Source organism: Gastrolobium bilobum, unplaced genomic scaffold, assembly GCF_033153095.1.
Source record: "Gastrolobium bilobum isolate Gb01-03AN ecotype WA unplaced genomic scaffold, APGP_CSIRO_Gbil_v1 utg5409, whole genome shotgun sequence".
Taxonomy (NCBI): domain Eukaryota; kingdom Viridiplantae; phylum Streptophyta; class Magnoliopsida; order Fabales; family Fabaceae; genus Gastrolobium; species Gastrolobium bilobum.
In genome coordinates, this window is record NW_026897097.1 from 1 (window position 1) to 56,158 (window position 56,158).

Here is a 56,158-nt window from a genome sequence, read left to right on the forward strand (position 1 = left end):
TTGGGAGGTTGGCGTAACCATAGTGAAGACAACTGAGTTTGTCCAAGGCAGGACATCCCGATGGGGGCTTGCTTGGTCTTTCTTGCCTCCCATACAGAAGTCATCAATTTCTTTGCCTGACAAGAATAACATGTCCTTCATGCTTGAGGTGTAGTATCTAATTTGCGGTTTCTAACAACTGTATTGATTTTAAGCGGACCCATAAAAAATGATTGTTATCCCGTGCCAATGAAAAAATGACGTGATTGTTCTGGGAGCAATCCTAGTTCCTAGCGCATTATCTGGCATACTAAGATATTGACCCTTGATAGAATGGTTGAGAGCATAAATATATATTTTATGCACTAAGAATTAAGTTGGATATCATGGTGACTAAGAAACTTAATTCAAAATACGGCTCAAACAACAAAATATGGTTTTATCAACTAATTTGGAACAGAAGACACTCTTTCTAGCATGATATTTGGGAATATTTGACACCTTGTGCTAGGAACCTTGTTTGTGGAAGATGTCTTCAATTATGTAAAGAACCAATTCAACCCAAAAGCTTAAGCTATTGGGTGAGGCTACATTAATGGTTTTATATATCTCAACACGCCCCCTCACACGAGAGCCTATTGGGCTTGAAGGGTGGACAATGCACAGACCCACCTACCTGTGCTAAGAAATTCCAAAAGAGAAAGTGGGGGGCGGTGAGGATCGAACCCGGGACACGAGGCTCTGATACCATGTAAAGAACCTTGGGATACACTACCCCAAAAGCTAGCTCAAAGGGTGAGAGTGCCCAAGGCCTTATAAAGGCCACATTAGTTGCTCATACAACCAATGTGGGACTATATATCTTAACACGCCCCTTCACACAAGAGCCCTTTGAGCTTGAAGAGTGGACAATGCAACAGGTCCAGCCTACTTGTGCTAAGAAATTCTACAAGAGAAAGTGGGAGGTGGCAAGATTTTGAACCCGAGACACGAGACTCTGATACCATGTAAAGAACCAATTCAACCCAAAAGCTTAAACTTTTGGGTGAGGCTACATTAATGGTTTTATATATCTCAACAAATTATATGAAATACATGTTGCCTTGAAATAGTCATCAATTGCATCTATATATGTTCTCGTATGTTGTGTCACTTTTGGTTCCTCCTGATGTGATGTCATGAAGCAAATATACTTTTCAGGGACTTCAACGCCAACATGGTGCCATTAATGTGTTGGAAGCTGTCAAGTCTTACTTCTCTTTGCATGGCCTATCCTGTACATTGAATACCTCCTCTTTCACGGTGGATGTAAGACTAGTTACTCTGTGTCTCAGATTCTGATTTAATTTCCTTGTGATGACTATTTAGCGTGATTGCATTTTAATAGGTTGTGGCATCGAAAGATGAGTGTGATTCAATCATGAAGAATGAATTACCCATTACCAATAAATCCATGGATTGTCAACCTACAGGAGAGACATCTAATGGATCAAGTCTGAATTTCTCTTTGAATAGATTATGCCTTCGAATATTGGTATGCTTGCATTCTTTGTTGGATTGGAAAATGATTTTGATTGGCAGAATTTACATTGGTCTTGTGTTATGTATTCCATCCTACAGGTTTTTCAGCAAATCCCTGGGACACTGTTGGTGAAAGGTTCCTTACAAGATAGGAATAGCCCATTATCAGGTTTTTCTCCAACCTGCTTTTCCAATTTTAATTTTCTTAAGTGTCATTTTCATTATGTTTGTAGTATTTTAGTCTACAGCTGACTCTAAAAATAGCTTTGGAGGAATATGTTCTTACCCTGTGCTGCTAAGATGTCCTTCTTAGCTAAGTGAAATGATGAATCTTATGAATATGGGCTTGGTGTGCATTATAAACATTGCAATTCTAACCGATTGCTCATCACTTTGCTGAATTTTTTTTTACTGATGCACATTTACTCCTCACACTGTTTGCACCCTTGTACATTGGTTGTTCCTGCGGCTGATATTTCGATAATTGCAATGGTTAAGTTCAAATGGCAATGTACTAAAAAAAAAGAGTTCAAATGGCAATGCCTCCGCTAGAAACTAGAAAGTGTGAAAAAATTTACTTGTGGGTTGTTTTCTTTGCAGGAGCATTCTCAGTGATTTTCCAAAAACTGGAGGAAGCTTTGAGGAATAAATTTTGTACAAAACCAGTGTAGGGTTTTGATTATTTGATTTATCATTTGGGACCGAGTGAGTGGATATATTTTGAGATGTTGCGAAGTTTCGTTAGTGTTAATTTCTGGTTTTATGATTTATAGAAAACAATTGACGGTGTTGTTTTGTTGTAAAAAGGAAATTGTGAGAAAATTTTGGGTAGATCATATATACTATTTCGTGTACCAAACCACCAAGAATCATTGTGGTTTGAGAATTGTACTTAGTGGGGATCCAAATTTAAAGTTTCAAGCAAACTTTCCTTTTATTCTGATTCAATGCACAAGCTATATATGGTTAACAGTTTTATTTTAATACTTGCTCTTAAAGTGGCATTGGCAGGTTTATGGACAGGGAATCAAAAGGTTAGCCTCATGTCCATCATCATATTTGCAAATGCAGTGATGCGGTTTAATGTTTCTTCTCCGAACCAAAGATAAAGTTATAACACAAGGGAGTGAATGGAGTCATGTGAGAAGAGAAAGAGAGAAAAAGGGGCCCTATACACTTTGCACCACATAACTTATCTCTAAATTTATAGGAGAAACATTAAACTCTTTTTTCTTAACACATTTAACACATTTATGGAATCCATTGTTTAATACTAGTATTAATCACAAGAATCAAATATTGTTTCGGGAGACTTAGCTAATGATTAGATCTCGTGAAATCTTTAACTCTCGTGGAATTTTTGGCACAAGGATCAAACTTTTTTTTTTTTTTTGTTTTTTTTTTTGAGGGGGGTGGGAAAGACAATCTATTGTGAAAAACTTTTTATGAAAGGAGACAACAATTTCGGAAGAAATTAGCTTCTTTATACAACTTCGTTATGTGAAATTAAACCAAAATTGTCAAGTCATTTATTTTAAAAATAATGCATAAATTATTTTTGTTGGTAGCTCTATCTTGCGTCCATCACAAATTGTTTTTCAAGGTTATTACACATCCGAAAATGTTAAATTCTCCTTTAAAGATCAATTAAAATGTTAATAATAATTTAACAATAAAATATAAGATTAAAAAGTTTTGATATGTTGGTCAATATGTAAATTTTGATATCACCTGATTTAACCTCAAAATATCGTAACTTTTTATTCATCGGTCAAGGACTAGTCTACTTTTTAAATCATTGATATACATTATGAATAATGATATATTTTTTAAACAAAATTTCGTACATTTCTTAATTACTCAAAACAATAAGTACAAAATAAAAAAGTAGAAATATTAATATTTTGAAAACCTAAAAGGTGTCTAATAGTTTTTCTTTAAATAATTAAGAAGATCATTAGAAATACTCATTAAGATGATATAAAACTAAATATTGAATTTAATTTCGAGGCCAATTTTTTTGAATTTCCTAATAATATAAGTGCAATAAGTATAGTTCTCGAGTAATAAATACATCCAAATAGTCGCTTACCAAAAAAAAAAATACATCCAAATAGTCATGTGAAAAAGAAAATATTGAAGGATCATTTAAAATATAGAAAAAAATATTTATTCTTTTAAAAAATATAACTTTTGTAGCATTTTATATTTTAATAATTGATTTTATAATTTTTTCATCAATTAACGTTATAATTTTTTACTAACTATTAATTTATTATATAATTAAATTTGATAAATTATAATCATTAAATTGACAGAAATCAACGATTAAAATTTAAAATAATATTTTTTTTTTCAAAATATATTTTTCCATCAAAATATTCATAAATAAATATAAATTATATTTTTGGACTAAAGTGAAGAATGACTCAAGATAGGTTTGTTTAGGAGGACATATCCAACCATTGAATTTAGTTGAAACTGAAAAAGGTTGTGTTAGCTTCGTGGGCTTTGATGGAGTTGAGCATGTTGGCTTCATTCCCTGGTTCCGTAAAACCCTCTGTAAGAGCGAATCTTTCTCTTCCTAAGCTTAGCTCTCGGCATGAGTACCCTCTTGCAAGCAAAATCATTGTTAAAAGTAATGCACATCTCTCCCAATTATGCTTGTGGGATACACTGTTGAACTTGCAACTTTTGTACTTTTTTAATTATTTATTTAATAAAGTTGCAATTTTTTTTTTTTTTTTTTTTTTGAATAACAAAGTTGCAATTTTTAAGCCAAACCTTCTTGAAAAATCACCATCCAAGAAGAAGATGTAAGCAATTGGGTGATAATGGGTAATTGATGCACATAGACTTAGCTTAAGTTTGTGTTTTTGTTTTAATTGTATTTTTAGGGTTAATTAACGATTTTTAAGACTCTGTTAAGTGTTGTTGAACATTTTTTTATTTTTTAAGGTTGTTTATCCTACAAAAATGTATAGGTGGCTCAATGTTTGTACCTTGTACCTTAGTGGGGTATTTATGTTTAAGGGTTTCTGAAAGATTAAGTGCTTGAAACATGGTTAGGTTTAGATTTTAGAATGTATTTCGGGTATGGTGGAAAGGGTTTCATTTTGAAATGAAGCAGGCGAATGGTGAATATATTGTATTTTCCCGAGATTTTTTTTTGAAGGATTTTAGATTGGCCTTGATGAATTTGTGACTAGTTGCCGACTTTGGATATTAGTGAGGCAAGCAGATATAACAGACTGATTAAGTTCTTTGATGATTGCTTATGGTTGTTTCCTGATCATTATACTATGTACATAGTGTTGTGATTAATCTCTAGGCAATGCATTATAATAGGAATTGAATTGGTGAGGATCAAATTCAACCTTCTGTGTCTGCCAAATCAAGTTTCAAAACCAACTTTACAAACGACGCCACCATTCATTATACATGCGATTGAAGTTTGAACATGACCATATGATGTCAATGAACATGGTCTGAATTGTGTCATGCGAATACTGGCTTGAGTTTGGTTTGCTATGTTCATTGTTTTTCTTGCATATCATAATTAAGTGTTGCAATTACAGTATACCTTGTTATTTGCCTCATTAACTTGATCTCATGCAAGCATAGTGATGGAAAAGAATAATTACACAATGATTTTGGGGTGATATGACAAGAGCAATTGGAAAGGAATGGTATAATGTTTATAGCACCGGTTGTGCCTATATGATTCCTAAGTCCATAACTTTTGTTGCCTCATTTTTCATTAAAAAGAAAAAAAATACTTTATTGCCTACTGTGTAAATGGAATGCAATGTCTTGGGCGCTTCTTCTAGCTATTCACTTTTGGGACTTTGGGATGATGAGGGTTTTTAAGGTTTTTAGGTGTACTCTGTTTACAGGATTGCAATTTCTTTAGCTAGTGCATAAGTTATATGTTTCAGCAGAAATTTAAGCTTTTCTTCCTGGCCTCTCAGTGGGGTCTTTGTTTGTTATGCCAAGGGATTTGAAGCTTTCTTAACCCGATTTACTTTTTTTCTTTCTATTTTGTTAATTTGCATCATGAAAATCCTCATCTCCCCCATTTTTGATCTTCCTTTGTTATATATATATATTAAGAACATTATGCTGCAGCATACAGACCATCATTAATGAGATGTACTTTTCTTTCTTGTTATGGACGTGTGTACTGTGCTCTCTCTGGTAGTTTGTTTTGTGGCTTGCACACAACAAGAATCTTTCATTTAAGAAATTTTATTGGAACATCTTCAAGATAGATGTGTTTTTCTAGCTTCTATGTAGGTTTAAGTCATGTTTTTTTGGGGAGAGGAGGGGGTGTTTTTATTAGATATGCAAAGGGATTTAAGAGTCCTTTTAAGCTGATTTTTTGCTTTTTTGTTTTGTTTTGTTCTATATACCCATTTTCTCTGTTTGGGAGAATTCTTGATCCTCTGTCCTTTATGGTAATGGTAATGAATTCTTGTATACTACTAAAAAGAATCATTTTGCCAATGTCTTTAATTGATAAATGAAATTACAAAGGTCCCATTACACAACTATTTACTGAATTTTGACTTTGAATAGTAATATTGCATTCATCCATTCATCTGGCATCTGGCAAAGTAACATTATCCTGATTTGCTGTGCTAACTACATTTTTATTTTAGATAAAATTGGCTTTGCCTTAGCTATTATATTATGTGCTTTTGACTTCTAAACATACGGACTTCCTGTAAACTTCTATCCAAATGAACTTCTAAACATACTGGAAGCATTTTCTTCTGAAGGACTAAACTTCTATCCAAATGAACTTATGTTATTAATCCCACATCTAAAGATACAATAACTTTCAAATCTATTAATAAATCCAAGGGTTCTCCCACCCATTGACCGGTCTTTTGGGTGTGGCTCTCCCTTGGGGGTGAGGGATCGTAACAATTAGTGATTTTGTTTAGAGATGAAGTCACGGAAAAGGGCTACTTATAGGCTGGATTAAAGGGTCATATTTCCCAAAAAAAATAGGGGGGGGCTGACAGATGAGTGAAGCCGCCAAAAGGAAAAAAAAAGCTACCACCACGTCAGTGTTGACAGAGTGAAGCCGCCGTGGACGTCGGCCCTTAAAAGGGGTGGCAATGCGACCAATCCCACATCTAAAGATGCAATAACTTCAAATCTATTAATAAATCAAAGGGTTCTGCCACCCATTGGCCGGTCTTGGGTGTGGCACTCCCTTGGGGGTGTGGGATCGTAACAATTTATCTTCTGGATTAACTGATTGACTTAATGTGCATCACCAATCTACTGAAAGCCTCTTCTTGCCCGCCATACTGCCTCTCAGGTGATAATTTATGTAGCTACACTGCAATAACTTTTTCCTGTCTATAATACCCACAAATCCAGTGGTTACATTCCAACATTTACTGATATAAACGACTCCCCATGAAACCCCAATTTATGAGTAAAGGGGTTGCGATATATTTGTCCACAGCCTTAACCTTTTATTTTTGCAAAGAGATTGTTTTCTGAATTTGAACTCGTTGCTGATATAATTAGATCGAATTCAGAATTTGACTTTAGGTTCAGTCTACATAATTCTGATGGATTGTTGGGTGGTGAATTTTCTTTACTTTATGTAATTCTTTAATTTCGTTGGTGATCAGTCTTTTCATATGCTTTAAAATATTTTTCACTTCTGATGTCTGTATGCCACGGAGCACATGATTTCTTCCTTTAATTTACTATATTTATATCAAGTTCTACTTGTTCTTATTTTGATGTAGATTTATCATACTCTACTGGTGAGACTACTTTGCAGAAGGACTTTTCAAATTTTGGCCAGATAGCTGAAGGTAAGTGCATAATTTTCTTATTATTCATAATAATGTGGGACTTCAGTAGTTTACATGATCACTTTTAGTACTTTAACTCTGTCTCTTGTGTCGCGCATTTTACGTGCTGCAGTTAAAGTGGTTAAAGATGTGAACACGAAAAGATCTAAGGGATATGCCTTTATTCAATATAAATGTCAAGATGATGCCATGCTTGCACTTGAAACCATGGATCAGAAGGTTCAAATTTTCATGTTATGCCTCATCTGTAGATTATCAGCCATGACAACTGAATGTTCTCTCCTAATTTTTATTTTCTTTTTCTGTTCATTGTCAACAGGATTTTTATGGTCGGAAGATTAGTGTAGAAATTGCAAGACTAGGTTGGTCTGATTTTGATGCACGCCCAAGGACCTCAGGCCCCCCAAAGAAGTGGAATTTGCCAGAGGAAGGGGAAGTGGTAGATTGCTGGTACTGATCAAAATTCAAAATGAGTAAAGCTACTGAAGAAGAGATAATGATGGAACAAAACAAAAGCTGTATGCATTAGATACAACTGCATTGTTTTCTATTGTATTCCAATCTGGACCCTTTATTTTCAATTTAAAGTATAGAGCAATGCTCGGTGCACATAAGAACATTTGTGTTAAGTGATAAAATCAAAGTACAAGTGTGTAGAAAATAAGGTAGGATCAACTACAATCAAATAGTAAAATTTTTGCTGGTATTAGAAAATGTGTGTTTAAATGTATGTGGGTAGCATTATTATATGGTGGTGTGGTTAATTAGTAGTAGGACTAGGTTTTCTATGAGGATAATTTCTGCATGCCCAAGTTCTGCGTTGTGTTTGCCATGTCATTCTTACCAGGGTGAAGCAAGAGAAGCTCTCCTGTATACTTTGTCTACATAGGGAGTAAACTATTGAGATGATAATAATTTATTTGAATAATAATACTTATGAGAGAGTATATTATGTTTAAAAGAATAAAGTATGTTTACCCAAAAGAAAAGAATAAAGTATAAAATTCATAACAATTAATGAAAAGATTAATGATTTTTTTTTTTTTTTTTTTTAAATTTTTTTTTTTTTTTTTTTTTTTTTTTTTTTTTTTTTTTTTTTTTTTTTTGTTTTTTTTTTTTTTTTTTTTTTTATTGCGTATTTCCTTTACACTTGAACCACTTAAGTGTAGCCAAGTGATTGGGATGGGCAAGAATTTGAGTAAAAGAAGTTATATGTTTGCTTGGTGAGAAACAGGGAATGATTTCTAAGATATTCATTCATGGCCTCTGTTTGGAGCACCTGATAAGAAGATAGAATAGGATAACTTATCATATTTTACACTTATCTCTTGTTTGGTGGGTCAATAGGATATGATTAGTTTATCCTATTGTCTCATTTTATCTTATCCAATACATGATTTCTTATCCTATGGGGGGAGCTGGGTTAGGATTCAATAGGATAAGATACCAATATTGGATACCCAATATATCCTCACGCTACCCAATATATCCCCACGCTACCCAATATATTTGTATTTATTGCATTATATTTTATTTTTGCTTTCTCCTTCTACGTAATCTTATCAGATTGCTAATCAGGTGCTCATCAAACACAGGACATGATATCGGCTTATCAGCCACATATCATATCCTACCCTTATCCTATCCTGTCTACCAAACGAGCCCTCAAAGTTTTTCTTCTTAAGCTAGCTGAGCGTCATAAAATCTCTTTATTTATGGAATGATGAGTTGATGACCATCAAGTTACATTTGCGGTTCGGCCTATTACATATAGTTAAATATAACATGCTTAGACTTTTAAAATAACCTATTTAAAAAGCAGGTCATGTTAGGTTTATAAACTTATAGGTCGTCCTATATCATATTATTTATTTTAAATAAAATAAATAAAATTATTATTTTAATAATTTTGAATAATAAAATAATATTATTTTAAGAGGACGGTTATATTTATAAACTAAATAGTTTACAAACTCTTACAACCAAACTTTTACCGTTAATTTTTGTTAATTTAACAGTTATAATTTATTGTGAATTAATAATTAATTTTTAAGTATGACCGAATAAATTATAACTATTAGATTGATGGAAATCAACGATTAAGATTTAATTGTAAGAATTTGTAATTTATTTAGTTTGTAAATATAATCTTCATCTGATTTAATTATTTTTTTAATTGTTAAATGCCTAATAGGCTAATAGGCCTACGCCAAGATTTTTATTTTTTTAAATATATGTCAGATCATATTTATAAGTTGGGTCTGCACAAGCTAACAGATCAGGTCAGACCTAAAGTATTTTACACTGGTCTGACCTATTTAAATCAAAACGTAACCCAACCTACTTACACTCTTAATCGTTCGTCATTATGACAACTAAAGAAAATTAATGGTAACCTGCATTGGTCATTTTTATATATTAAAGATCAATTGTATGTTGTTTCCAAAAAGAGAACAGTCGTATAATTTCTATCTAAAATTCAACCGTTCTGATTGTATGTCTTATAATTAAATAAAACATCCACATAATTTTTTTAAAAGTTTAATAATAATAGTGATGCACCTGGGTGACTCGCTTGAATTGAGCTTTTTCATTATTTATTTCTTTATTTATAGAATTTTAATAATTGCTAGTTATTTCCTTTTATTATTTTAGATTATGTTTGAGTATGCGTTGATTGTGCGTTATCTCCTTTGACTGCGCATGATTATAGTTATTTACTTTTTTTGTTATTTTATTTTTGACTATTTAAGTCTTGGAGAACCCTATTGTTATTTGGTTGTTTTTGGTTAAATAAAATTAAGAAAAGAGAAATAGTATTTTCTCGCAATCTTTATGTTCGTTCTTATTTGTGTTTAGCCAATTGGTTACTGCTTCGGCATTAAATAGGATTGGTGATTTTAAAAAACAACAAATATGAAGTTTTATATTGTCATTGCAAAAGAAAGAAAAAGACCAATTTTTTTGGCAATCTATTTATCAAATTAAGAAATGGTAGAACATTCCAACGGTTGTAGTAAAAATGACATGATCAGCTAAAGCTAGCTTTCATTCAATACATGAACATGAATACATTATTAGTTACTACCATATATATTTGTTAAACCATAGAATAAGCAAGAAAAAAAAAAACAAGGTGTGATCAAATTTCAAAATCAAATAAAGTACAGATTTTAAAAAGGTAAGATTTAGTTTGTCAATATCCTCCAATGTGCATGTATTTGTGCTTGAATTGGAATAGGCCCCTGTGAAGCAGGAACACCTAGCAACATTACTCTAACTGGTCCGAGTGTATGTTTGTGTTTGATTAGAACCATGAATATGATTAAGACAAACACATCCAAAAATAAGCTTAAAATAATGGGTTATGAACAATGTCACTGAAATGAGACATCTGTTTTATTCCTTATAATTCAATTAATACATAACCTGTACTCATCAGTGTCTAACTCATAACAACAGTTGTAAGAAAGAACCCCAAAACAAATCTATTCACAAGCCCAATTAAGTCTTTTTATTAATCCCTTCCTCTAAGCCCGTGACACACAATAAGAACAAGAAACACCACCACGTGAAAGAGACTTTTCAACTTCATTTGTGATTAAATATATTTAAACTACTAGCTGGGTGTGTGTACAAATCATAGATTTCAGAAAATTAATAGTGTTGGAACTTAGAGAGTCTCTCTCTTATTGGGACCACTCATGTAATATCTCAGAAAAATAATATTAATTTATAATATTATAAATTAATAATAAAAATAAACTATAAATTAGTAATAATATATATATATATATGATGGTTATAAATAAAAAATTATAATATAAATTTTGATAAAATAATTTTGTGCGATACGAGTGCTATTAAAAAATAATTTTGATACTTTGTAATATTCTAAATTATTTATAATAAAATAATATTAATATGTATATATAATAAAATATATATATTAATATTATTTTATTATAAATAATCTAGAGTATTATAAAGTATCAAAATTATTTTCAAATAGCACTCATATCGCACAAAATTGTTTTATCAAAATTTATATTATAATTTGTTATTTATAACCATCATATATATATATATATATTATTACTACTAATTTATAATTTATTATTATTATTAATTTATTATATTATAAATTAATATTATTTTCCAGAGATATTACAATTCATGAAACAAAGAACCAGTAATTGTGAACCACGTGTCTAATTGTGAACCACACAATGGCAACCTTCAATGTGTCTGTCAGGAAAACAAAAAAGTTCACCCCAGAATCTCTTTGATCACAAACTTTTTCTTCTGTTAAAGCTTCTATATGTGTTTGTGTTTTGAAATTCTCTCTATCTTTCTCACCCGTGAGAGTTCACACGTGACATGTTAAGACAAACACGAATGCATGCATGCTCAACAATTCCATTTCCTTTGTGCAAATCTTATCACTCTATAAAACCCCCCTTCACACTCATGTCTCACTAAGCAACTCATTCTTCTGTACCACACTCTTGCTTATATAAACTGCATTTGCATGGTTACAGAAACTTTCTGAACTCTCAGAAAAAAAAAAAAAACCTCATCAATCAAGTGAAGTCACATAGTCCTATTGCTTTTTTCAATGTTCTTTATTTGCTTGACTACTCACACATAGCATAAGGGAAGGTAATGGTTTCTAAGAGGGTCACTCTCTATGTGTCTCTCTCTATCATTTTTTTTTCTTCCTTTTGGCATTTAATCAAACAAGAGTTGATTCCACCCGTGAATGAGTTAATTCAGTTGTCTCTCACCTAATATATGCTGCCTACAATTCCTTGGCCACAAGGAGCAAAACAACAACAAAGAGTCACGAGATTCATTGCTTTTATATCAAAACCATATTCACACAATTTGACACTTGTATTTTTAATTCTTTTTCTGCACCAAACTATTAATGAATGATTATTCTCTCAAAGCCTACGTGTTCCTTTGTGAGTGTAAGTTCATATTATCAGAACAGAACAAGCAAATATTTTGGCATAACAATATGAATGAATATGTATAGGATATAATTCAATGATGTGTGTGTGATTTCTGCATTGTGTTAATTACCTGAGGATAAGATCATATGAAACATCTAATCAGAGAACAAGTTGCTTAATTTTGCAAGCAAGAGAAAGTTTGACTCAAAATTAGAATGGTAGTTCTGATTTACAATGAAAGTTTTGTTGTACTATCTACCATGATGCTTAGCTTTTTTGTTGCTTAGTATCTGGCCCTCTTAACTTATTGCTATGTTACACATGCAATATCTCGTATACTATTGGTTTTTCAGAAGCTGCATGTGTCAATTAATTGGCCTCTTCTCAGGGAAAACCCGAAGAGAAACATCTTACATGATTGGACAAACAGACACTAAAGACACTAGTTTTTAGAATGGTTTTGCTTATTTTCTCGGAAAATATATACACATGGCTTGTTTATTTTTCCAACTTAATACGAGTTCCACTTCAATTAGAAATATTCAATCTCTTAAAGGGTCAAATATATTTTATCAAAGTAACACAAAGGAGCCTATTATTCTCTTTTAATTAGTTTTACCTAGTACTATTCTGTGATGACTGATAGCATCATGTGCATGCACTCATAAGAGACAGTTAATTAAATTTTATTTTTCTAATCATATAAATATAAATAAATAGAAGCACATATAGTGTTTTAGCACGATTTTCTAGAGAAGCTGAGCCTCACAGTAGATGAACAACTGAAAAATATTGTTCAGTGTGCAATTTTGTGAAAACATAAAATTCACAGGTATAGGAGATAAAATAATGGGAAGTGAATTAAGTGTAAGAAGAGAACCAAGACATCATATACGGGACCACAAAACGTTGAACCCTGATACCTTTAATCAACATGGACATGACAAGTGGCAACCTTATTCTTTGAGAATTCATTCCTGAGGGATCATGTATGTTGTGAGTATAAATAAGAGATGGTCCTTGCTAGGCCAATTTGCTAAGAATCATGTGAAGTTAAATTAGACCTTAGCCATTCTACTTTCTTCTATTTCAAGCTCCTCCAATTATCTTTGACACTAGGATTTCTGAAGCTGTTGTTTTTTTGTCTATATACAGAAGCAACTTAGCAGGGTTTGTTGTTCCACATTGGCACATAACATATTGTTGATCCAAGGTGAAAACAATTCAGACTTGAACTCCACATGGATCTCATTCGTGGGTTTCTTATTGTCTGGATTACTGTGATACTTTTCAACCATAATCTGGGAAATGTGGAAGGAAGATACCACCATCACACCAACCAGAAGAAGGTTTCACATGTTCCTGAACCACCTGCTGATTCTTCCCATGAGCCAGAAAACCCTTCACCCCCTGCTAATTCTCCAAGTGTTCCTTCTGAACCTTATCCAAATCCTCCCCGGGATCCCTCTTCCAACTGTGTTTTCGATGTAAGATCCTTTGGGGCAGTTGGAGATGGTTCAGCTGATGACACACCTGCATTCAGAGCAGCATGGAAAGCAGCTTGTGCTGTAGAGTCAGGGGTTGTTCTAGCTCCAGAAAATTACTGCTTTAAGATCACTTCAACCATTTTTTCAGGTCCATGCAAACCGGGATTAGTATTTCAAGTAAGAATGCTTATTCAGTCGCCAAGCTCATCACCTCACATCACTTTTTATACACCATATATAAATATATGAAGATTTCTCCCTTGGTTCATTGATTATTTGATTAATCTGGTCGAGTCGGGCAGGACCACAAGAGCAACAAAACTCTTCTTAATACATGGACTATATATATTATATTATGTTTGTATTCAATTCACTAACAAGGTTCAAATATAATTAGGTGGATGGTACACTCATGGCACCAGATGGACCGAGTTCATGGCCAGAAGCAGATAGCCAAAATCAGTGGCTTGTGTTTTATCGATTAGACCAAATGACTCTTAATGGTACAGGAACAATAGAAGGCAATGGAGAAAAGTGGTGGGATCTCCCCTGCAAACCTCACAGGGTAATCAATCATTTTATCTTATCATCAATACAATGACCCTATATTATTGTTTTGCATTTTTTCCTTTTAGATGAAACCCCACTGAGTGGTAGTGACAAAATGGAATTTTCAGGGTCCGGATGGAAAAACTTTGCCAGGGCCATGTGGTAGTCCTGCTGTGAGTAAACTATTCTTCAGAATTCAGCTCAAGAATTAACTAACTGTTTATATATATACAACTTTCTTACCATTTTTTTTTTTCTTTTCTGTGGATAGATGATACGGTTCTTCATGAGCTCCAATTTGAAGGTGAATGGGCTGAAAATTCAAAACAGTCCTCAGATCCACATGAAATTCGATGGCTGCCAAGGAGTACTTATCGATAGGCTTTTCATTTCTTCACCTAAACTCAGCCCCAACACCGACGGAATTCATGTAGAAAACTCAAAGTCTGTTGGGATATATAACACCATGATAAGCAATGGTAATGGCTAAAAATCAATGATCACTTTATTTCACAATTTCTTACATATGCTAGATGTCCAAGTTATATAATAAATGATTTTTAACAGGTGATGATTGCATTTCAATTGGACCCGGGTCCTCAAATGTGGACATAGTTGGTGTTACTTGTGGTCCTAGCCACGGGATTAGGTACAAAAATAAGTGATGCTTGTTAGTTAATATATGTATATATTCATACTAATATACAAAAACAATTTGGAAGTGTGAGTTTAACCTGAAATGAATTTGCCCAACTTGGTCTATTAAATAGATAACACAGCAATTGTGAAACGTTTGCAATACCAACTTTTCTATGATGCTAATTTCATCATGCTTGACTGACCTTATTGTTATGTTTTCTACAGCATTGGAAGCCTTGGAGTACACAACTCCCAAGCATGTGTCTCTAACTTAACTGTTCGTAACACCATCATAAAGGAATCAGACAATGGACTGAGAATCAAGACATGGCAAGGTGGGACAGGATCTGTGGCAGGTTTGAGATTTGAGAACATCCAAATGGTGAATGTTGGGAACTGCATCATTATAGACCAATACTACTGTTTGTCAAAGGAATGTCTAAACCAGACTTCAGCTGTCCATGTTAATGATGTGTACTACACAAACATAAAGGGTACTTATGATGTGAGAACCCCTCCTATTCATTTTGCATGCAGTGACACTGTTGCTTGCACAAACATAACACTCTCTGAGGTTGAGCTTTTACCATACGAAGGAGAATTGCTGGATGACCCTTTTTGCTGGAATGCTTATGGGACTCAGGAGACTTTGACTATACCTCCAATTAATTGCTTAAGGGAAGGTGACCCTGAGACAGTGGGTGATCTTTCTGCATATCAATGTAGTTGAAGATGTTTCTTTAAATTTTGTTGCTTAGATAGAAGATTTATATATCATATACCACACGTATAGAGTCCGTATAACCATTATTATGTGATGATGATTGTGGTTCTATGTATGTTTCTTAGGATTCGTCCCTAATTGGGGGTATTATTCCCACATTGTGTGATGAGATGCAGAATTGGGTCCATTTTTTTGGACCTACATTGTAATAGCTTGATAGAACATTTATATATTATATGGAGGATTCTACGATGGTACCGACATTCATTTATTAGCCTCCATTCCTACCCGATGTGGCATAACCAATCCAATGTAGTGTGGGTGTCTTCATTAACTTGCATTTTTTTGGCATTTGATACAGATTCTTTTCATTCATAAATAGTGTATGAATTAAACTTATTCAGAATAAATGGATTCACTTGAGTAATTTACTTTTGTGTCATATTAAGTGTATAATTTCAATTTGAGTTTAAACTTTAAATATTTTTGTCAACACTTTAAATTAAGAAAAAAATGTTTCTTCTTTATGAATTTTTTTATGGGAAAAAAAATCCCAAACTAATGTAAATCCAACTTTGTTGAATAAAACCTTGCCCAAACTAATCAGTAATTGCAATCCGGAGCAACACCTTTGGTCTATAGCAAGTGCAATAGATTGACGAGGGACACATTCATCTCGGCACGAAGACCTTACTTGCTATTGAGTTGGGGGCTTCTCTTATGGCCAGCCTAATCCACCAGCTCGGCAAGGCATGCCTAACACTAAAGGCCCAAGCCATCTCAACCCTAAACACTAAAGGCTATTACCTGCACAGCAGGCTAGCTCCCAAAGTAAGACACCAAAGTGTCTTACTCGGAGGACTCCTCCTCCCATTTGTTTCCAACAAGGCTAGGTATAATAGCCCTAACCTAATTAATTAGTAAATTACACGTAATTAAGTAATTAAGCATGTATTAGTGGGTTGAAAGAAGTAAAAGACCTAATTAAATTAATTAGGGTTACTTTGAGTAAAAAGTGCAGTCAGTGAAAATTATGAGGTAAAAATATATGTAGACAAAAGTACGAAAAATGTAAAAGTAAGACTAAAAATATTACTAGAAAAATATTCTAGTCTATTGAGTAAAGTTTGAAAGAGAACTGAGCTCACTAGATAGATAAGCTATTACCCTATGGAAATAACTTAAACCATGTAAGTGTAAAAAAACACAAGACACATTTATTTCCTTTCTTCTTCTTCATGCAGCCACCGAGAGAGAGGGAGAGAAGCCATAGCCAAAGCTCCAAAAACCCAACTCATTCATTTCTCAACCAAATCTCTTAATTCTTGGACCAATCTTGCTTAGAATTGTGAGACAAACACAATCCCTAATTCATAATCTACCAAAAAGCCTTGCATTAAGAGAAAATGGGAGAGAAAAATGGTGCCCTAACTTGAGATTGGTGAACTTGGAGTGACCCATTGTTGATTCAAAGCTTGGAATCTACTCCCTAAGTGATTCTAAGGCTAACAATGGTAAGAAATTTCATTTTCCTTGAGTTTTACTATGTTGCGTATGTTAGGGTTCCATTTCATGAATATGCATGTATGGTGGGGTAGTCTAGAGGTTGATTGAGGCTTAATTCCTTTGAAAAATTTGAAAAAGTTGTTTAGATGATGATTTAATCGGTAGAAATGAGTTTAGATCATCATTTGGGCACACTATAATATTTTCAAAAAACATTCATGCTTAGTTTATGATTTTCTTTACATTCCAAGCCATTGATTGATTGGGTGATTGATTATGCCCATGTTGTGGATAAGATTGAAGCAAGTGGATTATCTTTGATTCACCAAGAACCGGTGGAAGCAATGGAACTTGACTTGGTTGTTTGAGTGAACCGAGTGTTGATGTGAATTTTGTAAGATTGTGGATTGAATTCAAAGTTTGATTGGTTGCAAACTTGTTCTTGAACAAAGGTTGGATTGGAAGCATTGAGGTAAGCCTTCGGACCTTGGAAATTGATCCCTTTATTGTTCCACCAAGCCCGAAATGGGTAGTGGTTCTTGATAGTGTATGTAAATACAATAAAATAGTTTAATGCTTTGGTATGTGTATGCATTTGATGTGGCATATGATGGTGTTTTCCTATGTTTTGTATGTTGCGTGACGATGCGTAATTCATACTTGGTAGTTTAGCTGGCCAGTAGAACAATTTGCATCTGAGTATCCTTAGGACAACATAAGAGCTCTAGGGATATCTCCTGGAGATGTTTGTTACACACTGCATGAATTTATATTTATGGCATTATTTATTGTTATTGCTATTACACCGTGAGTGAACTATAGGGTGGAGAGATGCTCCAAGAATCCCTGGTTTACTGTGATATATTCGTATATCACACCCCCAGTTGTAGGGACCCCCTTTCAAGTACATATGTTGCAGGAGCCTCTGGTGACAAGTAGTTGTATTTGAACTAGATGTCATATGTTGATAGCCTGAATTTTTGGATTGCATGTTATCTAGGATTGTGGATGTATATGTCATTTACATTGTCACTTATATATGTATTTTTTGAGGCTGCATGATGTATTTTGGAGGACTTAGTGCATGATCATGGTGGTGGTGAATGCCTTGTTGGATATGACTAATAGCTTTAATCGTGTCCCTTTTGTAGCTAAGTCCTTTGGCATGTAATTATCTTGAAAAATATTATTGTAAATGATTCATTGTAACATTGATTGAATGTGAAGCATGTTTTCTCATTTTGATATGAATGATAAATTGATGAATATGATGGGATATGAGTGCCACAATGTGTGTTGAATCATTGTTGGCCATGTCTAGTTTATTAGGTATCTAATTCACCAAATGCTCCATAAAGTTAAGTGCCAATATACAAATTGAACCTGTTTTTCTCCGTCGGAGCACGCTTAAGCGCCCTGTAGAGCGCTTAAGCACTCTTGGTGGCCTAAAAATACCAATTCCCTCTGCCTGTGTAGGCTTAAGCACGCAACCAGGCGGAAAAAAATGTTCGAAGAACGCGCTTAAGCGCTTTCAGCGAGCTTAAGGCATATCCCGTTTTCAGTATGAACATTAGTAAAATTGGCATAACTCGAGCTACAAGGCTCCAAATTAAGTGAGGTTTGAACCCATGTGAAGCTAACACATAGAGATATAACCCTGTAAAATTTTAGAGCCATTGTATGAGTATATCAATGTCAATATAGGATTGAAGTTGATGCTCCAATTCTGAAAGTTTGGTTTTGTCAGCTATGTCGCTAGTTTAATAACTCCGGCTATACTTAACCAAATAGCTATTGTAATATCTTTTCGGAAAGCCTTAGATGTCTAGTTTATCATAATGAAAATGTTAAAGTTAATTGTTAAGTGAAGTGGTCTCAGTTTAGAGAAAGTTACATGATTATAATTACGGTTTTGTTTAAAAAGTAAATAAACAACATTTTTGTGAAAAAATTTATCCGTAGTTTTAACTAATCAATGTGATTGTAACTGCGCTTAATATCATATGTAATGTTAATGTTTCTAGGTGTACAACGAGGCATTACACCAGGCTACTTTGACTCTTCCCATGACAGTTGACTTGACACACCCTCCTAATAGATTGAGGCATATAAATACCCTATTCCTCACCACTTAAGATCAAATATATAATATGAATAATAATAATATGCATCTTTGGGCTTTTTGGATTTTTCACTTGTTGAGCCTATAATCCTGCATGAGAAGGGTCTGAGTTAATTTTTTTTGCAAAATTTTATTATAATGCTAATAATGAATTTTCAAGAATTATGTGTATCATCCCCGTCTCAAGCCGGTTCAATTAACATACATATGATACAAACAGAAACAACGGAAGACTTAACTTACGAAAGTGCGAGCTAACTTTTTCTTTTTCTTTAATCTTTTTTCACATGATATCTCACATTGCATACTTCTCCTTATTTAGTTCTTATTTGACAAAGAAGAAAAATCGGGTAGAGTAACCTCTGTAAATTGGACAACTAGAGATTTCCCAATCCCACTCTCAATTGTTCCTAATAAACAGTTTATACCATATATGATTTCAGAAATACCAGATATCTATATAGGACAATATACCCGTCCATGGCGCATGCATAACTTGGCTCTGTGCCACTATGTCTAACAGCACACATATTTCAGCACATGCACATATCTGAATATACAAATGTACATGCATCAAATATGAACACATGTACAAAACATATACGAACCATATACTATATAAGGGATCAAACATCATGATCACAAAATGAATAGAACACTATACAACAATACATATACTCCAAAAGTACATCTAAAATAAATAGTAGCCTCCGGCCACCCAGAACTCCATATCCTCATACTAATACCTCTAGCCACGAGTAGTGTCCTTGTCCCGTGAGGGCTCTTCAATTAACTATGTTCTTGAAATCATATCCCCAAACGGGATTAGAGACGAATCTCTAGTAAACTCCAGGTTTATGGAAAACTCTCCATACCCTGGGCTCTCTTCCTGCATGACAGTTAGATACATAATATACAAAACATCATATAAGCAATTATAATAATGGAACAAACATATACATATATCTTATCAAAGATGCACGCAATATTTCCCAAGGGAGGACCCCAAGCTGAAATCAACACACGTAACAAATATCATAACTAAAACATTACTATAATCACTTTAGACAAAACATATCATATCAGAGACGTATGTAGTCATTCCCAAGGGATAACCCCAAGCAGAAATCAACGTGCGTAACAAATATCATAACTAAACTGAGCATATATCATTTCAGACAAAACATATCATATCAGAGACGTACGTAGTCATTCCCAAGGGATGACCCTAACCGGAAATCAACGTACGTGTTTCCAAGGGAGTACCCCAAGCGGAACCAAAAATATATCAAATATGTACACAGTTAGTCCAGAGAGATGACCCCAAACAGACATCAGTGCACATAGGATCAATAGCCAAATATCATCACATAACAGAGGTGTACACAATCAATCCCAAGGGAAAACCCAAAGCGGAAATCAGTGCACATGTTCTCAAAGGAGGACCCCAAGCGGAACTCAACATATAACAGATATATACATAGTCAGTCCCAAGGGAGGACCCCAAGCGGACACCAGTGCATAAACAAATCAATAGCCAGAGATCATTACAGGAATCACATCAAAACATATCAAACTAAATACATCAAATCATATCAAAGTTAACACATCAAAACAGATCATATCACATCATCATATAGCTCTATATGAATGCATCTATATCATATATCTCATGCATATCATACAACCTGACCACAGTCCGTACACTATGGCGGAACACAAAGTAGGAGCGAACCTCATAAACATAGAGCTTACCTCTCAAAGCTGTATAGATGGCCTACCCGACAACCGAGTTACCAAGCCTCCTCTGATGTAGGATCCTCTACAAGACTCTTAGGCGCACCTAGAATAGGGAATCCAAACAAATATCAATAAAATGGTTCAAAGCCAAGTAATTAACCAGACACATCATTTATTGATTTCATCTTTTACTTATCAAATCTTTTCTTTACTATTCATACTGAACAATACCGTACCATTCATGTATACGTCACTATTCACGTATATGACACTATTTGATAAGTGTCAAAAACACTATGTTTTAATGTGAAAAATAGTTCAAATAAGAATTAATATTATTAAAAATATGGTGTTAATTAATAAAATCTGAAAGAATATGAAAATGCCAACAAATAGATAAGATTCTAATGTTTGACTGTTGTTTCAGGTTGTTTTACTAGAAGAACAAACTAGTACCAATATGATAAAGGACGAGGAAAGAGTGGAATCCGCGGAGCAACAAGAAAATCAGAAATTAAATAATAATAATAATAATGCTCGCTCCACTGCTCGCTGAAGCGAGCAAGTGAGCGAGCAAAACACTAAGTTCGCCCTACAACTCGTACAAGCGAAGGAAAATAGCGAAGTGCTCGCTTGCGAGCTCGCAATAGCGAGTGGAATAGCGACCAGAGAGGAAATTACTCGTTGAGCAGCTCGTTTCAGCGAGCTCCTCAGCGAGCGGCCCAAAAATAAAAGCCCATTTTTCAGCCTATAAATACAACGCGACGAAGCCTTCAGAAACACACATTGAGAAGATGGACGAAAGAAAGGCAAACGCGGAGACGAAGGCAGAAGGCAGAAGCAGAGGAGAAAGTCTGGAGCGATATTCCAAGAGGAGGAGAAGGAGATCAAAGTTCCACCATTGATCGTCTTTAATCCAAGTTTATCATGAACTCTGTTTATTTTTCATTATTTAGTAATTCTGAGTTTATGAACATGTTAGGCTAGTTTATTTATGTAGTTAGGATTATCAATCCGATGTGAATCCTATTTGTGGTTTGATTTAATTTCTTTAATAAAGTATTTCAGTATTTTTGTTTTACCTTGCATGAATTTTTATATCCTTGTATGAACTGATCACTCCTATAGGGATTTGAGGGTTAGAGCTCGCAATAGACATATTGGGGTTATAGTTTTGACAGGGGTAAAATACCAATTCTTGTATGACTTAGACATAGGCTTGCTTGAGTTGTAGACTTCATAATTCATCGCGTTTACTGCTTATTCTAAGAGGAATTAACTAAGACATTAGGATTCTAATTAGAGTAAAGGGTTAAAGTCACTAAGACATTAGGATTTAACCAAATAATTTTTAGAAGATGAATTGTCTGAAATATCTGAGGTAAATTATTATTGAAATTAATTTAAATTACTCTAGGAAGATCTGAGGTGAAATAATTCCTAACTGCAGCTTTTGTTTCTGATATTCTAAATTCTCAAGTATTGCGTTCTTGATATTCTCGTTATTTACTGCAATTAATTTTAGTTTTAATTTAAATTCCAAAATTATTTCCAACAACCAATTCGAGTTTTCCAAATTAAGGGGACTAGTTATAATAGTATTTGGCGCATTAATCCTCGTGGGAAGATATTCTTATTTCACTACTTTATTACTTGAACGATCGGTATACTTGCCGTAATCGCAACACTATTCAAAAATACGATATCTTTAATTTTCCAAATACATTTTCACCGTTAAAATTCTCATCTAAACACTTTTCTCAACATGAGCTAAGTCTCAATCAAGCTCTATCATGCTCATTTAAACCAAATTTCAAAATGGAAACCTAAATTCAATCTTACTCAAAACTCAAAGAAAACTAGGATTTCTTAACATAAACTTACCTAGAACGAAGGGGAAAGCTTACTTCAAGCTAGGGGTGTTCGCGGTCTAGATTGGATCGGTTTTGGAAGCAAAACTCATTCGATCCAATCCTTTCGGTTTGATCATATAATCATCCATTTGGTTTTAATTTTTTTCAAATCCGATCCGATCCAATCCAATTTTTTTCGGTTTGGATTGTATCAATTTTCGGTTTTTTGAAAATCCTAAAACTTATTTCATGATTATTGTGCAAATAACAACTTTTGTATATATTGGCTTGTAAATTTATTTTTTTTGAAATACAAAAGCATTAATAAATTATAATATAGTTTTTTTTTGGTAATGAGATATGAAGCTCTACAAAGATAAAATTTTGTTGATGAGATGTGACTAGATTTTTTTTTGGTTTAGTTGATTGGTTAATGGGTCTTGAGTTTAGAAATTTTTAGGCTATGATTAGGGAAAGACCCAAGTAGGTAGAGAGAAATTAATATATTGGATCGATTTGGATTGGATCGGTTTTCATTAACCCATCCAAAAACCGATCCAATCCAATTAAAATTTGTGGTTTTTAATCGGTTTTCGGTTTTTCGATTTTCGATTTATTCGGTTATCGGTTTTTCGGTTCGGTCACCGCGGTTTGAATCGGTTTGGATCGGTTGATGAACACCCCTACTTCAAGCTCCCATGGCTTCAAGCTCCATCAAAACCCGAAATTTCCATGAAATTCGAAATTTTAGGGGAAGAAGATCTCTCTCTACAGTGAACCCCATCCAAGAATACTGGTACTAATGGATTCCTCTCGAAATTTCTCACAAGTTTGACTTTGAAACGGAGTGATTTGGAGGTTTCTAGCTCAAATTATGAGTCTTGGAAGGTTTGGTTTCAAAACCTCTTTCTTTCTCTCCTTCGCTCTATGTCCGTGGAAGTGAAGAATGAAATTGATGAATAGTAACTCACTTGAGTTACTTAAGTGGGTTTACTATTTCAATGGGTATAACTTATCTCTTTGTACACCTCTATTCATTACCAAACTTTACCCACTGGACTAGAATATTTTTTTAGTCATATTTCTAACTTTACTTTCACTTTTCGGGTAACTTTGTTTATCCGTATTTTTATCCTTTAACTGTCATTTTAACTCATTTTTCAACAAATGTTACTTTGTTTCTTTTACTTCTAATTATTCTTCAATATTGATCTACAACTACTAGTGAAGGTTATTATATTATGAATTTTTTTATTATGTAGTATTTATTTTCTATTTTTGGGCTATTATTTTAGTATGAAATAATTAATTAAAAATGGTGGCGAATTTCTAATTAAATAATATTGAAGTGTCAACAAATTTAAAAATATAATAAAAATTTAATTACAATATACTTTTCATCTAAAGAAAAAAGAATAGTTTTACTAATTTTTTTAATAATTTTATATAAAGAAAACCTGTTTTAATTTTATAACTAAAAGTTCCTTTTAATATTTCATCAAAAAAAAAAAGTTCCTTTTAATATTACATCAAAATAAAAAAATATTATACATTTTTTTTTTGAGAGAAATCCTTTTAAAAGCAACACTTAATTTTTGTAATTCTATTTTTAATTTTTTTGTTATTTTATATTTTGTGTTTATTTATTATAAACTCCAGTCACCCGCGTCTATGGATCCAACGGAAAGAAAAGTTGAATTTTGGCGGGAGAAGCTTCATTTCCTTCAGCTACAAGAAAGAGAAGGGGATTTTAACTGCCCCATCTCATTGTCATTCTCATTCTCGTTCACATTTTCCACATTCAATCAACGTTCCTACAGAGAGAGCGCGACAAGAAGAAGATTATAAATTCAAGAATCAAGACAATAAGAGTTCGAAATGGGTTCAAAATCTATCGTTCGACGACAGGCCAGAGGTAAGGTTTGTCTTTTCGGATAATTCGATGTACTGTGTCCAAGAGTGTTATAATTAATGTTTGTAAAAGAGCCTTTTTTATATTTTTTTATATTTTTTGAATTAACAAAATTTATTAAATGTGAATCTTCGATTAATAGATAGTAATCAATCACCTTTATTTCTTAATGAAATGGCTTTTTGCAATGATATATATATATATATATATATATATATAGGCGAGGCTATCGTTGGAAGAGGAAAGCAACAGAAGATGAAAATCTCTTCATCTGAGAGAAGAAACCATAGAGCACTTGGCGATATTGGATATTTTTATGATTCTTTAAGGGGTTTCGGTGCCCAATTACTTGAAAATAACAAGGTAGAAACTACTCTCTATTTTATGTTCCATCTTTCTCTGTTTTGTTTTTTTAATTTAATTTCATTAATTGTTTTCTGATTTCTTTTTCCTTTCTTTATTTATGTTTTGAAATTGCAGAAGGAGGCTTGTGCTGGTGTAGCTAGACCTCCTCCTCCTCCAGTTGCTGATGGAGTTTTTTCAGTGACTGAAAGAGTGGGACAGATGATAATCAGTGCAAAAACAAAGCCTGAAGAAGACATTGAAATGAGCTCAGAAAGAGAGGTCAAGAAAGACAAGGAAGAAGATTCCAACTCCGGAAAGAAATCACGAGCTTTTACTTCTGTGCTCACAGCTCGAAGCAAGGTTGAGATAAAACAAATAATAATACTAATAAGACAAGTTCTTTGTGTGTGTGTGTGTGTCTGAACCATGTTATGTTTGTGTCTTGACGACAAGTTCTTGGAATGTTCTGTTTCAGGCGGCATGCGGTGTGACTAACAAACCGAAGGTGGAGATTGTTGACATTGACGCTGGTGATGTTGGCAATGATCTTGCTGCTGTGGAATATGTTGAAGACATATACAATTTCTACAAGGAAGTGGAGGTATCAAACATAATTGGATTCCATTGTTGTTACTTTTTTCTATTTATTTTTTTGTTTTTCTTGGTTATGTATGATGTAATGGTGTTCTAATATGTTATTTTGAATGTGATGCATGAAGAACGAGAGCCGTCACCATCACTACATGAACACACAACACCAACCTGAAATAAAGAAAAGGATGAGAAAAGTACTCGTGGATTGGCTTATGGATGTTCACTCCAAGTTTGACCTTTCGCTTGAAACCCTTTATCTTACAATCAATATAATTGATCGGTTCCTAGCAGTCAAGCCTGTGCCAAAGAGGGTACTGCAATTGGTTGGTGTGAGTGCAATGCTCATAGCATCCAAGTATGAAGAAATCTGGGCCCCTCAGGTTTGATTATGCATGTTTACTATCATCATTACTGGCCTCTTCAATGTTAGAAAGATAAAACTGAGTTAACAAAACACTTGTTTTTTTTTGCAGGTTAATGAATTTGTCTTCCTTTCAGATAGAGCTTACACTCATGAACAGATTCTGGGCATGGAGAAAATCAAACTTGGCACGTTGGAATGGAATTTGACTGTTCCTACACCATTTGTTTTCCTAGTTCGTTTTATCAAGGCATCAATTCCAGATATGATGGTGAGTGAGTGAAAAATTGATTTCAATTTTGATATCTTGTTTGATATATATATATTTTTTATTTTTTATTTTTATTTTTTTTTATTTTTTTATTTATGCACTATTTTTTGCAGTTGGAAAATATGGCCCATTTTCTTTGTGAGTTGGGAATGATGCATTATGTCACCTTAGTTAAGTATTGCCCATCAATGGTGGCTGCCTCAGCAGTCTTTGCAGCCAGATGCACTCTCAATAAGAGCCCCGTTTGGAATGAGACACTCAAGCTACACACGGGTTACTCACAAGAACAACTTAGGTAAATATTTGCCTAATATTATGTAGTATTTTACAATTCATTATTATTGTTTTTATTCAATTGTTGTTTAATTTTATTTGGCTTTGTTGGTTCCATACAGGGATTGTGCAAGACTATTGGTAAAATTTCATTCCACTGTTGGAAATGGAAAGCATAAAGTTGTGCACAGAATATATTCGGATCCTCAAAGAGGGGCTGTTGCTATCCTCCCACCGGCTAAAAGTCTTTTGCTGAAAGGTTGTACATCAATTTGACCAGAACATTGTTAGAGTTTTATGTGAGATTCAGCATCACAATTTGTTATTGTATTTGTCTTACATGGAATACCACAATAGCTCTTTGTTATTGTATTCATTTTATGTGGGATTCAGCAATAAAATTTGATTTTTTCTTTCTTTTATAAGCCCCATTTATATTCATTTTATCTGATATTTCGGCAATAATATTCTTTTTTTTTTTTTTTTTCAAGCCCATATGCAGTAATGTCAAAAAGTAGATACAAATAAACTGGGGTAATAGTTTCTTGCATTTTTTTTCTTCAATTGAGATCTTTATACACATATATGCATAGCACTTAAATTGCTATTATCTCCCTAAACATTTTGAACTGGTAAATACTCCAGTAATGTCTATTCTAACTTTGAATTTACAACTGTTGCGTTTGCTCACGGCAAGCACACCGATCGTACAAGTAATATAATAATTGAATATGAGATCGTTCTCACGAAGATTATACTCAAGCACTAATTCACTATTGCATCTTAAATTGGACAATCGTAATTGTATTTGAAACAGAATTTGAACTTGAACTTTAAAAATATTCAAACTAATTGACCGCAAGAATAAGAATTTAAAGGCTTAATTTAACTCTAATGAATATCAAGAATAAAAGCAAGAAATTAATGATTTGAATTTACTAATTTAAAAGAACGTAGCTAGGGTTTCGATTTTCTTTAATCTCTTTATTATGTTTGAATTCCTTCTTTACGTTAATCGTCCTTAATATCAATCTAATCAATTCTTTATGTAATTAGGGCTCAATCCCTTGTTACCCTAAACCTTTACAATCTTGTAAGAACCCTAGTTTCCCGGTTATTCTCCAAGAAGGTGAGCATTAAGTTCAGGAACCATAAAGATTACGCAAACCCTATGTCTATCCCTAGAATCATAAAGTTTACGATGAAATTATAATATATGGATCACACACGAACATTCCTATTGTCATGCATTCACCTAAGATCAATATATAAGATTCAAGCTTATATAAAGCATTAAAAATAGATAATTTCATTCATGATAGAAAGGAAAATTAACATAACGAATTGTTCAAAACATAATAAAGATCTTAAATTCCATCTAACCCTAACTACTAAAGAATCTAGCCGGACATAGCAATATCAAGAACGAAAGAAAATATAAAAGCTTTCCCAAACTCCATAGTTGATTGGTGAATCTTCAGTATCTCCATTGAAAGCTTGATGTTGATCCGTCTCCGCCGCTCACGAACATGAACCAGATGTTTCTCCGCATTCCCTCTGCTCCCAAGTACCAAGAACTCTTCTTGAATGTGAAAAACTTCATTAATTTTGACCCCAAAATGTCTTTTTAATGGCCAAGAATCGTGCCCTAAGTGAATAACTCGAATTGGGCCTAAGTTGGGTTTCTGGGGCGCTTAAGCCTGGTCATCTGTGCTTAAGCTTTCTAATTTACGAATTCAGAATTAACGTTCGCGCTTAGGCTTGAATTTGGGGGCTTAAGCCTCTTGATGGGCGCTTAAGCCTGAATCTGGGGGCTTAAGCGCCCTCTTGGAAGAGGAACTTTTTAACTGGAGCGAGCTTAAGCTTGAATTTGGGGGCTTAAGCTTCCTCAGGCAGTGGCTATTTGCTTATTTAGGAGGCTGTAGCTTCGAAATGGGAGCTTAAGCCCCCTCTCTAAAAACTTGATAATCTTGATAAGATCTTCAAATCTTTTTGTTTTGCTCTCCATCTATCCATATCTTCATATTTGTTTCCTTTTGTCATCAAATCCCTTCAAAATTGCAAATATAATTTATTTAATTCGTAATCAGATAATGTTCATGATTTTATGTTAAAATCTTAGTTTTTGACTTGTTCAACTTGATAATTTATATTAATTTAAGCTATAAAAACAAGATAAACTAGAGGTTTATCAACATATAACAGAAAGATTTCAACTTTATTATAGAAACGTATAACAGAAAGATTGAGAACATTTGAATTCAAATTTCAATTCAACACTCCCCCTCAAGTTGGTGCATCAATGCCAAACTTGCTAATTGCTTCTTCAAACACTCTTCCAGAAACCGCTTTGGTCAGTACATCTGCCATATGATCTTCATATTTCACATATGGGAATTGGGTTACTTTCTGATCTAGCTTTTCCCTGATAGAATTCGATCCACCTCAACATGCTTAGTCCTATCATGTTGGACAGGGTTGTTAGCAATTTCTTTGGCTGCTTTATTGTCACAATGTAGCTTCATTGGCTACTCATAACATATTCTCAAGTCCTTCAATACACTCTTAGTCCACAATAATTCACAAAACCATGTGCCATCCCTTTAAACTCTACTTCTGCGCTAGACCTTGCACTGCCCAAGCCTACGCAATTTTTTTTCAATTGATCTGGCTCAAGCCTAGTACGAGTCTAACTGTTAGCCTGACTTGACTTGTTTATAAAAAATAAATTGCATGGCCTAGCCCGTTAACCTGTTAATTTTTTTTTGTAATCTAACCTGTTAATTTTTAACTTCCAAGCAAAACTCATTACTAGAAAAAATTTGTATAATTGCTATCGAAATTCCATCGCTAATTTCATCCGCACTACTACTTTCCGTCACAAATTCCCTCGCAACTATTTTTTTCAATTCAATTCGATTCAGTAAAGAAAATCGAATTGAACTGCTGTACACACCCCAAATTTGATCTATTATATATATAATATCTTTTTTATTTTATAATGTTAATATATGGATACATCGTTAAGAGGATTTGGCTTTTCAATTTAAGTATCTATTTAATATTTAATAATGTGATAATGCAAGATTAGATACATACATACATACATATATATATATATATATATATATATATATATATATATATGAAAAATTACTCTTATGCTACATGTGGTAACTTTCTCTCCTATACACCCCTTCGATAACTGTGTCATTTTTTATTTTTTTTCAGATGGTGGAGCCCATAAATTTATCTCTATGACATAAGATAACGTATCTCCTTTAACATGAGATTAATAAATTAAAACCCATATATATATATATATACATACAGAGGCGGACCTAGAGGGGGGCTAAGGTGGGCCCCCGCCCCCTAAAATTTGATAGGAAAAAAATATATATATAAATGGTATTTTAATAATATTACAAAATGTGTGTGAGTGGGTAAAATACTGACATGCGTGAGCGTGAAGAGGAAGCACAAAACCTCAACGGCTCAAATCAAACTTCTGAAAATTGTTCAACTTGCAATTGTAAGAGAAGACAACTGAAGAGGAAGCACAAGCATTTTCGTTGAAGGGGGCATGAGACTCAATCTTGAAACACTCTTCAAGTACCTCTTCACTCTTCATTAGTAATCTTCCCCAACTATTTTACATAGAAAAGTAAATGATGGATTTTTTTTTTCCTAGCCATATTTTTACTTCACTTCCTACTAAACATATGTAAATAATTTTCCAACCCCATTTTCTTAGGAACTTTTTTTTTCACCTCGACCAAACACGTGATTAGATTAAAAAATTGTAGTGCGTTCTTTTAAATTATTCTTAATCTCTTTAAATTTCCAACAATTTTAGCTATAAAAAAATGAAAGGACATATATAACTTTGTGGGTATCTAATTTATTGATAATGGATAACATGATTTATTTATGGGTTCGTCTCTTCTGTAACAATAGCATATGATTTTTTTTGTAGCAAACATATTTACACATGCGAATTTTGACATTTAAAAAGAAAGAAAAAAGTTAGGATCCGCATGCGTAAAATAAAATCAAGAACAAGCTTCGAAATAAAATAGAAAACTAATTTCTTGATGATTCTTTAATTACATACATTAAAAAAGAAATTTTTTTGAGTTTTAACACAAATTCAATTATATATGAGTTTAAGAAAATAAAAAAATACGTAAAATAAGAGTCGAATGAAGTGATCTTAATCTCTGTAATAGATTTCTTTTATTTTTTTTATATTAGGTCTGTATTATATTTTAAATATTTTTGTTTATAATATAATATTTTTTATTTTGGAACCCCGCCATTAAAATTTCTGCGTTCGCCACTATATATATATATATATATATATATATATATATACATATATGGCTTTTTCTGCAGTTACTGCAAATAAGTTATCTGAGTAAGCTCAATACGGCGTCGTTTTGGGAGGAAATCATGGTGTTTTTGTAATTTTAATTTATTTCAGGGTTATAATAGTCTTTATATTTATAATTTTTTAAGATTTCAATACCAAAACGAAGTCGTTTTGGGAATAAATGCAGATAACTTATCTGTATTAACTGCAGAAACATTTTTCCATATATATATATATATATATGAAAAAGGTTATATTTATAAACATTTTCTTTACAAACTTATAAACTACACTATGTCTTACCAATAAGACATAGTGTAGTTTGTAAAATATTTTTTTGTTAATATAACCATCATATATATATATATAGGAGAAGATCATTTTATACCAGTGTAAGTCATATTATTAATCTTATCCGTTGATCTCACTTATATCTAAAGGCTCTAATTTTCTAGTAATGTGAGCCACTGGATAAAGTGGATCAATGATCAAGATTGAGTGTGAGAATATCATGTCCTTATATATATATATATACATATATATGATAAAATCATTTCTGCAGCCGCTTTACGTACAACAACGATAGGTGTATGGTTATGATTCCCCATATTTAATGCTTTCATCATTTGTATGGTTATAATTCCCCGTATGTAATGCTTTTAAGTATATATGTGGCAAGTATTTGATTGTTGCACGTACAGCAGCTGCAGAAATGTAAACCCATATATACATATATATATAGGAAAAAATATTTTTCCGGCAACGAGATAAGTTTATCTCCGCCCACCCCAAAACTAAGTCGTTTTATTTATTTATTTCCTTATATTAATTGATTCATCTTTGAATGTTTACGATTTCATTTCTCTCTCTCTTCCTTTATCACCGTTGATTCATCTTTGTACGGTTATGATTTAGTAGCCGGAGATAAAATTATCTCTTGGCAACTTGAGAAATGATAAGCCCTATGTATATATATATATATATATATATATATATATATATATATATATATATATATATATATATATATATATATATATATATAAGATGAATCATAACCATTCAAAGATGAATCAATTAATATAAGGAAATAAATAACAAAATGACGTATTTTTGGGATGGCCGGAGATAAGGTATTTTTGTAATTATAATATATTGCAGGGTTATATTAGTCTTCATCATTATAATTTTTTAATCTTATAACCCAAAACGACGTCGTTTTGAGCTCACTGGAGATAATTTTATCTCCGGTGACTGGAGAAATATTTTTTTTCTATATATATATATATTTGGTAAAATCTTCTTAGTATAATTCGAATATGTAAACTTTGTCTTTTCCACATAAAAAGTATATAATTTGTTTAAATTTTTTATCAGTATTAGTTATATTTTATTTTTACATTTAATATTATTTTTCAAAAGCTATGCATTTAATATTTTATTAATTATTATTTATAAAAACATTTATCATATTAATAGAGTTAAAAAAAAACGTGTATTTAAATATATTTTATCCTTTTCAGTTGACAATGTTAATATACATTTAATAATAGCATTACTTTCTTACCATAAGTTTAGTACTTATATGTTAAAAAATGCCGCTCCATATGTTAAGAGATAAACTATTGTCCTTGCCCTTTGAATTTTTCAAAATTCAAAAAGTTATAATTGACAGGTAATTAATTACTTTGGATTGTGCTTCCTTAGTTGTCTTAATATATGTGCCATTAGAGTGACATATAATTCCATCAACACCTTCATCAGAACGGAACACCCTCCTCTATTGGCATCCATTGCATTCATTCTCTTGGAACATATGCAAGAAAACCCCACCACCATCACCAATCACTATAGTAGCTATGGCAAACAAATTTGATAGGTTTACTTTGTTGCCTAACTCATTGCTTCTCATCATCATATCCTTCCTTCACTTTAAGAAAGCTGTAAGAACATCCATCCTTTCAAAACATTGGTTCCACCAATGGGAAAAAGCAACAAACATAGAGTTCAATAAACTCTGCTTTGTTAAACTTAATCAACCCCACCAAAAAAGAGAAATTCGGAGAAGGGATCTTCTGAGGTTCATCACATTTTGGCTTGATAACAACAAAGAGCTTGTGGTGGAAAAGTTCTCTTTAAAGCTATCAATGCTAGAAAATGCTCATTATATCATAGAAAGGTGTGTTTCCTTTGCCACGTAACATGGTGTGAAAGAGTTGGGGCTAGATTTTTCTGATCCCAATTGGGAGCAGGAAGTGTATGTTAAAGAACATAAGGCTTTGGTTGATTTGCCAACATATGTTTATGAGCATAAAGCCCTTGAATCTTTGAAGCTGTTTTCGTGTGGTTTTCTTGAAGCTGGAACTCGAATGAATTTGAAATTATAGGTAATGGTTTGAGGCTGAGAAGGCTTGTTGTTGACAATTGCTTATTTCAATGTGTTTTGTTCAAAATCAATGCACCAAATATACGTTTTTTCAAGTATTCTAGGATAATGAGTTTGTTTGAAATAAAATACCCCTTATTCATAGAAGAGGCTGATCTTGACTTTGATCAGACCGGCACATCAAAGTTTTTAACATTTAATCTTCCCTTATAGCTGATTTTGTAAATACCACTATATGCTTGTAACGTGAATAGAGAATTTTATAAGTGAGCAATAAAGTCTCACATTGGTTTTGGTTAAGATTAGAATAAGCGATAAATATATATAAGAAAAAGATCTACAAATTTATGTTTTAAGGTTTGAGTTGAGATGTGGTGTCGAATATGCTTAGCCTATTAATAGAAGATCTCTCTTGATTTGAGCTCCCTTGCCTGCCTAACAATAAGTCTGCCTTAGAATATGGTGGCATTATTTCTCCCTTAACATACCAAAAAAAATTTGCAAGTGATTTCCATAATCTCTTTGCTTAGGTAACATACTTGTTGTAACAAACATATACATTAAGATTGAACTTGTAACAAGTGTTGTATGCTTGTATACATTATAGGTTGATGAAACTCTATTGGATGTTGACTATCAGAGAATCTGGACGGCCAATGTAACTGTTTATGAATGCTTGATATCAACTCTGAAGGTGGTGGAGGTAAATGACTTCAGAGGGACCGTGAATGGGCTTCTTGTGCTCTACTATCTTATCCGTTGTGGGAGGATTTTGAAGAAGGTTAATATCAATGTACCGAATGGTGAGGTTGAAGATATGACAGTAGAAATGTGGCGTTTACCATGAAATAGAAGAGTTCTTGATGACAGCTCCAGGGCTTCAAGTGATTTGGAGATATCATTCTGTTATTGAATTGAGTGCTATGTTATGCTACGAAACACCGATACTTCAAAAACTCTGATATATCGTGTCTGACACTTTTCGACACTAGCCGACACTCCAACGCGAATTGTAGAAACTCAAAAAAAAGTTCAAAGGTTGTGTTGCGTTGCATTTTTAGTTTTAACTATTAGATTCGTTGGATTACTATTACCATTTTATTGAATTTAATATAAATATTTGTGATATCTTATGTTTCTTTGCAAAATTAATAGATATTATAAGTTTAGTTTTATCTTTTTGTTAAATTGTTGAATATTAAATATAATATACGCAACATAAATTAAAAATATTATTTAATATCAAAACGTGTCCTAACGTGTCGAAATATAACATTTTTTAGAATTAACGTGTCGAAGTCTCGTGATGTATCGTATCTCGTGTCGGTATGTGTGCTACATAGGTGTTCTGCTTCTTTGTTTTCTATATGTTTGGTCTTTAAGACATGGTTTGACTTATTTTTGGGAAATGCATCAATAATTATAAACATTATGTCCTATGTTTGATTGTATGGATCCATATCTTCTTTATAGCTGTTCTTGGTTTTTTTTACCAAGAGTTTTGAAAAAAATGTTGTGAAACAAAATTAAAAGAAAACTACAAATATATAGTTGTCACCAATATGTCCAGCCTTAGATTTCCATAAAACTTTAATGAAAGAGTTTTTCAGAATTATTTTTTCTAGTTACATAAAGTTTAGGGGGTGAGGAGGTTTTTGAACCTAAGATTTTTTAGTTGACTCAGTTCAATCGTAGTGCTCATTTGCAATGACTTTCGTTCTTTATTGTTCTAGTTTCATGACCAAAAACTTCATAAAAACTTTTGCTAGTTTTGCCTACATAACAAATCAAAGGAAGCCAAAGAGCCCATGATAACAAATAAAACATATCATGTCAAAAACAATTCACAGCTCGTATTCTAACAATACCTTATATCAATGGCAATGACAATATTCAACTGAAGCTGCAATTCAAGGATAAATGAATGAGCTTGATTTGATGATTAGGCAAATGGCCATGAAAGACCAAACGAATGCAAGGATAATTACGTTAACACAACAATTATACATTACGCATGTGACACTAGCACTGTAAGAATTGGCTGTATCAACAAGAGCCACACACAGAGACGAGTTTCATACACCAAATGGCAGCTCAAACCACTTTCCATTAAACCCTGAGTAGCGACGGTGGGGTGAGAAAAATCTTTGTAAATAACTTTATGTAAAGATTCTGTTTTCCGGATTTGAAACTCAATTCCGATACAATCTTGTCCTCCTCAGCTGGATTGTGGTAACTACTTTATGGGTGACAATGTTAATGGTCCTCAATTAGTATGTCTAAAATTAGTCATGAGTTTCAATACTGATTCTTAAGATAAAGTTCATGCTTATGATCTACCAAAAGAATATAAACATACATAATTCAAAAGTTATCACAAGGTAAACAACTATGTAGCTGAAATAGCATTAATGGAAATAAACTAATCATGCCCTATGTACTGAAAAGTTAAAAATAAAATCTTGAATGTCATCGTTAGCCTTATCCAGGGCTATTCATCCATCTGCATCTTTTAAATCAAATTTTACTCCAGCTCACAAGAGTTTCTTTCTCAATTTTTGGCCTGTCTGTCACTTTCTGAGGCAGCTATCAGCAGTAGCATGTCCACGGAGTGGATGTTTTGTCTTAGAAGAAGAGCCTCCATTTTATCATTAGATCCCTCAAACAGTGAGCATCCTCGTATAATTGAAGTACTGCAAAAGGCCATGATGTAAATATAAACTTTCATACTATTGTTGTATCCTAAAAGCATTTTCCAATCACATGCATTTTCTCTTCCAAAACAAAGTTTCCAAATTACAGGACAACAAGGGGGAAGACATACTAATAGCACTGAATAATAGTTCTGTTGAAACTCGATTAGTTGGGGAAATATGAAACTCAGAATGTCTGCAATAAAGCTATTTGAAATAGTAGTAATAAATACTATAAAGTCAAACTCCAATTTCTTCCAGAGTAGAACCAGTAGCAAGATGACAATGGCTGTACAGACCCAACCAAACATATCTATCTTCTAATGGAGCATTGAATAAAGTAAGATACCAAATAAAGTTGCACTGTTATAACTGAACTATACACAAATAAATTTAGAGAAACTCTTGTAACTTGTTATTACAACAGATACCTGAAAGGTCAGAAAAAAAAAATTCTATGACTGTTTATGGCAACTTGTGTGATTCTTCTTTCCAAACGGCTTTACAATAAAGTGGAGGTATTCTAAAGCAGAAAAAATTCGGGCAATGAGTATACATGACTTGTTTATGACAAATATCAGTGTTTTGGGATTCTTAATTTATAAAATTTATGATGAATTCTTCATATTATATTAGATATTGCTGAGGATGAGAGGATCTAATGAGCGCTAGTAAGTTGGCAGAATAACAGAAAAAGATAAAGAAACACAGAGTATTTAACATGAAAAACTTATTCATTCTGAGGAGTAAAAATTACGAAACGTAGTATAGAAAATTCCCACTATGTAAAGAAGGATTACAAGAAGATGTTCTTCCCTGGTATACCAAATAATGGCATGGGTGGTATTACAAATATCAAAAAGTAAATGGTATAAATAACAGGAAACTATAAAAATGAAATTTAAATTCCTACAAATGAATGAAGTGAAATTAAATGAACTTTTACATTTGAAAAAGAGTACTCAATTCATTCAGATGTTGTTGTCTTTGCTCAGAGCCCGCCATCATAGCGATCCATGATGCACTAAGAGATGATAAATCAGTGAAGATACCTTTAACCAAACAACTTAGGTACTATACCTCAATCTCACTTGTGTATTTTAATATTTACTCCTCATCTAATTAAGGACAAACTTTTTTTGGTAACTTCGATTTTTGCACAGGTTTCTAAAGCTCTGATACAAGACAATGAAGTTAAGGCAGAAGGTTTGGTCACAAATTCATGGAAGCTTTGCAGCATTCAACAAGTTGAAGAAGTCAAATGTTTAATTAAAATGATACCAATCTGGGCTTCTGGTATCTTGTGTTGGATACCAATGGCACAAGCAGGAATCTTTCCTATAATCCAGGCCATGAAAATGGACCGCCACCTTGGACCATACTTTGAACGATGCAGCAGGAATATGGCTCCCCTGCTATGACCTATTTGTGCCACACTTTGAAATTCCTGCTGCATCGTTCAAAGTGTGGTCCAAGGTGGCAGTCCATTTTCATGGCCTTGATTAGAGAAAAGATTCCTGCTTGTGCCATTGGTATCCAACACAAGATACCAAAAGCTCAGATTGGTATCATTTTAATTAAACATTTGACTTCTTCAACTTGCTGAATGCTGCAAAGCCTCCATGAATTTGTGACCAAACCTTCTACCTTAACTTCATTGTCTTGTATCAGAGCAACTCTGTTTAGAAACCCGTGCAAAAATCGAAGTTACCAAAAAAAGTTTGTCCTTAATTAGATGAGGAGTAAATATTAAAATACACAAGTGAGATTGAGGTATATTACCTAAGTTGTTTGGTTAAAGGTATCTTCACTGATTTAGGTACATTACCTAAGTCATTACCTAAGTCCATTAAATCCATGGTAACCTGGCAATAGAGAATCAAGTGCACTGATTAGTCAAAGATCCATCAATATGGAATGTATTGTTAGATCACTTAATTGTTGGATCACAAAGAAGCATCTTAGTGTTTGTGATCCGTGAAATCAATTACGAAGAAAGACAAACTTTGATTGAAGTAAAAATGCTGGATATAGCTAAAATTTTAGTCCCACACTCAGAACATTAATATTACATAAGAATAAACTTATATTGGGATGGTAAAAAAAACAAAGCCAAAACAGACTACTTTGTGTTTATTCACATATAGATATCAGATCTAAACAGTAGGTTTAAGACTTAATTATTATGTTGGCAACAAATTAATTCTACCATACATAATATTAGTACATGCATATTCATAGTGGGGAAACTTCATACCTTGTCTTCTCTTGAATTTGGAAGAAGCAGAGGCTCTGTTAGCTTTGCTCAGTTGGGAATCACAGATGCTAAGAGGATACTAGTGCTTGTACTTTAGGATCAGTCACTGCAATAGTGCAATGTTCTCCTTGCTTGGTTAACGATGAAGAACAAAGTTATGAGACTGGCCAACGATTCCCTTTGCTATTCCCCACACGGCGCACCCACTCCCTTCAATTATTATTTAACATGTGACGATGCTTGGAGATTAGTTCTAAGAAACATTTTAAGTCATTGAAAAAAAAAAACCATTTTAAAGATTACAATTTAATAGAAGGATTTGCATCTATCATGTCATTATGTCACATGACAAAAAAATTTCTACACACACAATATTTTATGGGACCCGCACTTTTTAATGCAAAAAAAAAAATAAAAAAAATTAAGGCACACAAAACGAATATCTATAACATTATACAATCATTTTTCCTACAACATAACTCTAATAAAACCTTTTAATAAATCTTTGAAAATTTATTATTATTTTTTTAGAAAAAAAGCAAAGAAAAAAATATCTAATGTTATTTTAGATAATTTTATCTAATATTCACCGAAACGAAGTCATTTTAAGTTTAAAAAATTAAAATATTAAAATATAAAGATTATTATAACGCTGAAATAAATTAAAATTATAAATAAATCATGATTTCTGTTTCAAAATAATATTAAACAATAGATAAAATTATTTAAAATAACTTTACAAAAACAAACGCAAAAACAAAATACTTAAATATAATATTATAGATCCGGCCGGTCCGAACCGAATTCTAAAAACACTGATTGTACGTGATGATAATATAGTTTCATCATTTGAATCACTGTGTAAACACCAATTTTTGTCGGTTTTCATTTCCCAGATTTTATCATCATTAAAATTAATAAAAAAGAAAGAAAAAAAATCACATTCATCCTCTCATGGTAAGTCATTTTGGAAAATAAAAATTTTCTCCATCATTTGGTCTGATATGCCATCACCCACATGGTCCGAGAAAAGAACCTTTTGTCAGTTACTTTACTAGCTTTCAAAAAAGGGACGGTTGATAATACATTACACCAACCCTGGGACCCGATTAGTTTGAAAATAGAAGGAAAGAAAAAAAAAAATTAAAGAGGAGAGAGACCGAGTTCAACCCTCGAAAAGACAAAGAGTGTAAGGTAGTGTTTGGTTGAAGGTTTATTTTGGGATTGATGGGAAAGTGTAAGTGGATATTGGAAAATACCACGTTTGGTTCAGGTTTTTTCAAAAAATACTAGGCAAATAGGATAGATAGGAAAATGACTTTTGTGTTGATTTTTGGATGAATTTCACTGTTACAGAATACCACTTGAGATGTGGTATTTTGAGATAACTGGGAAAGTGAAAAAACAGGTGCAAAGTTTCTCCCGAACATAAATTTTGCATATTTTAATAAATTTCCCTGGTAATATTTCGGTCAACCAAACAACTTTTTTTACATTTTCCTACCAAACTCACTTTCTAATCATTTTCCTATCAATTACATTTCCCTAGTAAAAAAAAAATTTGTCCCGAACCAAATACTACCTAAGATTAAGGAAGAAAACATATAGTGGTGTGTCAATCGGAGGATATTTTGGTTGGAGCATATAGGGACGGTTGATAATACATTACACCAACCCTGCCGTTTTGGTTGGAGCATACTTTGTTAGAAATTTTCTTGACTTTTTGACCTATATAATTCAAAGTGGTGAATGTTTGACCTATATAATTCTATCAGAATACTATTGGCCATAGTAATGCATTAGGGGTGGCAATTCGTGTTCATGGGTCGGGTTCGGGTCAACCTGTGTCTGACACGAACACGAATAGCCTCAACCCGAACACGACACGATTAACAAATCGTGTTATAAAATTCAACCCGTACACGACCCATGTATAAACGGGTTGACACGATATAACCCGAATTTGAGGGCAATCTGTATTTTACACGACACGACCTGACACGACACGACCCGACACGACCCGACCCGACACGAGTAATGAAATAAAAGGCTATTCTTTACACTGACCTTGCAGGCAAAGTGGAGATGGAATATATTCCTTGAAAAAGAGCAATATTCATATTCAACAGTGATTTTTTTGCTACCTATTTGGTAATGGAAAAAGAGATGTTTCCCTCACTTTTTATTTCCCATTTTCTCAAGAAAGGGAAGGAAATATTGAATTTTATTATTTAAATTTCTTAGAAGCAATAAATTTTATTCAAATTAGAAGAAATAAATAGATAGGGATGAGTATGTAATACATAACATCCTTGTGAACAAGGAGACAAAAACAAAGATGAGAAAAGAAAGCAAGATTGTTAATACAACAATGCAAATCAAGCCCTCTGCATACTTATCAAAGAGACAGCTTGAAGGAGAAGCCATAAAAACAATCCTGTGCTACAATTAATGTAATTAAAAAGATCCATGAAAACCAAGCATCTGCAAGAGATGGGTTTAACTTATGATCAGTCACGTGAAAACCAAGCCATAAAAACAATCCTGTGCATACTTCATCAGTCACGTAATGTAAGTCATGGAAATCTATGATCAATGCTAACCTTGTTTAAGGCAAGGCTAAGGCAGTTCTTTGCAGCAGATAAATCTCCTTTCTTCTAAATGCAGTTACCTAAACATAGCCAAGCATCTGCAAGAGATGAGTTTAACTTAACCTGGGGCACAGAAGATTCAATTATAAATCATTCGCTTAAATATCAGTATAAATACGCATTAAATCACAGAAACTAACAATTCAGTCTTGCTTACAGCTTTTGATAGATGATCCTCAGCTTCTTTCCTGTAGTCAGGAAACACATCCAACATCTTCCCTCGACCCGACATGAGTAAACAGAAAGTGATATTAATTCAAATCATATTAAAACTGTTCAATCTAATTCAAATCAAAATAACTTACTACATTGAACTCCATCAATCCAACATCAAAACATAATTAAATGCAACCTACAACAAATGTCTCATTCTTACAGCAACTTCTTCCACCGAAATACAAATTAAGATCACAAATTCAAGATCATTTAACTGATGAAAAATTTGAAATATAAAAGTCATTAAGCAACTGAGTAATTTTGAGCGCCATGATCAGCTATTGAATGTAGATTCATGTCCATGATATCTTCTGTCAATTCTTCCAAAGCTATTGTTGATTGCTCAATAAAAATAAAAATCAAATGAGTTAATTAAAATCCTTAAAATAAACAGTTAATGAATAAGTGATTGATAATGTATATTACCTTGCTCTCCATATAACCAATCTCTAGTGCAAATCAATGCTTCAACTATGTCAGGTTTGAGTGAACTTCGGTATTGATCAAGTACTCTTCCTCCAACACTAAAAGCATTTTCCGAAGCAACACTAGAAATAGGTATCCCAAAAATATCTCTTGCCATTGCAGCAACTTCTGGATACCTAAATTGATTAGCCTTCCAATATGATAACACATCCAAGCTAATATTTCTTCTGTCAATCCTTGGATCCTCTAAATATAATTCAAGCTGAGTCTTTTGTGGCACAACCACTTCATGAAAAGTATCAAATTCCTAACAATATTATAAAATAAATAATATCAATAAATATACAAAAGAATATAAACAATTACAAGACAAATAATTATGTTAACTTACACTCAAAACTATAGCAAGTAATTTATGGAACCAGGATTATGGAAACTTGCAGCGAAGACCAAAAAATTAAGAACTACTGACATGTTTGTAAGAAATTCCCATTCTTCCACTTCTATACTCTAATCAGTTTCTTATGCTTTCAAGACCAAAAGTTTTCTGCTTTAATTTCACTTCATTGATCACCTAATCGTGACCAAGCTGCTCAATGTAGACTACATTGACAAGCTCGGTTTATGCCATCAACAGGGGTCTAACATTGCTTATTTATCTCACATATTCCTCGTCCAAGTAATCAGATCACAGGACAACTAAAGTCTAAAGAAAAACTATTTTCATGCTCACTATAATTCGATCTTCACGTTAAGAAGATATTTAGAATTTTCATAGTTCCTAAGCCACATTAATGTTCTGACTTAGATTAATACACACTTTAGTCAACAGTGAGAATTTCAATTTCAATAACACTTCTTTGAATTTGTGAGAGTTATGTCCAAATCGGTCTAAATGAGTAGAAGTAATGAAATAAGAGACAATAAGCTAACTTCTTGTTCTTGAGGCATACTTGGAAACCGAAACAGGGAGAGAGGAAACATAACAACTATCATTCCTAATCTCACATGCAACCGTACAGGGTAGGAGAACAAGAAAAAAAAGAAAACTTTAGAAATCAATTGGTTACCTTCAGAAATCAACCGTACAGAGCTTGAATCCAATTGCATGCAAGAGGAAAGAGAAACTCTTCCACGGCTGGTCAGAACTCAGAAACGGGAAACCTGCAGTGGAATGAAAGAAAGACCCAAATTTAAGCACGATTGATCACAGAGGGGAACAAAACAGAAAAGGTAAACGTCTTACCCCTTTGTTTGCTGGTGCGGAGCTGAAAGAGGAGAGGAAACACGAGCGTATTTGTAGGTGCCTCACCTTCAAGGACCGAGTTAAACAACGCACACAAGAAGAAACCCCTGGAGGCGAGAGCAGACAGCGTAGAGAGGCGAGATAGAATAGAGCTGCGTTGTTAAATGGAAACCCTAAACTCTAAAGGGCTAAGGCGTATTTGATACCAAATTTTTTACGGGTCAAAGTGGGTTCACGGGTTGACCCGTGACCCGACACGATTTTTTCGTGTCACTATTTTTCAACCCTAACACGACCCATTTACTAAACGGGTTGACCCATACACGAAATTTTCGTATCGGGTCCGGGTCCGGGTCGGGTTCGCGGGTCGTGTCACAAATTGCCACCCCTATAATGCATGGCAACGTGGGATGTCAGGTACCGTTTTGAGAGACGGTAAATGCAAAAACGTTTCATAAAACGTCACTCTTCCTATCATTTTTCATTGGAGAAGAACACGGTGCTGCACAAGACGCGTCCCATCTGACTCGAACACCTCAGGCACGCAAACGTATTTTATTAAAAGTGGCGCAACTTTCTTTTTCTACTTCATTGAGTTCTTCACTCTCTCTCTGTGTTTTATTTTTAAACATGTACTGCTTTAAAAATAGATTAGACCAAAGATAAGTTAGCCCATGAAAATTTTTCTGACTCATTTATATTCCTAATTATATGGGTGATGATGATACGACAATTAGATTAATTTTGGATATAGATAAAAACTAGATTAATTAAATTTAATTGAGTTGATATTAAAATTAAATTTGGACAATATGACCGGTTGATATTATATTAGATAATTTTTTTAAAATAATATTATTTTGTATTTTAAAAATTAAATATTTATAATAATTGAGTTTATTCAAATTTAATCTAAGTTAAAAAATAAAAAATACGATACTGAACCAATCGATATTAAGTTAGTTCAAGATTAACAAAAAATCAAGGGTACAATCCAACACAAATCCATAATTGTTTACTCAACGAGACCTAATTTACTTTGAACTGGATAGGACCAAAATTTAATAAAAAAAAGTAAGTTGAATAAATTATTAAATATTTACGTTAAAATTATTTACAAAGTAAATATTCCAGTAGGACACCAGACGTGTTCATAAAAAAGACATACTCAGTCCCGTTTTTATATTGTCACATCAAAAAGTGCCGTTTTTAGGCAGAATAAACACAGTAGGACACCAGACGTGTTCTTCTCAATAGCATGGGTACCATTTCATAAGTGGTGTTTTATCTAACGAGTCCAAAAACCACACCTGACATACCGCATTGCAATGCATTAGTTTTGGCAATAGTATCCTGATTGTCTTATTCATGGCAAATATTTCAAATTTAGACGTACATAGGTCAAAAAGCCAATTTTCTTTCATGGGCTATGATTAATTGTTAATTTTGTTTTTATAAAAATAGCATTATTCTGGATACTACTCACTTTAGGCTCATCAGTTGGGTCCAATCTTCTAAGCCCACAGTTTAAAATATTCTAGAGGGTACTTATGGCAAGCTATAGAGGCTTACCATTGAGACATTTTCCTGTACCTGCACTGCTGTCCCTGTACACTGATAGTAGACAGCATGTCTTGTCTCGGGACAAGACATGGCTTGGAGACAGCTCATGGGCTGACCAAGAGTCTCCTCCACGCTGAAGAGGATTCTCCTCTCTAAATACCCCCCTCACACATAGACGACGAGGATCTTCTTCTCCACCGTCTACTATGTTGTTACTCTGCCCATTGGTAGAGCCATCTTGGCCACACCCCCGCCCCACTTATGCACCACAGGAAGCTTCACTAGTGCTTTGGTCTCTACCATTGTCACTATAAGCAACCCCTATATCAACATACTTCACCCTCCATGGGACACATCTTATGTACTATCATCAGTACATTGGCGCCGTCTGTGGGAAAATATAAATTCCTATTCCCACTCCATTCTGGAAAAAGCTTTCCACACAGTTCCAATATTTTAATGACACATTCCTCTTTTCGTCAACATCCACGATCTCATTTCTACAAAGCCTCGTTACTACTCTTTCTCAAAGGGCCCAAACTAGGGGTGTTCATCAACCGATTCCAAACTGATCAAACCGCGGTAACCGAACCGAAAAATCAAAAACCGAATAAACCAAAAATCGAAAAAAAAATCGCAAATTTTAATTGGATTGGATCGGTTATTGGATGCGTTGATGAAAATCGATCCAATCCAAACCGATCAAATATATTAATTCCCCTCTACCTACTTGGGTCTTTTCCTAAAACATAACCTAAAAATTTCTAAACACAAGACCCATTAACCCATCAACTAAATCCAAAAAAAAATCTAGTCATATCTCATCAACAAAATTTTATCTTTGTAGAGCTTCATATCTCATTGCCCAAAAAAAAACTATATTATAGTTTACTATATCTTTTGTATTTCAAAAAATAATAATTTACAAAGCCAATATATACAAAAGATGTTATTTGCACAATAATCATGAAATAAATTTTAGGATTTTCAAAAAACCGAAAACTGATCCAATCCAAACCGAAAAAAATTGGATTGGATCGAATCGGATTTGAAAATAAATCTAAACCGAATGGATGATTATATGATTAAATGAAGGGATTGGATCAGATAATTTTTGCTTCCAAAAATGATTCAATCCATACCGCAAACACCCCTAGTCCAAACCCAGATCTGCGAAAAGAAAACGAAGCACTAGATCCATAAAGACAAGAACCCAAACCAAAGATACCCACCAGAATGAAGAACTGGAACTCAGAATAAAGAAGAACATCATAACCAAGCATTGCCAATCAGACAATTCATACTCGATGACAATAAATAAACAACTCATGAAGGCCGATATAATATCGATCGTTTAAATTGTATCCTACTTGGACACTACACACTATGGGTATCCGGCCTAAGCTGCCATATATCTTGGCACCCTGCTCCGCAAGCTACAAAGCTGGGGGGGCTTATATTCTGGAAACTACTCACCTTAGGCCCACCAGTTGGGTCCAATCTCCTAAACCCAACGTCTAGAACATTCTAAAGGGCACCCATGGCAAGCCATAGAGACTCACCACTGAACATTTTCCTATACCTGCATTGTTGCCCCTGTACATTGACAGTGGGCAGCATGTCTTGTCTAAGGACAAGACATGGCTTGGAGACAGCTCATGGGCTGACCAACGGTCTCCCCCATGCTGGAGAGGATTGTCCTCTCTAAATACCCCCTCACACATGGAGGGAGGATCTTTGTAAGAACCCGAACCGTTAAATTAGGAATTTAAATAATTAATTATGAGTTTGAGGAAATAATTCCATAATAACTTGAATAAATATGGAAAGACTTAATTAATTATCAGAAGGGTTTAATAATGTTGAAAGTCGTTTTTCTGACGAAAAGTGCAGATATCGGTTCTGCTTCACGGTATAAATGCGTACCGATGAAGTATCCTGAAAAATTATAATAAGTGTATGAATATTCTTATAATAATATATAGGACTAGTAAAACAAGTTTGAAGTCAAAATAATGAGAACTGGTGTTAGAATTGATACCGGCTATGTAAAAGCGCGTACCGACAAAGTGATGCGAAAAATAAAATAAAAATATGATAAATCCTAGAAAAATGGCTAGGTTCAGAATCCAAAGTTTGGGATTAAAATGATAAGTGTAGCTATTAGTGCTAATACAGTGGAATTAAACTTAATGACACTATAAATAGCGATTGGCACAAAGACCTAGGTCAGATTATCATCTTTCATACGTGAGTTTTTGAAGCTTGGTTCAGCCACATTGTCATCCTTCTCCTCTCCAAGAAATCACTCTTCTCTCCATGAAAATCACCAAAGCTTTCATCTTTTACCTTCTTCATTTCATCTAATCACTAAGGAACCTTGAAAGCAAACACTTTGGTAGAGAAAAACCTCATCTTGGAGCCACAAATATTCTGCCCATGTGTGTTTAAACACCATCTCCATTTGTGAGAGCTTGAATAACCATAAGCCATTGTAGAGTAGTTGTTTGGCAAGAAAGAACCAACTTTGAAGAACCATTTTCGTGCTCTTAACTTGGCAGCAGTGGAGAGTGGGTTGTAGACCATGAAGTCCCTCCCTTTTGCTGTTTTGAAGCCCATGGGTATATGCCTCAACACTTCCCTTTGTATTTTCATGAATATAACATGATTTAAAGATGTAAAATTATGAGTTTTGATAATTTGAACGTTCATTGATGAATCTAAGTGTTAAAATACATGCTAAGTCGATGGGATAGATGTATCTCAGTGAAAGATGGAATTTTAAATGTATAATTTCGTGCTAGGCTACTGTTTTTGGCCTCTGTCGCGAAATAACTGGATATGATATCCGGATATGATATCCGGATATTGAGTCAGCAACGAATCTGTTTTGCTAAAAATTTGATATCTTGAGCTACAAAGCTCCAAATCGAGTGCCGTTTGGACCTATGTGTAGCTAACAAATAGGGATACAACCCTGTAAAATTTCATAGCTATTGGATAAGTGGTTTGATCTCAGTATTAGTTTGAATTCACGTCTTAGTTGCTCGAAATTCAGTTTGCAGCAATCACTTTGTGAAAATCATAACCAGAGTTATAAAACTCCGATTGAGACATAAAATATGTCATTGGAAAGCTTGTGATGTCTAGTTTAACATATTAAATCTCAGAATTTTTGGTAAAGATTTTCGACTTCAGTTTTAAAAATGGTAGGCGAAGTTTATTGTCGTATTTGTAAATAGAGTTGAATTCTTTGGAATATTCTTCAAGAAAATGAATATTAGACTCTATGGTACTTGTAAGTGATGTTCTAAGGTTAAGGGACCTTAGGGAATGGACTTAGTTCCTCCCACCTTGAGTTGGTGTCACTACGTAAAGAATGGCTACGTAAAAGATAATATATAAAAGAATGTCGTAAATGAGCATATTTATTAATTGTCTTTATATCTTGAAATAGGTTGTGGTTTTGTGAGGGCCTATGATTGTGGTCCTTTGGATACTGAGAGCTCATTAGAGCATGTTGCGAATAAGGTAATCTTTCGTTTTCTCAGATTGATTTGTTGCTTGTTCCACCGACCTCCATGGGAGGGTGCTTTATATGCATGTATGCTTTTATGAAATTGATATACGCCTGAGACATGTTGATATAGCTGTTGATGTAATGTATGAATGTCACGTTAGTACTTGTACGATCAGGCAGCCACCCTGGTGTGCAAGGCATATGTAATGTATGAATGTGATGTTAGTACTTGTACGATCAAGCAGCCACCCTGGTGTGCAAGGCATGAGGCAGCCTCCCTCATGTTTGGTAGGTAGCAGACGTGCATATAACCCTATCCTGTTCCCTGGCCAGTCGAACCACATTTGCATACATCACATGAGAAATGAACTGTTGCACATGATTTACTGAGAATCTAGATATATATTATCATGATTATATTGTTTTAACATGAACATGCATTGTATTTAGTGTTTTGAACTTATTATATACCTGTAAGTGAGCTTGGGGCGGAAGAGTCCTTGAGGACCCCTTGTCTTATTGAGATTTTTTATTAGAGATCTCACCCCGTGTTGGGGCACATTTTCAGGTACTGGGATTGTTGATGTTGGTACATCTTGAGGCAAAAGGCCGGAGTCGAGTTGTTGGCATGATAAACATGCATTATGTTTATGAGATATTTTGTAGCTGAGGTATGCTTAATATTGACAGTATTTATTATGTGCATTTGATGTGAGCATAGGGTTTATCTATGTTGTATTGTAATATGCTTGATGTATTGTTGTTGAGGATTATGTATAATCATGTTGGTCCTTATTTTTGTAATATGATTTGCATGTGAGATGGCCTAAGTAAAGGATTGTTAGGTGTCACCGTTCATGCATGTAATAGTTGTTTAAACACCATGTAATATGACAACTTAGACACCTAGAAGGATGTGAAATAGTTTAATTAAACTGATTACATGATGATATGTCTTAGATAAGGACAACTAAGCATAATATGAAGTAATATGGGGCAAGGGGGGTTGAATGCTAAACCCCAGCCTGTAGAGAATGATATTTCATTTTGCCACTGTCATGGAATATCTGTATATGGGTTATCTAATATCCGGATATTGATATTCGGATATGACATATCCGAATATGTCCCCGACAAATATTCGGATATTCTGGGCAAACAGAAGTAAAAATGAATGTTTAAAAAGAAAGGCTTGTAACTGTATGGAACTTAAATATGTAAGGCTTAAATTCACTTCTAAGGAGTATAGTGCCTTAATAAATATGAATGAAAAGGCAAGTAGCTATAATAAATAATTTATATGTGAACAAATGTCTTAGGTTATGTCTTTACTACTATGTCATGGTTGACTAGATAATAGAAGAATTTGGTAAGATTGTCATGAAATGAATAATTAATTATGTTGATGGTTAAGTATGATGATAAAGTAATTAGTGGATAATTTTGATATCAATGGACATTACAAGTAAATAATTAACGATGATTATGATAATAGGTAAGTGTAAGATTAATCATGCAAATTGTAACATGTAGGATACAGGAAAAAGTTTATCCGCATTTTTCACTTAGTAATTCTAACGTTAATTCTGCTGCAAGTAAGTAATATTAAGATGCACTTAATACCATTCTGATGTTAACAAACTGGGTATACACAGGGTGTTACAATCTTCTTCCCCACTCTCTACTATGTTGTAACTCTGCCCATTGGTAGAGCCATCTTGGTCACACACCCCCCTTTATACACCATGGGAAGCTTCACTAGTGCTTTGGTCTCTACCATTGTCACTATGAGCACCCCCTATATCAACATACTTCACCCTCTATGGGACACATCTTATGTACTACCATCAGTACAAGCATGATAATATGCTCGTTTAATATCTAAGAGACAAGCACAATTTATTCCATTATTGTGTGTGATCAAATTGTTTATTTGGGATGTGGGCATCAGTTTATTTTTCCTATAAAATATGGCTATATACAAAGTGTAGGCCATTACTTGACAACTCCTACTTGAAGGATTATTATGTAAATAATTATATTTGTGGCCTGCCACCTAGGGTTGGCAAAAACGATCAAACCCAACCTGTAAAAAATGAACCGGGTTGGGTTGGCAAAAATGAGATGCCAACCCGACCCGAGCCAACTTGGAAAAAATGAGCCAACCTGCGGGTCAAACGAGCCAGCCTCTTGCGGGTTGAGTTTTTTTATTTATAAAAAATACAAAATATAATATACAAAAATGGATAAAACCCACACATGTTGTCATTGTCTTTCTTCCTTCTCTAAACCTAAGTCCCTAATCTTCTCACATCCCTACCATTTTTATATTGTTAGGCTGTGGTGGCTCTGTTTGGTTCAAATATCTTACCCACTTGGTAACAAGAGGTTCTGATTATTTTTTGATGTTGGAGCAAATTTGTTGTGAAGAAAATTCAAAACTAGAATATTTTGTTTTTATTTCTCATTTTGTAAACTTTTGTTTAAGCTGATGGAAGTCACATAGCTGGTGCATTAGTACTACAGATTCATTTAAATAGGCTAAAAACGAGCCAACCCGCGTGCAATTTTCAAGTCAATTTGCGAGCTATTTTTTCAAGCCAACCTACTAGCTATATTTTTGAGCCAACCCTAACCGACTAGAGTCGAGTTGGGTTGGGTTTTCTGGCTTCTTTTTTTCGAGCCAACCCTAACTTGGCTCATTTTTTTCGGGTTGTATGCGGGTTGGGCCGGGTCGAGCCGTTTTGCCAACCTTACTGCCACTACTTCAATATAAATATCTAAGAATTCCCTATTAGGTTTCACCACCTTTTAGCCTTTCTCATCCTGAGCTTGCCCCATTGGTAGCTGCCTATCTAAATCTGAGAAGTAATAAGGAAAGACCTTGCTTAGCGCAATCTCCAGTCTCCATTGCCATCGGTGTTTCCTTGTTCATCCACTCATAACAAAACAAATGTAAGTATCTTCGACTATTGGTGTTATAAAATTCATATAATTTATGGATCAATTCTACATATTAATTCATCTTTTCAATACCTTTCTTAACCATAAACACACTCATACCCAATTCTATTGAATTCCTCCATTACTTGTCATACCTACTATTATGAACATCATAATGTTGGTAAAATTGGATTTACGCATAAGCGATTTAAGACCTAGTACATTGGTATGCTTACCGAGTCATCATCGTCTCACTAACACACAAGGCATACCTCTCTAAGTGCAGATCTATGAGCGACCTTTTTGTGTGTAAAATCCATTCACAAACTGATCTCGTCTGTGTCACAACACGAACAATCTCCTTGTAGCTGGTTGGCGGTAAACTTTCCAGACTATCTCTCAAGGGGAAGAGGACAGGATGTGGGCTTTCTCTCACTATCACGGAGATGGCCTTACATCAGCCTCTGCAACCACCAAGTTAAGACCATTTAATATACCGAAATAAAAGAAGATGAACTCCTTTTTGAAACTGAGTAATTAAACTATATTTTCAAACCATGTTTACACAAACAACTAACATAAATAAAATTCCTCTTCAAATCCGGAATAAATAAACAGTCATTTAAAACCAAAATCTTAAATTATCAAAAGATAAAATAACTTTTTCTAGTGCTAATGCAGACACAAGTTCACCATCTTCAAGCTTATAATTTCTTTATCCAACGCTACAAAGCCCCCTATGCTTGATCTATTGCAAAGTGAAACAAACATAGTTAGTGGTTCATGAATCATAGATTCATCCACTTATTAAGCTTTAAATTATCCATACCTAGTTCTTTCATCAACTTTGGGCAATCTTTCTTCCAGTGTCCCTTTAGTCTGCACTCTTGCCCTTCGGCTTCTTCGTAGCAACTGATTTGACAAATGATATCCAAGCTATTTTGTTCTTGTTTTCACCCTTGGGTTTCCCTTTGGATTTAACAAGACTTTTAGTAAAACCTGCACTTACTGCATTATGTCTAGCAAAGCTGCTAGACACAACAAACATGTCATTGGGAGTCTGAAGCATCTCTACTCCACTCTTTACCATGTACACTTGCTTTTGCAAGTGTTTGGAAATATTGACAAGACCATAATAGCGAACTACCATATCTGCCCTTTCCCAATATGAGTATTATGTCTTAGTTTCCTTAGACGTGCCCCCTATAAGTGGCCATGACTTTGGTACAGTAAAGACAAAATTCAACTTTTCATGTTTAAGAACAACATCGAGGTTTATTTTCCACTCTTCATAGTTGGTACCATCTAGAGATTTTTGACTCAAAATCATTGCTAAAGAATTAAAGAAAGACATTTTCTGAAAAACATACAAGGCACACAATTACAAATAAATAATGCAATAAACAAAACTAAGGTGCAAGTAGATTCTCATAACTACTTTTGTTTATTGTTAACAATCCTTCAGTTTTCTTTACAAGGCTTACGTTGGGCAAGTCATTTGTAAAAACTAAAATTGTTCTTTGGGCCTTCAGTGCCATTACCATAGCCTCGTCGGGAGAGTTAATAACTTTACCAAAGTTGAATATAGTTAACCATTATTTAATTTCAAAATTATCCTTAGAATTCAAGTATTGCCGATGTCAAGTTGTATAATACCTTACTAAAGTTTGAAATTATTAAGGTCCAATCAACTAAAAGCGTTATGTGACTTGGGAGCCAATATTAACCTTATGCCATTATCCATCTGCAAGGCTCTGGGTATTCATGAACTGAAACCGACAAAAGTTTCACTACAGTTAGCTGACAGATCTACCAGAAAGCCAGATGGAGTCATAGAAGATATTTTGGTAAAAATTGATAAATTCATATTCCCTGCAGACTTTCTCATCTTAGACATGAAAGAAGATGCTGAAATCCCATTACTGTTGGGAAGACCCTTCTTAGCCACTGCAAGAGCTTTGGTTGATGTGGAGTAAGGGAAGTTGATGTTGCGGGTTAATGATGAAACCATAACGATTGATGTTCTTGAATCTATGAAACATCCTTCCGACGGAGGAGATTGCTTCAAGGTTGATGTGATCAATGATGCAGTGCTAGATACAGTTGATGAAATATTCCAACCACTGATGGAATTGGAGTCATTAGAAGAAGATCTACTGCACTATACAACTGAAGCAACAGAAGGAGAACAAGAGGTTGAAAAGCTAGAAGAGAAAGTTGATGATATTATTCAAGGAGCACCAAAGGTTGAATTGAAAGAGTTTCCTCCTACTTTGAAATATGCATTTCTTGGAGAAAGCAAGACATACCCGGTGATCATCAACATAAATTTGTCAACCGCCGAAGAAGAAAAATTATTGAAAGTGTTGAGAGAGCACAGAACAGCTATAGGATGGTCTATTACAGACTTGAAGGGAATAAACCCATCCTTTTGCACTCATAAAATATTGATGGAGAATGATGTGAAGCCAGTCAGACAACCACAGAGAAGATTGAATCCAACTATGAAAGAAGTTGTGAGAAAAGAAGTCGTGAAGCTCTTGGATGCTGGTATGATCTATCCAATCTCTGATAGTGCATGGGTGAGTCCGGTACAAACAGTTCCAAAGAAAGGTGGGATCACAGTGGTACGTAATGAAAACAATGAGTTGATTCCTACAAGAACTATTACCGGCTAGAGAATGTGCGTCGACTACAAGAGACTTAATGCCGCTACAAGAAAAGATCATTTCCCTCTACCATTCTTAGATCAAATGTTGGAGAGGCTAGCGGGACACTCGTATTATTGTTTCCTCGACGGCTATTCCGGATACAATCAAATAGCGGTTGCTCCAGAAGATCAAGAGAAGACAGCCTTCACCTGTCCCTACGGTGTGTTTGCCTACAGACGTATGCCCTTCGGGTTATGCAATGCACCCGCCACTTTTCAAAGGTGTATGCTATCCATATTTTCTGATATGATTGAAAATTTTATTGAAATATTTATGGATGATTTTTCTGTCTTCGGTTCATCTTTTGATGTTTGCCTCACTAACTTAGCTTTTGTTTTGCAGAGATGCCAAGAGAGTAATTTAGTACTCAACTAGGAAAAATGCCACTTTATGGTAAGAGATGGAATAGTCTTAGGCCATAAAATCTCAGAGAAGGGGATTGAAGTTGATAGAGCAAAGATCTCACTTATAGAAAAACTTCCCCCTCCCTCTAATGTGCGTGGTGTGCGTAGTTTTCTTGGACATGCAGGTTTCTATCGGCGTTTCATCAGAGATTTCTCAAAGATAGCCAAACCCCTCTGCAAATTATTGGCCAAAGAAGAAGAGTTCAACTTTGACAATGATTGTTTGATTTCTTTTAATCTTTTGAAAGAAAAATTGACTACCGCACCTATTATCACTTCACCAAATTTTGAATTACCTTTTGAATTAATGTGTGATGCTAGTGATTATGCTATAGGTGCAGTCTTAGGTCAAAGAAAAGATAAACTCTTGCATGTTATATATTATGCTAGTAAAATTCTAAATGAAGCACAATTAAATTACACTACTACTGAGAAAGAATTACTAGCTGTTATATATGCTTTTGATAAATTTAGAACCTATTTGCTAGGATCTAAAGTTATTGTGTATACTGACCATGCTGCCTTGAAATACTTATTGACTAAACAGGATGCTAAGCCGAGACTACTTAGGTGGATGCTTCTACTTCAAGAATTTGAGATAGAAATCAGAGACAAGAAGGGAGTAGAGAACCGGGTAGCTGATCATCTCTCTAGACTTCAAGAGAAAGAACTTCAAGATAGTTCAGAATTGATAATCCGAGATGAGTTTCCAGATGAGCAAGTTCTCTCAGTCAGCACACTGCCATGGTTTATGAATGAGCAAGCTCTTGCAGTAGACACCGCACCATGGTTTGCAGACTTTGCAAATTTCAAAGCAGCTGGGACAATTCTAAAGATTTTTCATGGCAACAACGGAAAAAGTTTCTCCGCGATGTGAAAAGATACTTGTGGGATGAACCATTCCTATTCTACACATGTTCTGATGGAGTCATTAGAAGATGCATCCCTGAAGAAGAGATGAAAGATGTTCTATGGCACTGTCACGGTTCAGACTACGGAGGCCACTTCGCGGGAGAAAGGACGGCTGCAAAAGTTCTTATGAGTGGATTCTATTGGCCCACTTTATATAAAGATGCCAGAAAATTCGTGGAATCTTGTGATCGTTGCCAAAGAACGGGGAACATATCAAAAAGACATGAAATGCCACTGAACAACATCATGGAAGTTGAAATCTTCGACGTTTGGGGCATTGACTTTATGGGGCCTTTCCCCACTTCATACGGGAATAAATATATATTGGTGGCGGTAGATTACGTCTCTAAATGGGTGGAAGCAGTTGCTTTGCCTACCAATGATTCTAGAGTCGTGATCAACTTCATCAAGAAGAACATCTTCGTGAGGTATGGAGTTCCGAGAGCAATGATCAGTGATGGTGGCACACACTTCTGCAACAAGCAAGTTGAATATGTGCTTGCAAAATACAGCGTCAGACACCGCATTGCCACACCATATCATCCACAAACCAGTGGGCAAGTGGAGATATCAAACCGGGAACTGAAGCGGATCCTTGAGAAAACAGTGGGGAGCTCCCGGAAGGATTGGGCCCGCAAGCTAGATGATGCATTATGGGCATACCGGACTGCGTTCAAGACACCGATAGGAATGTCACCGTTTCAAATGTTGTTCGGGAAGGCTTGTCACTTACCGGTGGAGATGGAACACAAGGCTTTGTGGGCTGTCAAGTTCTTAAACTTTGATACAAAATCGGCAAGTGAAAAGAGGTTGTTACAACTGGATGAGTTAGACGAATTCAGATTATCAGCGTATGAAAGTGCCAGCCTCTACAAAGAGAAAACCAAGAAGTGGCATGACAGAAAAATATTAGGCAGAGACTTCAAGGTTGGACAACAAGTTCTGCTGTTTAATTCACGGTTGAGACTTTTTCCGGGAAAGCTCAAATCAAGGTGGTCAGGACCATTTCTCGTTAAAGAAATGCGTCCGTATGGTACAGTAGAAATTAGTCCACTAGATTCTGACAGAAGCTTCAAGGTGAATGGGCAGCGATTGAAACCATACCTTGGAGGAGAAATTGACAGAGGAACGGCCACCGTTGCTCTTACAGAAACGTAAACGAGGTACGTCAAGCTCGTGAC

The 56,158-nt window shown here is 34.1% G+C and overlaps 5 protein-coding genes and 1 long non-coding RNA gene across 7 annotated transcripts; 5 read left to right on the forward strand and 1 right to left on the reverse strand.

The window, feature by feature from the left end:
- Positions 1-4: 4 nt before the first annotated feature.
- LOC133304101 (uncharacterized) lies at positions 5-2,391 on the forward strand (the record flags this gene model as incomplete). The annotated part of the gene is made up of 5 exons (XM_061504074.1): positions 5-148; positions 1,180-1,287; positions 1,367-1,513; positions 1,600-1,669; positions 2,101-2,391. Coding segments are annotated over 5 exons (540 nt in total), but the record flags the coding sequence as incomplete, so codon positions are not given.
- Positions 2,392-3,957: 1,566 nt separating this feature from the next.
- Positions 3,958-8,110, forward strand: LOC133304117 (glycine-rich RNA-binding protein 4, mitochondrial-like). Its single transcript, XM_061504090.1, has 4 exons — positions 3,958-4,138; positions 7,275-7,343; positions 7,456-7,562; positions 7,663-8,110. The coding sequence occupies exons 1-4, from the start codon at positions 4,015-4,017 to the stop codon at positions 7,798-7,800; spliced, it is 438 nt and encodes a 145-aa protein (XP_061360074.1). The 5' UTR covers positions 3,958-4,014; the 3' UTR covers positions 7,801-8,110.
- Positions 8,111-13,491: 5,381 nt separating this feature from the next.
- LOC133304113 (polygalacturonase At1g48100) lies at positions 13,492-15,808 on the forward strand. Of its 2 annotated transcripts, none has more exons than XM_061504086.1 (6): positions 13,492-13,965; positions 14,186-14,373; positions 14,483-14,510; positions 14,609-14,816; positions 14,905-14,986; positions 15,202-15,808. In XM_061504086.1, the coding sequence occupies exons 1-6, from the start codon at positions 13,543-13,545 to the stop codon at positions 15,704-15,706; spliced, it is 1,434 nt and encodes a 477-aa protein (XP_061360070.1). In that variant the 5' UTR covers positions 13,492-13,542; the 3' UTR covers positions 15,707-15,808. The 2 variants fall into 2 exon arrangements, with proteins under 2 accessions (XP_061360070.1, XP_061360069.1); XM_061504085.1 differs by having other exon boundaries at positions 14,186-14,353; positions 14,466-14,510.
- Positions 15,809-25,088: 9,280 nt separating this feature from the next.
- On the forward strand, positions 25,089-26,953 carry LOC133304102 (G2/mitotic-specific cyclin S13-7-like). The gene is made up of 7 exons (XM_061504075.1): positions 25,089-25,196; positions 25,314-25,538; positions 25,654-25,779; positions 25,898-26,152; positions 26,246-26,404; positions 26,518-26,699; positions 26,800-26,953. The coding sequence occupies exons 1-7, from the start codon at positions 25,089-25,091 to the stop codon at positions 26,951-26,953; spliced, it is 1,209 nt and encodes a 402-aa protein (XP_061360059.1).
- Positions 26,954-32,908: 5,955 nt separating this feature from the next.
- LOC133304103 (F-box/LRR-repeat protein At3g58900-like) lies at positions 32,909-34,282 on the forward strand. The gene is made up of 3 exons (XM_061504076.1): positions 32,909-33,228; positions 33,408-33,489; positions 34,043-34,282. Exons 1-3 carry the CDS (start codon positions 32,909-32,911, stop codon positions 34,280-34,282), a joined length of 642 nt encoding a protein of 213 aa, XP_061360060.1.
- Positions 34,283-35,776: 1,494 nt separating this feature from the next.
- LOC133304116 (uncharacterized) lies at positions 35,777-38,607 on the reverse strand. Its single transcript, XR_009750567.1, has 3 exons — positions 38,386-38,607; positions 37,075-37,993; positions 35,777-36,128 (listed from the first exon to the last, which is right to left on the reverse strand). It is a non-coding gene; the product is annotated as an uncharacterized LOC133304116 (long non-coding RNA).
- Between the last annotated feature and the right edge of the window lie 17,551 nt (positions 38,608-56,158).

Excerpts from the sequence above, each read along its gene's own strand:
- LOC133304102 (XM_061504075.1), top strand. The coding sequence starts at position 25,089 with ATGAAAATCTCTTCATCTGAGAGAAGAAACCATAGAGCACTTGGCGAT. Across the intron at positions 26,153-26,245 it reads AAGAAATCTGGGCCCCTCAG|GTTAATGAATTTGTCTTCCT; the intron begins GTTTGATTATGC and ends TTTTTTTTGCAG. Across the intron at positions 26,405-26,517 it reads CATCAATTCCAGATATGATG|TTGGAAAATATGGCCCATTT; the intron begins GTGAGTGAGTGA and ends TATTTTTTGCAG.
- LOC133304117 (XM_061504090.1), top strand. The coding sequence starts at position 4,015 with ATGGAGTTGAGCATGTTGGCTTCATTCCCTGGTTCCGTAAAACCCTCT. Across the intron at positions 4,139-7,274 it reads AAGCAAAATCATTGTTAAAA|ATTTATCATACTCTACTGGT; the intron begins GTAATGCACATC and ends ATTTTGATGTAG. Across the intron at positions 7,563-7,662 it reads TTGAAACCATGGATCAGAAG|GATTTTTATGGTCGGAAGAT; the intron begins GTTCAAATTTTC and ends CATTGTCAACAG.
- LOC133304103 (XM_061504076.1), top strand. The coding sequence starts at position 32,909 with ATGGCAAACAAATTTGATAGGTTTACTTTGTTGCCTAACTCATTGCTT. Across the intron at positions 33,229-33,407 it reads GCTCATTATATCATAGAAAG|CTGGAACTCGAATGAATTTG; the intron begins GTGTGTTTCCTT and ends GTTTTCTTGAAG. Across the intron at positions 33,490-34,042 it reads ACAATTGCTTATTTCAATGT|GTTGATGAAACTCTATTGGA; the intron begins GTTTTGTTCAAA and ends TATACATTATAG.
- LOC133304113 (XM_061504086.1), top strand. The coding sequence starts at position 13,543 with ATGGATCTCATTCGTGGGTTTCTTATTGTCTGGATTACTGTGATACTT. Across the intron at positions 14,374-14,482 it reads GTAATCAATCATTTTATCTT|TTTGCCAGGGCCATGTGGTA; the intron begins ATCATCAATACA and ends GGATGGAAAAAC. Across the intron at positions 14,511-14,608 it reads GGCCATGTGGTAGTCCTGCT|ATGATACGGTTCTTCATGAG; the intron begins GTGAGTAAACTA and ends TTCTGTGGATAG.